The sequence below is a fragment of the Crinia signifera genome, chromosome 11 (assembly GCF_055691185.1).
Source record: "Crinia signifera chromosome 11, ASM5569118v1, whole genome shotgun sequence".
NCBI classification, from domain to species: domain Eukaryota; kingdom Metazoa; phylum Chordata; class Amphibia; order Anura; family Myobatrachidae; genus Crinia; species Crinia signifera.
This window is the reverse complement of record NC_139227.1, coordinates 89,329,863-89,401,951: the sequence shown is the minus strand read 5'-3', so window position 1 is coordinate 89,401,951 and position 72,089 is coordinate 89,329,863. Positions and strand designations below refer to the sequence as shown.

Sequence of the window (72,089 nt, the reverse complement as noted above, 5' to 3'; positions counted from 1 at the left end):
CAGAGGGGTGACTGGGCATTAGGGTGTGCTGTACAAGGTGACAGGGGTGACTGGGCATAAGGGTGTGCTGTACATGGGGGCAGAGGGGTGACTGGGCATTATTGTGTGCTATACATGGGGACAGAGGGGTGACTGGACATTAGGGTGTGCTATACATGGGGACAGAGGGGTGACTGGGCATTAGATTGTGCTGTACATGGGGACAGAGGGATGATTGGGCATTAGGGTGTGCTGTACATGGGGACAGAGGGCTGACTGGGCATTAGGGTGTGCTGTACATGGGGACAGAGGGGTGACTGGGCATTAGGGTGTGCTGTACATGGGGACAGAGGGGTGACTGGGCAGTAGGGTGTGCTGTACATGGGGACTGAGGGGTGACTGGGCATTAGGGTGTGCTGTACATGGGGACTGAGGGGTGACTGGGCATTAGGGTGTGCTATACATGGGGGCAGAGGGGTGACTGGGCAGTAGGGTGTGCCGTGCATGGGGACAGAGGGGTGACTGGGCATTAGGGTGTGCTATACATGGGGACAGAGGGGTGACTGGGCATTAGAGTGTGCTGTACATGGGGACAGAGGGATGATTGGGCATTAGGGTGTGCTGTACATGGGGACAGAGGGGTGACTGGGCATTAGGGTGTGCTGTACATGGGGACAGAGGGTTGACTGGGCAGTAGGGTGTGCTGTACATGGGGACTGAGGGGTGACTGGGCATTAGGGTGTGCTGTACATGGGGACAGAGGGGTGACTGGGCAGTAGCGTGTGCTGTACATGGGGACTGAGGGGTGACTGGGCATTAGCGTGTGCTGTTCATGGGGACAGAGGGGTGACTGGGCAGTAGGGTGTGCTGTACATGGGGACAGAGGGGTGACTGGGCATTAGGGTGTGCTGTACAAGGTGACAGAGGGGTGACTGGGCATAAGGGTGTGCTGTACATGGGGGCAGAGGGGTGACTGGGCATTAGGGTGTGCTATACCTGGGGACAGAGGGGTGATTGGACATTAGGGTGTGCTGTACATGGGGACAGAGGGGTGACTGGGCATTAGGGTGTGCTATACATGGGGACAGAGGGGTGACTGAGCATTAGGGTGTGCTGGTCAAGGTGACAGAGGGGTGACTGGGCATTAGGGAGTGCTATACATGGGGACAAAGGGGTGACTGGGCATTAGGGTGTGCTATACATGGGGACAGAGGGGTGACTGGGCATTAGGGTGTGCTATACCTGGGGACAGAGGGGTGACTGGACATTAGGGTGTGCTGTACATAGGGGCAGAGGGGTGACTGGGCATTAGGGTGTGCTATATATGGGGACAGAGGGTTGACTGGGCATTAGGGTGTGCTATACATGGGGACAGAGGGGTGACTGGGCATTAGAGTGTGCTGTACAGGGGGACAGAGGGGTGACTGGGCATTAGGGTGTGCTATACCTGGGGACAGAGTGGTGACTGGGCATTAGGGTGTGCTTTACATGAGGGCAGAGAGGTGACTGGGCATTAGGGTGTGCTGTACAAGGTGACAGAGGGATGACTGGGCATTAGGGTGTGCTATACATGGGGGCAGAGGGGTGACTGGGCATTAGGGTGTGCTGTACAAGGTGACATAGGGGTGACTGGGCATTAGTTTGTGCTGTACATGGGGGCAGAGGGGTGACTGGGCATTAGGGTGTGCTATACATGGGGACAGAGGGGTGACTGGGCATTAGGGTGTGCTGTACAAGGTGACATAGGGGTGACTGGGCATTAGTTTGTGCTGTACATGGGGGCAGAGGGGTGACTGGGCAGTAGGGTGTGCTATACATGGGGACAAAGGGTGACTGGGCATTAGGGTGTGCTGTACATGGGGACAGAGGGGTGACAGGGCATTGGGGTGTGCTGTACCTGGGGACAGAGGGGTGACTGGACATTAGGGTGTGCTGTACATGGGGACAGATGGGTGACTGGGCATTAGGGTGTGCTATACATGGGGATAGAGGGGTGACTGGGCATTAGGGTGTGCTGTACAAGGTGACAGAGGGGTGACTGGGTATTAGGGTGTGCTATACATGGGGACAAAGGGGTGACTGGGCATTAGGGTGTGCTATACATGGGGACAGAGGGGTGACTGGGCATTAGTGTGTGCTGTACATGCGGACAGAGGGGTGACTGGGCATTAGGGTGTGCTGTACAAGGTGACAGAGGGGTGACTGGGCATTAGGGTGTGCTATACATGGGGACAGAGGGGTGACTGGGCATTAGGGTGTGCTGTACATGGGGACAGAGGGGTGACTGGGCAGTAGGGTGTGCTGTACATGGGGACAGAGGGGTGACTGGGCAGTAGGGTGTGCTGTACATGGGGACAGAGGGGTGACAGGGCATTGGGGTGTGCTGTACATGGGGACAGAGGGGTGACTGGGCATTAGGGTGTGTTGTACAAGGGGACAGAGGGGTGACTGGGCATTAGGGTGTGCTGTACAAGGTGACAGAGGGGTGACTGGGCATTAGGGTGTGCTACACATGGGGACAGAGGGGTGACTGGGCATTAGGGTGTGTTGTACAAGGTGACAGAGGGGTGACTGGGCATTAGGGTGTGCTGTACATGGGGACAGAGGGGTGACTGGGCATTAGGGTGTGTCGTACAAGGGGACAGAGGGGTGACTGGGCATTAGGGTGTGCTGTACAAGGTGACAGAGGGGTGACTGGGCATTAGGGTGTGCTGTACATGCGGACAGAGGGGTGACTCGGCATTAGGGTGTGCTATACATGAGGACAGAGGGGTGACTGGGCATTAGGGTGTGCTATACATGGGGGCAGAGGGGTAATTGGGCATTAGGGTGTGCTGTACATGGGGACAGAGGGGTGACAGGGCATTAGGGTGTACTGTACATGGGAACAGAGGGGTGACTGGGCATTAGGGTGTGCTACACATGGGGGCAGAGGGGTGACTGGGCATTAGGGTGTGCTGTACATTGGGACAGAGGGGTGACTGGGCATTAGGGTGTGCTATACATGGGGACAGAGGGGTAATTGGGCATTAGGGTGTGCTTTACATGGGGGCAGAGGGGTAATTGGGCATTAGGGTGTGCTATACATGAGGACAGAGGGGTGACTGGGCATTAGGGTGTGCTATACATGGGGCCAGAGGGGTAATTGGGCATTAGGGTGTGCTGTACATGGGAACAGAGGGGTAACAGGGCATTAGGGTGTGCTGTACAAGGTGACAGAGGGGTGACTGGGCATTAGGGTGTGCGTTGTGTTGTGTGTGCCCATCACCCAGTGACCCGGCGCGTGAGACCCGGCAGCAGCAGCCTCTCTGACACAGCTGCAGGGAGCACACAATTATGGGCCAGATGATGAGGGAGAGCTGGGTGCGAGCGGCTGCGCCCCAAACGCGTCTGCCTGCAGCAGCCCCTGCTCCCCTCCTCCCGGAGCCGCCGCCATGCCCCCTGCCCCCCCTGTGCCTGCTCTGCTCGGGCCTCCTGGTTCTCCTCCCGCACCTCGCCCGCTGCTTCTCCCCGCCAGGCTGCCTGCTTAAGACGGTCACCGTGTCCACGCTGCCGGCGCTCAGGGTGCGGGAGCCGCTGTGTCCTCCGTGCATCCCGGAGCGGGGGATTCCCGGCTTCCCCTACACGTCCAAAGCGAGGCGCACAGGAGCATGCCCGCGAGGGATGACCTGCACAACACCGAGTGGCCCTACCACACACCCTGGGTGAGGGACCAGGGAGATGGGGGGCTTGCACGCTGGAGAACAATGGGAGGGGACAAGTGATGAGGGGGGAGTGGATTCAGGACGCGACCACTTCCGCGATCGCGTCCTGTGTACACACGCAGTGAGACATGCAGATATTCTAAGCAATCTTACTAGATTGCGTCTGCATGCACTGACTTACTAATCAGGCGATCCCGATGTGCGGGACCGCGCATCGGGATCGCCAGGAGCATACACACGGTGAGATTTGTGCTTAGTTTCTAAGCAATCTAGTAAGATTGCTTAGAAAATAGCACAAAATGCTCCGTGTGTACACCAGTCTCATCAGGCTTGCAGATGCAGGTTGGCTTGCGAGACCAAAGAAACTTTGCCTTGCAGCTTAAATGTATATAAAATATAACATCAGTTCTGGCCTCCGTCCTCCCCAAGTTGCCAGCCAAACCCTCGCCATTGATGTTATATTTTATATACATTTTCAGTAGATGCCTGATTCAGTTTGGATTGCACATGATAAGCTTCTCGCAGGAGCTTATCATGTGCAATCCTTAAGCAATGCAAATGCAGGAGGAGGTGCATTCCACCCCCTGCCTCCATTTGTGATCGCTGGCTTCTCTACACCGCAAGCTCCCCTGCAGTAAATATGGCAGAGGTGATTGTTGTTCTGCGATGTGATCACATGTGCAGAATGTAAACATTGCGCATAATGGGCCTTATTCAGATTTCATCGGTACTGCGCGCATTCGCACACAGTACCGATGTTGTGCGTCTGCGCATGCGCAGAGTTGTTTCTGCGCATGTGCAGGCGCATGGTGCGTGCACCCACGGCGACCTTTCGGGTCGCCGGGTGCACGCACCTATGGCAGCGAGGGGGGGGCAGAGATGGGCGGGGAGCGCCGGGCTGCCCCATTACCATATGGGAACACCCAGCGTTCCATGGGCGTTTCCATGGGCGTTTCCATGAGAACGCTGGGCGTTCTCATGGTAATGAGGAGGTGACGCGGGTGTGTGGGCCGGGTAGCTGACATCACCGGATGTCAGCTGCCCGCCCATATCCACGCCAGCGTGCACGCATATATACGCAACTGAAAAGTCACTTATATATGCGTGCACGCTAAACATCATTCGATGGTCACCGACCATCGAATGATGTGGGCGGACACCCCAGCAAAGCGAATGGATGTTTATGCAAAACATCCATTCGCTGCTGTGCGGGCGAATCCGCACTTTGCTGGGGCGGTGGAGGGGCATGCGTTCGCCGGGCGGGGTTTGGTGGACTCGCAAGGCTGCAAATTCGCAGCCTTGCGAATCAACCTGAAAAAAACCCCAATGTGGGTTGGATCGTACTTACCCAATCAGGAAGAGAGTTGATGTTCCGGTCTCTCGGTCTCCAGTACTTGATTTGCGTTGGAGAACATACCGTAGTTGTTAGTTGAGGGGCGATGTTCTGCCACCTTGTGTAATTCGGGCTGACGGAGGAGCCAGGTGTTCTTCTGGAAGCTGGACGTTGTTCTGTGGCTACTGATGGAGGTATCGGCTGCTCCTGTGTGAGATGATGTTATACCTCCTGCACCTGGGGAAGTGATGTTACCTTCACTGTGGCGGCTGCAGGGAGCAGCTGGGAGTGAATGGGTCCTGCAGGTGTTCTAACTTCTCCCAATCGATTCCCGCGAAGAATGGATGTTCTCTGATGTTGCCGTTCTCACCCAGGCGCATCTCAGGGTCAGCACACAGGAGCTGGAAAGAGGAACAGGAGTGTAACTAAGTTTCTGTACATCTGCAGTCTGATTCCTTACAGCACATATTTAGGAGACATGATTTTAGCATCAAAGAAAAGAAGCATTATACTGTATTGCCCTAATCAGAGGATGTGTGTCTATGTAGTTTAGTATTCTTTCCCCCAACCTCTAGCAGGTTACTGCTTATCATGGTACCATTGGGGGTCATTCACTGGACTTGATTTGCTTACATTTTAATAGAAACAGGGAAAATGCCGGTGCTGTATAACGTGACCAGTGGTGTATGTCAGTGGTACAGTGACTCATGCAGCAGGCATTGCTCTGGCTTGGAGTTTCCTTCACTTATTTGTGTGTGTCAGGGAGGTGGAGCCAGTAATGTAATCTGACTTATGTAACTACATATAGATTCCCCATATACAGCTACATGACCGCTCGTAGAACAACAACATGGCTGATACTAGAGAATGGGGGTTCTGTATAAATAACAGACGCTGACACATTGTTTATGGCCTCTTTGTTACCTAGTGCTGAATGCTAAGTATGGTCTCACACTCACCTCTTCAATGATGTCTCTTGTCTTCGGGCACAGATGACAGCCCGCCAAAGCCGAGATGTGGCACCCTTCGGGGGATTTTCCTGTTGACATCTGGAATAGCACCACACCGAAGGAGTACCAATCCACTCCCGCATCATATCGGTCTCCCATGATGATCTGTCATGAAAAGGTAAGAAGTTCACTACATTACACTTCATAAACAGGACAGCAGATCTGGGCACAATACGCCTGCCATCAGATGTTACACTGACAAATAATTCCATACATGTGAGATGAATGAGAAATCAGATCATGTTTCTCATATATAGGCATGCTGGGCACACAGTTCCCAGGTCAGACATGCCGGGTTCACCATTACCAGGTCAGACATGCTGGGTTCACCATTACCAGGTCAGACACGCTGGGAACATAATTACCGGGACAGACACGCTGGGAACACCATTACTGGGACAGACACGCTGGGAACATCATTACCGGGACAGACACGCTGGGAGCACCATTACCGGGACAGACACGCTGGGAGCACCATTACCGGGACAGACACGCTGGGAGCACCATTACCGGGACAGACACGCTGGCAACATAATTACCGGGACAGACACGCTGGATACACTATTACCGGGACAGATACGCTGGGTACACTATTACCGGGACAGACACGCTGGGTACACTATTACCGGGAGAGACACGCTGGGTACACTATTACCGGGAGAGACACGCTGGGTACACCATTACCGGGACAGACATGCTGGGAACACCATTACCGGGACAGACACGCTGGGAACACCATTACCGGGACAGACACGCTGGGAACACCATTACCGGGAAAGACACGCTGGGTACACTATTACCGTTACAGACACGCTGGGTACACTATTACCGGGACAGGCACACTGGGAACACCATTACTGGGACAGACACGCTGGGTACATAATGGGAATAGAAATATAATATATTTATGTACAGATTAATGCTGGGGCTTTGGTAGTAAGAATGGAAATGTGACAGACACGCTGGATACACTATTACTGGGACAGACACGCTGGGTACACCATTACCGGGACAGACACGCTGGGTACACCATTACCGGGACAGACACACTGGGTACACCATTACGGGGTCAGACACGCTGGGAACACCATTACCGGGTCAGACACGCTAGGAACACCATTACCGGGTCAGACACGCTGGGAACACCATTACCGGAATTTTGTGGGAAGAAAAAAGATAACTCTTTTTTTGGGGGCACTGCTTTTAATGTTGATAAAAAAAGATTAATTATGCGTATACTGATAAGATGGGTGGGGGGGTACTTCAAATGGCCGGACAGCAATTTTGGGTGAGGCCCTAGACTGATAGATCTGTGGGGGGACACTAGGTTGGACGTAGGAGAGAGGAAACTAGATGTATATAGTGTGTAGTATTAAGAGATTAATTTGACCATGTGGTGGATTCGCGCATACCTGGGTTTATTGGCCCAAGTTTGCCTAATGACTCCTGGTATATATATATGTCATAACACTCTGGCCATGTACTGCCACTATATGCACAATAGTAAAAATAAGAATGAGAATCAAAATTGAAAATGAAAATAAGAATGAAAATGAAAATGAATATTTGTGACGCGCGTTTCGCCTGTCTGTGGGCTTGTTCACCAGTGTGTACAGTGAGTGGCAGGTGCTGTTTAAATATCCGGCTTTTTTCGCCGGTAATTATCTGCAGCTGATGTTTGATACATAATTGCGGGTGTCTGGTTGGTGGAGCATTGTGTTCTATCATACCCATCCGCCTATGAAACAGTAGAGAGGTATCTAGCCAATCACTATGGAGGCGCGGCCGAGTCACGTGTTACGCTTGACTACGTGTATGCGGCCGTGCTTTAGGTGGACGGGAGGTTTGTCCAATCTCTGTATAGGCAAGGTCGAATCACGTGTCCCGCTATTGAACACGTGTGTAGTGCTGTGCCTCTGATGGGTGCGCTGTCAATGCTTAGGAGTCTACAGTGTATCATTGTTGCCTAGGTTACCTGTGGCTGTTACTAAGCAGGCGTCATTACGCTTCTCTGGACTACATTACCCATAGTGCTCCACTTCTATTGCTGTTCGTATTCAGCACATAGTGATAACTGATCCTGGACTACATTGTCCACAATGCTCCACTATCTTACGCCGTTTGTATTTTACATCTAGCGGTGACAGATTCTACTTATGTAGTGGATAAAAAGGTATTATCCGGAGCTCCAATGCCTCCGGGACTTGATTTATACCACATGGTCCTATATTATGATATAAGTTGTTATTTATATATGCATAGGAATTTCTTCAAGGATATTGTAACTTCATTTTATTTTGTGCCTATTTTGTTACATTTAAGATGCAGGGTTCTCTACTAAGGTTACTGTTTATACATTGTGCAAGGAGTAGATGAGTGGGAAATTACTGTGAGGGCTACATAGACCCGAGTATATTTCTGCTGTAGATCTTAATGACACCTTAATTGGTGTCCTTGTCCCCTAGATTGTCCAATATATGGATGAGGGCGGATTAATACATTTATAATATCCTTTTCATAGTATTTTTTGTTATTTTGGGTTGTGAACTATCCATGTGTGATGAATTTTTGTGCATAGTATGTAATTTGTGTCGTGTTATTGTAAACATGAAAATTACGTATACCTAATAAAAGACTATTTAAAGTGAATAATAGTGTTGGTGTTGATTCCTAGTTTATTGTGATATTTGATGCCAGATGTGATTGTGCATTATTTAGCCGTTGCTGTGCCATTGTCTTATGCATGCGATATGTCTTCGCATTGTGCTGTGAAATAACTTTCTTTGTGCTAAGTGTTGTAAGTACAATGTGGTATGAGGTGTCCACATTGGATATGTAATTAATATATTTGGTCTGTGATGACTGTAACAATATAAAACTATTCATATTTTTGTGTGTCAAAAACGTGAGCCAAAATCAACGTAAAAGATGTGTGTGGAAACGTGAAATAAGGTTAGAGTAAAAATTATATAATTACATAAGTAGAATAAAGTAAAATTGTGTGGTGATAAAATAAATACCTGTCCGTGAGTCTCATGTTGTCAATTTATTTATTTTTAATATGTTATTTAATTGATTTCATTTTTGGGTGGTCAAATTCTTATCCTATATTCCCTAATGGGGCCTGATTTATTTTGGGGATAGTGATTTTTTTAAAAATGATCTGAGATAATCGACTGTGTATTTAAATGAAAACCTGATAATTGATGTATTCATTTAGTCCGCCTGGTGATAATCCATTGAGTTTGAAAGTCCACTCACTTTCTCGTTGCATTAGTGTTTTCTGTATGTCCCCTCCTCTAATTCCTAGGTTGATTTTTTCTAGGCCGCAGACATTGGCATCCTGGAAGGAACCTTCATGTTGTCGCATGAAGTGGCGTGCCACGGACGTGAGTTTTTTAAATCTGGCCAGATCTGAGATTGCATTCCTCACGGTTCCTGCATGCTCTAATATCCTCTGTTTGAGGGGTCTTGTTGTCATGCCTACGTAGTTCATTTTGCAAGGACAGGTTATACAGTAGACTACTCCTGTAGTATTACAATTAATGTAGCTGTTGATTTTTACCTTGTTACCATATCTATCTGTAATTTCCTTGGTTTTTCGCATAAAGCGGCATGCTTTACAGTTTCCACATGGAAATGATCCAACTAACTTTTCTGAACTTTTGTTGGTTGATCTAACAAAATGACTCCGAACAAGTTCGTCTTTTAGGTTTTTCGAACGTCTCCAACTCATTGCTACTTTAGTATCCAATATTTGGGAGAGCTCTTCATCCAGTAGAAGGACAGGCCAGTGAGTTTGAATAATATGTTGAATGGCTCTCCACTCCCTACAAAAATTACCCACAAATCTTATTTGTGTCTCTTGTTGTTTCTTTTTATTGGGGAAGACCAGTGATTCTCTCTTCATCTGGGATGCTTCCCTCCTTGCCCGTTTGATCCTTCTCCCGCTGTATCCTCTCTCTTTTAACCTATCCCCCAATTCTTCACATTGTTGTTCAAACTGATGTTTGTCCGAACAATTTCTGCGTAGTCGCAAAAACTCCCCTTTGGGGAGGTTGTCCACAGTTGGTGGGAAGTGGGAGCTTGTTTGGTGGAGTATGGAGTTGGTTGCCGTTTCCTTCCTGTAAAGTTGTGTCTGTATTGTGCCATCCTCACCTCTATAGATATTCAGGTCCAGAAATGGTACCATGTGCTTGCTGATATGATGTGTAAGCTTGATGTTAATTTGATTTTGATTGAGGTGGCTGATAAATGAGAGTAGGGTCTCTTCCTCTCCTTCCCATATCAACAGGATATCGTCGATATACCTCCACCACCCAATGATGTGTTTGGTATATCGATCGTTGGTTTCACTGAAAACAGTTTCCCTCTCCCACCATCCCAGAAAAATATTTGCATACGTAGGGGCACACGCTGCCCCCATAGCGGTGCCCCTCGTTTGTAGATAGTAGCGATCTCCAAAAGTAAAGTAATTCCGGGAAAGTATAAACTCCAAAAGTTCCACAATAAAATCGCGGAAATCCGTATGCCCCTCCATCTGTTGAAAGTATTTCACCGCCTCCAAACCAGCCGAATGTTGGATGCTGGTGTACAGCGATTCCTGCTGGCATTAAAATCATACAATAACATCAGTCAGTGCAAGCCAAACCCCCTTTTCCCCCCAGAAAACACCATTACCGGGACAGACACGCTGGGAACACCATTACCGGGACAGACACGCTGGGAACACCATTACCGGGACAGACACGCTGGGAACACCATTACCGGGACAGACACGCTGGGAACACTATTTCCGGGACAGACACGCTGGGTACACTATTTCCGGGACAGACACGCTGGGTACACTATTACCGGGACAGGCACACTGGAAACACCATTACCGGGACAGACACGCTGGGAACACCATTACCGGGACAGACACGCTGGGAACCCCATTACCGGGAGAGACACACTGGGTACACTATTACCGGGACAGACACGCTGGGAACATAATTACCGGGACAGACACACTGGGTACACTATTAGCGGGACAGACACGCTGGGTACACTATTACCGGGACAGGCACACTGGGAACACCATTACCGGGACAGACACGCTGGGAACACCATTACCGGGACAGACAAGCTGGGAACACCATTACCGGGACAGACAAGCTGGGTACACTATTACCGGGACAGACACGCTGGGTACACTATTACCAGGACAGGCATGCTAGGTACACTATTACCGGGAGAGACACGCTGGGTACACTATTACCGGGACAGGCATGCTGGGTACATAATGGGAATAGAAATATAATATATTTATTTACAGATTAATGCTGGGGCTTTGGTAGTAAGAATGGAAATGTGACATTGTCTCCTCCATACCCACCTTATCACATAGCCCCTATATAAATAAATGACACCTTTACACCTGACCTCAAATTTATTATAGCCTCACCTCTGGGGCAATGTAGCCACGTGTTCCAGCGTAGCCAGAGGCTCTGGGTTTGTTCTCGATCGCCAGCCCGAAATCGGTGATTTTAATATGGCCGTCATGAAGCAGGATGTTCTCTGGTTTGATGTCTCTGTAAAAGGAACAATAAGTATTTTGTCATTAAGTACTTGTTTGCATACATCATAAGTGACTAAGGCTGCAGATACGTCCTCAGACACATATTAAGGCAAAGTCTCCTGGTGCGTCTTAGGTGCATTGTGTTGCGAATAAGAAGTATTTGCTGGCAGATGCTGGATGCTGGCAGAGTTGCTGTCCTTCCTGTATATTTGCAGTTGCATGTATATAATCTTATAATCAGATCCACATATACACTGCTAGCATTGCTCCCAATGTCTGAGATTGACTTGAGCTGTCTCCATTTGCTGGCTCTGCCCTGATGCCATGATTGGGACTGCATTATCCCAGGTGTCTGGCAGTTGGGATGTATTTCCCTGTGGCCCAGATAGAAGTGGGTGTGGTAGTGACAGGGTGGTAGGAGGGGCTTTGGAGGGATGTAATGGTCAGGCTAGAGCTGCACACAAAGGGGTGTGGCTGTGCCCCTATTACACAGCCACGCCCCTCCCCTGATGTGTCAATGCCAATGTTGGGACGTATGCCAATAGCTCAGTTGTCCCTTTTCTGCATATCTGTACTGAACCTAAAATAATCCTGATTCAAGTGATCAGCCCTGAATGCATCGCAGAGTAATGTTATGTTTATAAGGGTGTAACTACTATCATTTATTTCCCACATTAAGAACAGATACTGTGGGGAAATATAGGAATCCCAAATTATATTTTCTTCTATGTTTATTTAAATGAGGAAAGAAAGAACGTTACCGATGGATGAAGCCCATCCTGTGGAAGTACTGGAGACCGGACACGATCTCGGCAGCGAAGACTCTGTTATAGAAGAAATGTAACAACATTGTAATATCCCAAATCAGCCATTGTGTATGGGCAGGATAGAGAGATACAGTGTGGGATGGGGAACAGTGTGAGAGCTGTAGAACAGGAAAGGAAGACAAATACGGGTAGAACAGAATCATAGCAGGAAGACACAAATTGATGGATGTCCAACAAGGAATCCCATATCACACAGAGTTATACACCAGATTATGCATAGATCGTACGTTGTAGCCGTAGACTCAAGACGCCCTCTTGATTGCAGCAGGTCAAATAGGTCTCCACCGCTGGCGTAGTCCATGACGAATGCCAAGACGTCTTCATTCTGGAAGGTCAGAAGTCCATGTGCTAAGAAGGGGCTCCCAGATGTTGATTGTAGGGCTCTGGTCTCCATCCACGCCTTCAGCTCTTCTCTATCCGACAGTCCGTTGTTGTTCAAGAGTTTTATGGCGACGTCCGTCTTGGTGATGTTGTCGTGCGCCAGCAGGATTACTCCGTATGTGCCTCGGCCTAACTCCCGGCGGATGTCATATCTCTCCAGGAATTGAGATTCGTCCTCGGGGCAGTCTGTCGGTGAGATGCTGCTTGGTCCTTGTGGAGTAAAATAATAGTTTAGGAATTTATTATTCAACAGATAAAGAGATAGGGCACGATTCAAACTTACAGCACAGCAGACTATAGGCTTCTAGCTAATCGGAACCACCAGGCCTCATTGTACAGTAAGCCCAAGCTCCTGAATACACCTTTAATTAAGTATTCCTACGTGGGGCACTCTAAGATCCATTATTGGAGTCGTTTCCTGTATAAGTCCATATGTCGCATTATAACCAGCCTCACTGGTCCGGCCTCTCTGCCCTTCTCCTGTCTGGTCCGGCCTCTCTGCCCTTCCCCTGTCTGGTCCAGCCTCTCTCTCTGCCCTTCCCCTGTCTGGTCCAGCCTCTCTCTCTGCCCTTCCCCTGTCTGGTCCAGCCTCTCTGCCTGGTCCTGCCTCTCTGCCCTTCCCCTGTCTGGTCCTGCCTCTCTGCCTGGTCCTGCCAGTGGTATAACTATAGAGGGTGCAGGGGATGCAGTTGCTATGGGGCCCGGGTGCTGGGGGGGCCCCAAGAGAATCCACTGCACCCTCTATAGCTAGTAGCCCGGCATTTTACTTATCTCATGGTGGACGGGGGTAGCAGCCAAAGCCGATGTGCAGCCTCCGTAAGCTAGAGCGTTCCTGTCAGTGTGCGGCACCGGCAATGCGCGGCTGCCAGACTGTACAAGCATAATCAATGCGCGTCCGTCAGCTGCTCACCGTCGCACAGTGTCAGCACCGCTCTAGCTTCCGGCGTCTACTCTGCACATGAAGTGGCTTCGGATCCTAACTCCGGCCTCTGTCCTACTTCCTCCCTCCCCATCGCTTAAGTAAGTAATATGCCAGGCTCATAACTCGGCTTGCAGCAGTATTTAGTGATAGTTTAGCTGTTAGAGGGTGAGGGGTTTATATTGTTATATAGTGGCGGGGGCACACAGGGCCACCATGAGGCAGCAAGGATTTAAGATAATGCCCCATAATTGTTGCACCCCTGCACCAGTGAAGTAACTACAGTACCATAGGTGCAGGGGATGCAGCTGCTATGGGCCCCAGCTGCCTGTATGGCCCGCAGCTCCCCTGCACACAGGGCCACCATGAGGGAAGTATACCATGCTCGGGATCAAAGGGGCCCACAGAAAGCAAATGATCTATCTGTGAAATGCTTCTGGCAGGATAATTTCTGAGCTGCGGTCCCCGCTTCCTTCCACCCTGCATCTCCATCCCCTGCCTACCATCCTGCGTCTATCTATCTCTCCCTCCCCCCGCCCCCTTCAGCCTTATCTATCTATTTATCAACTCCCTACCACCCTACATCTCCCTCCCTACTGCTTTGGGTTTCTTTTAGTCCCTCCGTACCACCCCTGCACCTCTCCCGCCCCATCAGCAGGTAAGAACTTACTCTGCACCACAGTGGGGTACTGATGGGTTAAATGGGGGGGCTGTTCAAAATATTGCTATGGGGCCCACAATCTACTAGTTACGTCCCTGCTCTCTGACTTTCCCCTGCCTGGTCCGGCCTCTCTGCCCTTCCCCTGTCTGGTCCAGCCTCTCTGCCCTTCTCCTGTTTGGTCCGGCCTCTGTGCCCTTCCCCTGTCTCCTCCAGCCTCTCTGCCCTTCCCCTGTCTGGTCCAGCCTCTCTGCCCTTCCCCTGTTTGGTCCGGCCTCTCTGCCCTTCCCCTGTCTCGTCCAGCCTACCTGCCCTTCCCCTGTCTGGTCCAGCCTCTCTGCCCTTCCCCTGTCTGGTCCAGCCTCTCTGCCCTTCCCCTGTCTGGTCCAGCCTCTCTGCCCTTCCCCTGTCTGGTCCAGCCTCTCTGCCCTTCCCCTGTCTGGTCCGGCCTCTCTGCCCTTCCCCTGTCTGGTTCAGTCTCTCTGCTCTATCCCTGCATGGTTTGGACTCTCTGGCTCTGTCTGATCCAGGCTCTCTGTCCTTCCCTTGTTCCCTTGCAGTGCCTTAGCCCTTCCCTCTGAATGTGTAGGCTTTCTGTCCTTCTACACCTACCACCAATGTTTTCTATGTGCCCTCAGACTTCAGACACAGTATTGCCCTGCACCTTGATTACTTTTGAGTTTAATCATTTTGTTGCGTAACTGAATAGTGCCTATTTGATATTGTAGGAATGGAGCATGTGCATTTATGTGTTGTAAGGAACTGGTAGTGATGCATTCTGCAGGTAAATTATTGCTAGTGATCAAAAGGATTGCCTGGGGTTCTAGTGACCAAGCCAATTCCTCTGAGCTAATCCTGTAGTTACTGGCCATACCGTTCTGGCACTAATCACATCGCCTGTAGTACATTTGTAATGGCATTGAGCTACAATAGATGCCAACCATTACATTCGCCTGATGGGCCCTTCATGTTCAAGTCTGACACGGGATATAATGCGTTTTGTTGTCCTATAAACAGCCTGAAAGGGTTTGCATCTGTATTCCTATATGTGATATTCATGTTAACATACATTACTTTAGGTTAAATATCTAATATTGTACCAAGTCCATAATTAAATGAAGGGAAAAAACCGCCATGACACCATGTGGGGGATTTACTAAGCTGTGTATTCTACTTTACATGTGATGTTGCTATGGGCAACCAATCAGATCCTGTCTTTTAGAGGATGCTAAATAAATAAGAAGTAGATTCTGATTGGTTGCCCATAGCAACATCACATGTGGAGCAGCATACACACCTTAGTAAATTTCCCCCCATGAGTCATTACACCGGGTGACACCAGCCCTAGTGATAACTCTGGTGGAACATTCTCCAGTTGGCACCATGGCTGTCTTCCCCAGGGGGGTTGGGCTGTCACGTATAAATGCAGGCACCGCCATCCTGGGTATTACCACCTTTAGTGCCAGTAAACCTAGAGCTATTCTGTAAACCCCCTGATGTTTGGGTGTGGGGTTAATAAAGTAATAATCATGGTAATGTTAGGATTAGGCTAGGTAAAGGTAGAAGAACATTCATACTGTGTTTTCATTGTGTAAATGACACTGCGAATGCCGGCATATGCCTGTCACCAAACTGAGCTATACTGTAGGTTACAGCACCTTTTTAGTTGTGCACCTTTCTCCATAAATATTACAGTAGTTTTACTAATCCATTTTTTTAGACTGTCTTTATCTGAATAACTGTAGTAACCAATGAAATGAATATAAATTACATATAAAACATTATTAATATTTTTTTTACATAAACAATATTCAACTTTGCCAATGTGAAAATGAACTACAGTGCAAGGACATCCAACTACATTTTGGGGGGTTTTTTGATTGAATCGGTGCCCCGCACATTCGCACTGGTGACCGCATGAGCAGCCGCTGTGTGGTAGCTGCACATGCGGCGGGCCGGGGGATTCGCCCATAGGAACGCCCAGTGTTTGATTGGCATTCCCATGAAACCACTGGGCATTCCCAAGGAAATTCCCTGACGTGGGGGCAGGCAGCTGGCGTCAGCGGATATCAGCTGCCTGCCCACTTGGTGCTCGCAGATCAGCGACACCAGAGAAGTGTCTCAGATCTGCGAGCGCTGGAGAAATAATTTGATGGTCACCGACCTTCGATTGATTCTCCCCCACACCCAATGCTGCGAATGGATGATTACGCAAATCATCCATTCACAGCATAGTGGGGGATCATGGGTGCCAAGTGTGTGTGTGTGGGGGGGGGGGGGCAGCGCTGCGTGTGGAACAGAATAAGGTACTTTGTGTGACTATGATACTGCTATGGTCCTACATCTGCCCCAAACTAATGGATGTTTTGCCTGATGTAAACAACATTTCCGCTTACCTGGTCTTGGCTGATCTTCATCCAGGTCTTTAGCCTGGCTTGCTGCTCTCTTTCTCTCTTCCAGGGATTCCTCCTCTCTGGATTTTCTTGATTAAGTCTTCTTCATTTGGACAACCGTCTCTGTCTTCTGGTCTTTCTCCTGCATCTTGCTGCTGGACTCCTCAGGTGCTTCCTTTTCAGGCTTTCTTGATGTCTCCTTCCTGCACCTCTTCTTTCCGGCCATCTCCTCTGTGTTCTGGTCTGTCTTCTGTATCTTGCCGCTGGGTTCCTCCTCAGGTGCTTCCTTTTCAGGTCTTCTTGAGGTCTCCTTCCTTCTCCTCTTCTTCCCGACCATCTCCTCCATCTTCTGATCCGGCTCCTGCGTCTTCCGACGGGTACACCTGATCCACTACTTTTCCTGATCTGGCTCCTGCGTCTTCCGACGGGTACACCTAATCCAATCAGTCGACTTACCTCTCCTGATCCGGCTCCTGCATCTTCCGACGGGTACACCTGATCCAATTGGTTGATTTACCTTTCCTGATCTGGCTCCTGCGTCTCCCGATGGGTACACCTGATCCAATAAGTCGACTTACCTCTCCTGATCTGGCTCCTGCGTCTTCCGACGGGTACACCTGATCCAATAAGTCGACTTACCTCTCCTGATCTGGCTCCTGCGTCTTCCGACGGGTACACCTGATCCAATTGGTCGATTTACCTTTCCTGATCTGGCTCCTGCGTCTTCCGACGGGTACACCTGATCCAATTGGTCAATTTACCTTTCCTGATCTGGCTCCTGCGTCTTCCGACGGGTACACCTGATCCAATTGGTCAATTTACCTTTCCTGATCTGGCTCCTGCGTCTTCCGACGGGTACACCTGATCCAATTGGTCAATTTACCTTTCCTGATCTGGCTCCTGCGTCTTCCGACGGGTACACCTGATCCAATAAGTCGATTTTCCTCTCTTGGTCTGGCTCCTGCGTCTTCCGACGGGTACACCTGATCCAATAAGTCGATTTACCTCTCCTGATCTGGCTCCTGCGTCTTCCGACGGGTACACCTGATCCAATAAGTTTACTTACCTCTCCTGATTCGGCTCCTGCGTCTTACGACGGGTTCACCTGATCCAGTAATTGGCTTTCTGTCTCCTGAAATCGCTTTTTCTCCCCTTCTCAATCCTCTGCTTGGGCTCCTGCTTCCTCCTCTGATGCTGTCTGCTGCAGAGATGCCAGTTGGAAAATAACTGCCACTCTCAGCTATGAAAGTGTATAGCTTGGGTCATGTGACCAGCTTGCTGCTCTCCCATATACACTCTATAGTATCCATGCTAATGGGTCTAATTTTATTTTTAGGATTTCTAAGTTGCTATAACTTACCCTGTTAATGTTATTTGTGCCTAATTTCAGTTAGATCCTATATACACGTTCCTAATTTATAATCTAACTGCAGGAAAGGAACATTAAATGTACATAAATGTATGGCTGTAACTATTTCACCAACATAATACAATAGAATACAGCCCTCCGGGGTAGTGACAATCAGGTGCCTATGTTTTTCACTTTTAAATACATCTACTAAAATATCTGTTTTATAGGGATGGCCATCGTTGCCATTGCCATCAATGGCAATTCTGCAACTGGCCATCGATAGTGCTAAACTATGCAATGGATGTCCATCGATATTTTTACATATCGATGGTCATCCATTGTGTTTGATTGATTGGCCTGTGGGCCAATCAAAACACGGGGGACGGGGCTTTGCTGGTGTCGGGGGGCAGAGCTATGCCTGGAGCTGAAAAAAAAAGCAAACATCGTTTTGCTGTTCCATCGATGGAGGGAAACCATCTGGTTCTCCCCCATTGATGGCTAACGTATTTGACATTGGCCATGAACCATCGATGATTTCGAATCATCGATTGTCGATGGCCATCACTACTGTTTTACTTTTGTCTGTATTGACAGGGGGTGCCATGAATCGCGGTAGGGTGGGGGCGCGTGAATCACGGGAGGGGGGTCGCGGGAGTCCGCGAGGAGGTGGGGTCGCGAGAGTCCGCGAATCGTCGGAGGGGGGGTACGGGGGTGTCGCAAATCGAGGAAGGGGGGGTCGCGGGGGTGTGTGTGTGTGTGTGTCGCTAACCTACACCATGGTGGATGGTGGGCGTGTACTGTAGCCCTGGCTGGGCGGGGGGAGGTGATGTCAAGGGGGTGGTGGTGTGTATAACACTGGTCTTTTCCCTAGGGGGGCGGGTTTGTGTATAATGCTGGGTGGAAACTTTGTGTGTATGACACTGGTCTTTTCCCTAGGGGGGGCGGGTTTGTGTATAACGCTTTGCGGGAACGTCATACACACAGGGGATGAGTGACAGATCTGGCTAAATATATAAGATATAGTCTGGGGAGGGTTTAAACTCAAAAGTGGACGTGCTACATTCTTACAGGTGATGATGCATTTTCAGTCTAGATCTGGGGTAGCCAACTCCAGTCCTCGAGAGCTACCAACAGTTAATGTTTTCCAGATCTCCTCACAGAATTACAAGTGAAGTAATTAGCTCCACCTGTGGATCTTTTATAATGTGTTAGTGAGTAATGAGTGCACCTGTGTACCTGCCGGGTGACCTGGAAAACATGAACTGTTGGTAGCTCAGATTAATGGCCACTATAGCTCCTAGGCATCTTTAACATAGGGCCTTATTCTGGTTGACTCGGTTGGATGCGTATTCGGACGGGCGGCCGATGTTTTGCGTATGCGCGTGCGCAGAGTCTCTTCTGCGCATGTCTGTAGGCAGAGACCGTCCGAATTCAGCTAGAATTCGGCTCGATGCGGCCGTCCGAGCAGGAGGTGGAGAGGGGCGTGAAAACCTGTTTAGGCTCATTACCATATGCGCACTCTCTGCATTTCATTGGCGTTCACATGAAAACACTGGGCGTGCGGAAATATGGTTGTGACGTGCTTGCGGGGTGCGTACAGCTGACATTGCCGGATGCCAGCTGCCCGCCCATATCCTTGCTTGTATTCGGACACATGTATGGGTGGTCTAGAGCACTCGTGCCTGTGTGAGCGCTCGGGCCATCTTTCGATGGTCGCCGACCATCGGAGGATGGGGGTGGATCCCACAGGCCAGCGAGTGTATGTTCACATGAAACATCCATTCGTTGGCCAATCACTCGGCGCCTGAGCATATTCGGTGAGCGAATGGGCTGTACGCTAGGCGGGGTTTGAAATGTTCGCCGCCCGTCCGAATACGCACCCGACCAAGTCAACCAGAATAAGACCCACAGTACTGACAACCTTTAAGCATCCGCCTTTAAACCAGTGGATCTGGTGGATCTAAAGATGATTATGTTGGAGGCTGCTGTCCTGATGGCAGTTCCCTCAGCTAGGAGAGTCTCAGCGCTGGGATACCTGTCTTATAGGTCTTATGCCGGGTAGATAGGGCTGTGGTTAGGATGAACCCTGTCTCTGGCCAACAGTCTCCAAGCTCTGTATAAACAGCACATTGTGATTCATGCCATAGACCAGGGGTAGCCAACTCCAGTCCTAGAGAGCTACCAATAGTGCACATTTTCGCCGTCTCCTCACAGAATCACAAGTGAAGTAATTAGCACCACCTGTGGATCTTTTAAAAAAAATGAGTGCACCTGTGCAGCAGCTAGGTTGTCTGGAAAATGTGAACTGTTAGTAGCTCTTGAGGACTGGAGTTTGCTACCCCTGCCATAGACCATTGTAAGTCTCTATCCTGTGCTGAGCACCCTAGGGCTAGCTAGACAGCATATAGCAAGGGTCCTAAAGCCGCCAGATTCCTGCTATGGTACCATCAACCCTGGCTGCTACAGACATTTGCAATAGCATGATCAGAGGCTATAAGCTGCTAATAAAATGTAGTATTATATGTATGTACTCCTGGTAGTAAATGTAATGGGAGTTGATGGAAACTTTTTCTCTCCCCCAGGTCTCTGGAGCGTGTACCCAGCCGATCCCATCATCGTACCACTTATGGTCTCTCCAGTTGTTTCCTTCCCAGGATTTCACCTTTCACCTGCAGGTGTCACCTCCGGTAAGCCGTTCCGATCTACTCACCAGTGTCCTTAGTGCATTTACAACCAATACGCAGCCATCAGCTTGGGTTACACTGTGCCAGTCTTCCCAGAATCCAGACACTGATTATACTACATTGCCAGTATTAGTGTAAGGTCATTAGGCAATAGATGCGCCTTCTAGCACCTGACATCCCCCTCTATTGTCTGATACTTGTGCAGTGTTCATGCCTCATACGCAGGAGTCTTCTCTAACTGTCCCTCTTTCTGTTTCTCAGGGAGCAGCAGGATGCTATGACGCTTCTCTGGATCCTTCACAAGTTACAGACTATTATTTCAGTTTTTACCGACTCTGCGACTGACACGCTCGTTGAACAGCTGGAAAAAAAACACATTTCTCTTTTTTTTTTTCATTGGGCACAGAAAACGTGTCCCTCCCCCTCCATGCCCCCCAGACTGCGGGCAGCCGCGGGGTGACCCAAACCCCTCACTGGATGTGCAACACTGGACCAAACCAAGCAGCACTGGAATCAGCTGGGCACAACTGGAAATCAGTAAACCATCACACTGGAGACACAGGGAACAATCCCCACGCAAGAAAAATGTGATTTCCCTAGTCCAATAATGGGGAATGTAAAGGCTGAGGATGGGTGCAGCTTCTCCCCCCATGCTAATGATTTTCTGTATGTTAAATGTTATGTATGATTCTGTTACAAACCTTCCCTCTATCTGTGACCCTCCCAATCCTTGATTGAAGTTACCAGGAAGACCCCATCTCCGATTGTTGTTAACCATCTCCGCAAGCTGTGTAGCTCAGCAGTCTGAACTGTTAGCTGCTGCCGCTAAGCCAGAGGCTGCACAAGCCGTTTTACGCTACTGAGATATCTTTGTGTTCTGTTGTATTTTATGTGAATCTTTTTTTTTTGGTTCTTGTTTGTTTTGTATTTAATTCTCTAACCACAAAAGTGCACTTAATCCTAACATGGCGTGAGGACCAAAATTGTGCCTTGAAAAGAAGGGGGGCAGTCATTAGTGCAAGATGGTGAATCAGATCTCCGTAAACTGGGCACGCGGCGCGCCAGCGCTGCGCAAAAAGATGGAGTGGTGACTTTATTATTACGGACCCAGATACCAGACCCCCGATCGGTCTTTCTGACGTCATTTCTGCTCTTAATATTAAAATCCTGTAAATATGGTTTTCTTACAGTTAATAAGACACTAATCGCATTGTAGCATTTTAACCCTTCCATGACTGGAGGTCCAGGCCTATAGTATTGGAAGGGTTAAACTGCCATTTTAGCTGGACCTATGAGCTCAAAGCATTTTTAATATTTGTTTTTATTAAATTTCCCAATTTGTATTTATATTCCCTTGCTACTCTCCTTGCACTGTTATCCCCTTCCTCTTACCCTGTTCTTTGGGTCTGAAGTAAAAAAAAAAAAAAAAAAATCTTGTCTGCATATAAATACCCAAAATATAAATAATTATTTGTACTCTGACTGGTGTTTTGTGACTGCAGAAACATTGAATTTGGAGGTCCTGTGGGCGCACACCACATAACACTAGAGATAAAGGGGTTATTCTGGTTGGTTCGCAAGGCTGCAAATTCACAGCCATGAGAGTCCACCAAACCCGGTCTTGCGAATGGTGGCCCGGCCACCACCCATTCACAAGGGCTATTCCCTCGCAGGGCCTGCGAATGGCTGTTACACAGTAACATCCATACGCAGCCTACTGTAATCCACTCACATCTTTCGATGGTTGGCGACCATCGAATGATGGCGAAGGTGCACGCATGTAAAAGTGACTCTTAAGTCACTTACATATGCGCGGATGCTCGGGAGTTAGCGGGCGGTCAGCTGACCCCCACAAGGGAGAACAGCCGCTGCCCGTCTGTCAGGGTTTTAGCAGTCGGGATTCCGACGTTGATGTAATTACTGTCGGAATCCTGACTGCCGGTCAGTCATCCGGCACCTATAAAGACAACCTGGTGCCACTGGGGAACAGAATATAGATCGGAAACCACAAAAAGATGCTGTGACCCCTTGCTGCGCCAAGCCCTCACCCTGCCAGAATAAGCCTTGTAGGCTTGGGTTTGCTCTGCTTACCTGATCCAGTTGCTGATGTTGTTGCTGTTGATTGTAGGTTACAATTATTCTTATTGCGTAGATTTTTGATAGACTTACACAATGTTGAGTTTATGATATGTAAGACTTTGCTAGGCACCGGAACGCCCCAGGCGGGAGGGGTGCCCCGGCGCTCAACTGCTGGGAGGGGGGGGGGGGGAGGGGGTGTGCAACATGTCCGCCAGGCCGCTGGGGGGGGGATGTGTCTGCTTGGAGGTGGGGGGGCTGGGATGGTGTCCGCGATGTGGGGGGGGGGAGGCAGGGGGGTTGCGAGCGGTGTGTCTGCACAGCCGTGGGGGGGGGGGGTGTCCGTGATGTGGCTACCCGGCCGCCGGGGGGGGGAAGGGAAGGGGTGCGCAATGTGTCCGCTGGGGGGGGGGGGGTGTGAGGGAGGAAGTGTTCACTCACCGAACACCTGCTCCTGCTCCTTCCTCCGGCTCTCTCTCCTGCTCCTCTGCTGCTGCTGCTGATGCGGTTGTAGAGCTTTCCAGCTCACTACCGCCCTCCAGTGGCTGGCGCCCTAGGCAAATGCCTAGACCTGCCTAGTGGTGGCGCCGGCCCTGCTTTGAGTATAAATAACCCTGTTCCAATATAAACAGGAGATTGTTATCTGATATAATACAATATTCATTTTAATAATATGTATGGACAAACTCCCTTTCATTGAAATCACATTGGTCAGGTGGAGAATGTGAAGGAAAGCTGTGAGACTGGAGACCAAGGAACATTTTATTCACCTAACAGATACAGTTATAGACATGCCCAAGGCAGGAAAGGCTACAAGATAATAGCCAATAATAAAGCCAAGTGCTCTGATGTCCCACTGTAGGATCAGTGGTGAAATGGAAGCTATGTCCTGCTGTCCAGGTGCTGCCTAGACCAAGCCGCCCATCACCCGTCAGCGGTAGAGCCAGGAGACTAGTGAGAGACCCACAGGGTAGCCGACTATTGTTATAGGAGGACCTACAGAGCTCAGTGCCTCAGGTGGGAGTGAGGATGCACCAGTCAGCAATATGAAAAGCTCTGCACACAACTGGCCTGTATGGGAGGGTGGCTAGAAAGAAGCCATTATTAGAGAGACTGCATCAAGCACATCTGGATTTGCCAGAAAGCATCAAAGTGATTTAGATACAATGAGCCAGATGTATCAATCTTTTGAAAAAACAGAGAGTGATAAACAGCCAGCCAATCAGCTCCTACCTGCCATGTAACAGGCTGGGTTTGAAAAATGACAGGTTGGAGGTGATTGGCTGGCTCTTTACCACTCCCCACTTTGTCACTTTTTGAAGCTTGATACATCTGGCCCAATGTGAGATAATGTTTTGTGGTCACATGAGACAACAATTAAGCTTTGTTTCCTCATCTATAAATGCTCTGGGTGGCACACAGCAAATAAATTACAGATTCCTCAGCAAGCACCATACTAACTGTTACTTATGGGGTGGGGACATTCTGTATTGTCATGGGGATGCGTTTCTTCAGTGAGGACTGGTACATTGGCTTCCTCGTACACTTTTACACTGTGTGTTCTAGGAGCAGGAGAGATGTGACAGGGGAACCATTTGCAGCCATGAGGCTGTATGTTCTGTAACCCGATCACACCTGTGCAGTGAAGAACAATTGGCACGAGCAGCAGTGATATAACTGGCTGCAGCCCTGGACTCACCAAGGTAGTTCAGCAGTATCCTGCAATGTCCTGGCCGGTCAGGATGGCTACCTAAATGACGATCGCAACCGGCTGCTGACAAGAGTGCAGGGATTGGCTGGAGTAGGTGCTGTGGTGCAAGTAAGGGGGTACGGAGTGGTACGGCGTACCTTTAAGAAATATGTTGCTGATACACCGTATCACCCCGCATTCCCTGCTGCGCTTCTCCCACCCCTCTGGCGGGTGCTACCGGTGAGAGGTGAAGGAAAGAGCAGAGCAGCACCACAGGTTCCCCCACCCCTCCAACACCTCTGCTGCTGCCACTGAGAGACTAGAAGAGTGGAGCACAGGGTCACAGGCTTTCCTCACCCCTCCAGCGGCTCTCATCCATTTCAAATATAGTGCAGCTCCTGAGCCAATCAGAGCTTGTGTACAAGCAGTCATGTTGATTGTCTGCCTGTTCACGGATTCTGATTGGCTCATGTATCGGCACCATATTTGAAATGGTTGAGAGCAGTAGGAGAGGTGAGGGAAGCCTGCGGCATTGCGCAGCCTGGGGTCGGGGGCCCAGGAGAGGCATGAGCCGACGGTTGACGGGAGCCCCCTGAGCAACAAGCATGTAATCCCCCCGCCTTGGGCAACAAGGATGTAAACCCTTTTTCATCCCCTGGGCAATGAATGTGTAATCACCCCATGACAACAAGCATGGAACCCCCCATGGCAGTAAGCATGTAATCCTCTCATGGCAACAAGCATGAAACCCCCTGTTCCAACAAGCACAAAACTCCTGGCATCGAGCACACAGCTCCTGGCAACTAGCATGTAGGTAAGTGGCACTTATGTGACGTAATATTTAATAGGCATTACGGTGTGTGACATAATGACATGTAATGGGCATAATGGCATGTGGTTTAATAAGTACTGGGCATTACTGTGTTGCGCATAATAGGAAGTGGAATTTACGGTGTGGGATATTATGTGTAATAGGCATTACCTTGTGGGGCATAATGTGTAATGGGCATTATGGCATATGTCATAATGTGGCTATGTCCTATTGTCCTGTAACCACTCGTTTAGTTTCATATGACCACGCTCCCTCATGACACATGGTCAGGCCCACTTTTGGCGCACTCGCTTAGAGTACCGATAAGAAATCATTTATACTTGCGCCACTGGGTAGGTGCCAGAGGGCAGAGGAAGTTCAGAGATTTGCCAGTCTCTGTGGAGAAGTTTGCCCTGATTCAGAGGAGCTGTCCTGGTGCTGAAGGAGGATCAGACGTACAGGTCTGTAACTAGACTCCTCATACACCTGTGGAAGTCTAGTTGCACACACGCCATTTTAGGATAGTATGGCCGCCATTTTGGTTCGCAGAGTTGCGCAAATAAAGTTTCCATACCCGAGTATGTGTGACAAAGTGGACCAGAAGAGTAGCCATACTATCACACATAAATTCATAATAACATACTTACACTAAATAAAATATAGTTAAAGGTTTAGAACGCCACACATAGCTTAGTTAGCCCTGCATACATCTGTCTGTATCATGTTTAGTACCGTTCCGTTCCGTTTCTTATGCGTAGTATTCCGGTCATTGCGAATATTTCGCAATAGACACGGCCCGATAGTTATGGACATAATCCATATTCCAGAGACAGTTTCTGTTGAAAGTATGTAACAAAGGAATCTGGATGAAACTGGTTCTTATCACTGCTGACGCCGAAACCATCAAACAAAGGACTCTTAAAGTTCACTCCCCTGCACCTAGTCAAACCAGTTGTATCATCTTACCCCCAATCACAGTGGACCTGACATACGATCTCTGACCAATGGAAATGGCCTTTGACCTCCCCCTTCTGACCCTATAAGATAGGCAACCCAGAGCAGTCACAGTCACTTCGGCACATCTACCTTTCCCTGACTTTCCACCGGACTATAGTTCATCCCTGAACGATAGTGAGCTCTGACCGGACTGCGCTTCGCATATTTGATGAGACGGTAACGGTTGCATTAACGGTATTTATTCTTATTATATTGTTGGCTGATTGTGTCTTGTATCTGTTTCCTTCCCCCTAGCAGAGCCTGATTATAGTATTTTATTGTTAGTCTATTGTATTACCTGTTAAACCTGTATTTTCTATTCCTGTAACCCCCTTTTGTCCATTAGGGACTTAAATACAACCTTTTTGCGGAGTTCTTATCTCCTTACTTCTATACTGTGGTTTGTGTCTGTTATTCGCATTTAGCGATAAAGGTATATTACGGACACTGTCCTTAAAGGTATATTCGCAGATTAGAGACAAAGTACTGCGAAGGGATCTCTTATTAAGGTATCGGTTCTTGGTGTATAATATACAATAAAGGTACGCTACGCTGCGCTACGTTTTGTTCGCACGTAGTTAGGTATAAAGGGTACTCAGGTTGCGGACTTATTACGTAACCTGCGCTTTTCACTTATTGTCTCTCTGGTCATATTTAATCGCCATTAACAATTGGGGGCATCGTCCGTCCGCTCCACATTCCAGAACTCAGTACCAGGCGTGCGACCCGACCTATACCAGCAAAAGGGTGGAAGTATTATCCATTGCTGGATAGGCCGGGTCCGCGGCGGTGCGGGGTTTGGGAAGTGCTAGCGTTGAACCCGGAGTACAATAAGTGAAAACCACGTGTTTAAAGCATATATTAAGTATTTAGTAAACTGTACTTCTGCCTGCCACAAGTAGTTTAACAGGGTATAGTGTCTTGAGTTGCGTGTTCATTACAGTATATGTACCACGTGCGATAAGGTTCGCACACGTGGAGTCTGTGTTTATTATAGTACATAGAGGATCCCCTCTGTGCAAAACTATAACTTTTATTGTTAGTTAGTGCAAAACCAGGGACTCCGCCACGTGGCGACAAGTCCTGGGCCTTTTGCAGTAACGTAAAGCGTCTATTGTGTATTACGCAAGGTGCGCGCGCACGTGCCCACATCGGGAAAGTTTCGCATCTTTGTACGTGATTTACGGATTAAGTGCGGGATTTATTTCGCATCTTGATACGTAACTTTCGGACGGAGTTAAGGGATTTATTCCACATTTAGGCGCAATTACTGCGTATAGCGAAACCCGAGCGCAACCTTGCAAATACACTATAGAACACGTGGGTGGCCGATTCATCGGCGGCCTGTGAACAGCGCACGTACACACGTGGCTGTTCATTGGTACTGCACATGCAGCACACATAGGAACTCAAAGGTGAACAGTATTAAACCACTAGCCTTATTTAAACAGTATAGTAATATACTGCGAATGGGGCGGTGATTAATAAAAGAAAATAAGTTTTTCTTTTTGTTCATTTTTTTTAAGCAAGCAACTCAAGCATTATTTTAATAGATTCCTATAGCGTATTATAAGGGATTTATACCTGCATAAGTATCTAGTGAAAAGCTACCGGCCTGGGAAGATTTTCTGTACAGAAATATTTCAAAAATAAGCATAAGACCAAGGTGTAACTAGCGCCCAGTGTGAAAAATAACTGAGGCGAACGGGTGTGTGACGGCACGACTCAAGCGCAGTGTAGTCCAGTGTAGGACAGTCCAGTTAGGACAGGGTGTACGTGCCGACGTACACATAGGAACTGCCCCTTCAGTGGAACTAAATTCCGCTAGGAGGGTACAAGAAGATACATCGGAACCCAGTTGTTTCCGATTAGCTACTTTAGAAATCCAGTTTCTGGGGGCACAGGAAAACAAGTTTGTTGGGCCCTGGAGAAATTAGGCCGCGCCTTGCAAGTTGACTAGAAGTTCGCTGCTAGTTGAAAGACTTGGTGATTGAGTACATTACCTCGCATTGTGGGCTTCACGCTTGATTGCGGAATAGTGCCACTGTGTGGAGAAGTGAGTGGTTGGGGAGCTCTCAACTTAAATAACCCACCGGTATCTATTAAGCTGTGAACGTTTATTCCTGTAATTATGGGTAATAACGGGTCACGCTGTGATAACGTGCATGTTAGGGAGGAAGCAAGCCGGCCAAAAGGATCGGCGGCTTTTATTATGTGCAGGAAGCACGGTGAACTCGCAGTTGTTTACCAAAATAAATGGAGAAAAATGACACAAGGCAGCAAGTTAGAATTTCCCAGTGTTGGTAGCTTCGATCCAGAAATCTTATCGGCAGTAAAAGATGAAATCTGCCTACTCTCCAGTCGTAAGGAGAGAGTGAAGCATATAGATATTCTTAAATTGTGGCAGAAGGAAGGACAGGAACAATGGGGAATCAGAGGTCTGGCAATACCAGACGCAATCAGCCACAATAAAAATGCAACCGCTGCCACAATAGAATCAGCTCCCCCACCCCCATATGTGCCGAAGGGGTTAATGACTCATAAGAAAGACATGAGTAATAATGTTTCCATTGCTAACTTGTACGCTGTTTTTACCCCCTATAAGCAAGATACAGATCCACAAGGGAGATTCCTGACATCAGCCATCCCTTGCGAAGCTAGCAGAAAGGAGAGAGAGGCTGAGACAGCCCAAGCTGCTGCTGCCATTCTGGTCGAGGAGATGGCTGATGCCAGGAACACGATTGGAGACACAGGTAAGTACACACAACACAACACAGAGATAGTTGCTCCTGGGATGTTGTCCAATGGTGCAGGGGGGATACAGATCCACCCTCTGCACACAGTGGAACCTCCTTGTGGACGGGGAGACGGGGATGAGGTAATGCCTGTAAAGGATAGTGACATGCACAATACATGGACACGATTGGAACGTCATTCAATCATCAAAAATTTCCCTGATCCCAGCAAAGATCTGGCAAAGTGTCAGAAATTTGTAAGGGAGCGAGGAAATTCAGATGAGCCCACCAATAAGGATTGGCGATACATGTTGAGAGCTTGCCTCCCTTCACACATAGATGTCCAGAAGTTCATTCGAGACAGTGGTGTGGAGGGCGATAAGATTTTAACTGAACAGGGCAACCAGGAAAATATACGCCTAATAAATATACAATTGGGTGTATATTTCCCAGCGACAGTTGAAAATACCCTAGGGTTCACCATCACACAGAAAGATGGTGAGTCCACCATCGGATATTTCAACCGTGCTTTACAGGCGTTGCCAAAACACTCTGATATCCCCAGCCCCAGGGACAACATACATCTTAAGGGAGGGATTGTCTCTGTGCTGATACAAGGTCTTAGGGAAAATCTGACAACCAACACAGAAACCATTCACCCCAACTGCAGACAGATGTCAATACACACTTTAAAGAAAACTGCTGTTGATCTGGACAAACGATTTATGACAGAAAGACAAAACCAAATGGTATGTTTCAAATGTGGAAACAAAGGACACATAGCCAGACATTGCAGGGTAAGTAACCAGAGGAAACATAACACATATGTAAGTAACTGGGAGACACAATGGGAGAAGACAGGTAGGTCTCAACACATAGCCATAGCCCCACCTAGTAGCCAACGCCGCCCTAAGCATGACACATACATGCAAACAGGGAGTAGGACACACATACACCCCACATCCAGGTAACATAAGACAATATCTGAGGGAGGAGCCTCAGATATGGGTAAGTGGAATAGTTTAAATATAAAGTTTTTTTTGCATCAAACCCGTTAACAACATTCCCTCCTGGTCTAGGTTGTGCCAAGCAATTAGTAGCAGCAATTGGGGTAACAGGAAAAATACAGCATTACCCACTGACGAAACCAGCAGATGTTACAAGCGGGCCTCTGCATACCAAACAATCTTTTCTGTTGGCTGCAGCGGCCCCGACTAACCTCCTGGGTAGAGATTTACTATGTAAATGGGATGTGTCATCTACTGCACCCCTGATGGGGTATTTCTGGACACTCCTAGAAATCTTACACAAGAAGTGCAAGATATGCTGGACAATCCTCAGAGGCTAATGTTGTATTCCACTGTTATAGAGTCAAATCCATCTAAGGTAGCTAAAAACTACAGCACAAATACCGAGTTCCCTTTGAACTAAAGATGGGAAAGACACAGGATCAATGGCAACCATAGCTTCAATAGAAACCCTGTTAAAAACAGAAAGTATAGCGCCCCAAAGTACAGCTTCACCATTTGAAATCTGAGGTTGAGCTGGAAAAATACCCAGTGAAATAACAAGGTTCCCAAAAGAGAACTTTTAACTAAATACCCCTAGTCACAGCCCATAGTCACAACCACACTGGGAAACAGAAAGAAAGGGAGGGCTTACAAATCAGAACAGGAGTTGAACAGGGTAAGAACAAAATAGTTGAGAGCCAATTCCCCCATAGTGCTAAATCCTGGTGTCATAAAAAAAAAAGGTAAAAGAAAAATTTCCAGTTGAAAATAAATGTACACATTACTGTCATAAATATTTTCTAGTTTTTGAGTTTTTCTTTCTCTCTTTTTCCAATTTTTTTTCCTTCCCCTACTCTTCTGTTCCAGAAACCCACAAATCATAGAAAAATAGTTCGAAGAATCTGTCGCACTCCCAGCAGAGAAATACAATTGTGAATATGCGGTACCCCGTAAAGCGAGTAGTCACAATATAGATATTTTTCAGTAAATCTTGAACAAAGTCCCAGTAACTTTAAGCATTGCTCCTAATGTTACCCAGGGCAACCACGGCCACCATCTTGTGAAAAGCAGTCCAAGTAATGCACAAAGCATTCCCCTTCTACAAAGAATGAAAAGGGTTGTAAAACGCATTTACATATAAATAGGTACAATCGCAAAACCCATGTCTTCACAGACAAATGTGGATAGTAAAGAAAAAGAAACAGGCCTGATTACAGCTTTTTGCCATGGGTAAAACTGACACAAGAGATCATGTGACTTAGAATATTAGACCTGCTGAGGGGGCGACAGATATAGTGACGTAAGAAACCTGGTGATGCCAGCCTGACCAATGTCGTACTGCAGTGTACAATTAAACCCTATTATTTGAGCACTTCATACTTGTCTACACAGTGTAGTTGCCATAGCACTACTGGTAAACAAAACTGAGAATGTGGTGTTGGGGTGTGTTTTAACTGTTTATGCTCCTCATATAGGGGGTTATTCTAATCCACTCTTTCTGACAAAATCCTTCTTAGACGGACAAAACCATGTTCACTGCAGGGGGGGCAGATGTAACATGTGCAGAGAGAATTAGATTTGGGTGAGTTATTTTGTTTCTGTGCAGGGTAAATACTGACTTCATTTTTACACTGCAATATAGACCTCACTTTGAAGTAAAACCCCACCCAAATCTAATTATCTCTGCACAAGTAACATCTGCCCCACCTGCAGTGCACATGGTTTTGCCCATCTAAGAAGGATTTTGTCAGAAAGAGTGGATTAGAATAAGGCCCATAGTCTGGACATTCCTAAAATTCTGCCTAAACATGTGAAAAAATATTCATCAGCCAAGTCCACTAAATGGGAACTTGCATTGATGTTACCAGTAAAACGGGTAATACTGTAATCCCAGCAACACTCCTACCGGGTGTGCCCTCCAAGGCACAAAGGGTGGAGTGGTGCTGAGGTTGCTGGAATGGTGGAGTTTAGGGGGAGCCGAGACGAATATGATTGCATGACATGTTTGAATCAGACCTTCGCAGCATGCCCCCAAAGGGTGGTAACAACCCATTGGAAGAGGAAAATCATTTTTCTTTCCACAACACAGAGAGGGGAAAATTGTACACTGGCTATACCGTAATAGATGGAAAAGGCATAGTAGAGGCTGAACCCATTGTACGTCTCACTCAGCAACAGCAGTCTCATTAGTAGTACTGCGGGCTGAGAGAAAAAAACAGCCAATATTCATGCCGACTCCAAGTACGTTTGTTGGGGTAATACAGAAGATCTTAGGCCCTATGGCGCCTCAGATCTTTTGTTTCAGTAACTGGCACTCCAGTGGCGCAAGCGTTGTAAGTTTAAAAGATTTCTGACAGTCACACAACTGCCGGACAGAGTGGCTGTTATCAAGTGTAAAGCCCACATCTTCGATGAGGATTCAGTGTCACTTGATAATGAACATGCTGGCAAGGCAGCTGGGTGAGCCATGCGCTCTGCGGATAATGTTTGTGTTCCCCCTGTAAATGTCAGTATATTCACATAGAAATACAAGATTTGTGTCCCCTGCAGGAGAAGCAGTCTGGAAGCCGAAGGGATGTGGACAGGAATAGAAAGATGGACAAGGAAAACCAGTGACTCTGAGAACATGCCAAACTGTCAGGACAGAGATAGCCCATGGCCTGACTTGTCTTGACAGGGAAGGTATGTGGAAAAATTTGTCCGAAATTACTAGTGTGCCCACAGACAGGTAAGACGACAGGATCATGCCTTACTTGTCTGGGGGAAAGAAACTGCAACGGCTGTTCCCACAGAGCCATCTCCACATCCCTCCTCCAGCAGGATCCTCTGCAGGTAATACAAAATTGGCTTTGTAGTTATTTATTTATTTTATTTTATATATATATATATATATATATATATATATATATGTTGACGTTTGTGTGTATAGATATGGCAGCCCAGAAGCACTCTTGAGTATGCAAGTATATATATATATGAAAGGTTTAAGTCATGTGTGAACCTTTAGGGACTGATGGTACACCCCATAATCTCTTTTTGTAGTAGTAGAATCACTCTCAGAATTCCACCTCATTTGTCCCCATCGAAACATTGCTTGGCGGCCAGCCACAGGTTATGGTAATCCCACAAGGAGATCCTAGACCACAAATGCAAGTGATGTATCCACACCTGGAAAACTGCAGCAAAAGGACTTTGTTGACACCTGTTGTGAACTGTCATAACCATGAACCAGGAGATGTTGTTGTTGTTTCCCCTGCTTTGCCATATACAGGTTGCTTGATAGACCTTTGGAAAGGACCACCCCAGATCTTGTTGACCAGCACTACCTCAATAACAAAGTCGCAGAGAGAGAGATTCGGGTACGTTCGTCCTACTGCCAAAGGAACAGAAAACCAAAAGGTCCTTACACTCGAGGGCGAAAGAAAGAAATCGCTAAGAGGCACCATTTCGGGAGGACTGGAGAGCAGCTAAGGTCAAGCAACCTGTACAAGCTACAAAAGGGACTGTGACACACCCCACTGGTAACAGGTTGGAAGGATCACTAACAAAATTTTTCCTTTCTCAGTTTTCTCTATTGTTGTGGGTCCTATTCTTGTCTCCCCCCCCACTATCCGTTACCGCCGCCGCACTGCTGCCAGGCATTGGACGGACGATACAGAGTTCTGAGAGTGTGTTACCCGTCCCAGTTTAGGTCAAGGTAGAATCTATAAACTTGACACATTACCCAGGACCGGATGTTTGATAGTGATAATACCATCATACTTAAAAGCATACCAAAAAGAGAGACAACAAAGAGTTCAAGGGTCTGTTGTCACAAACAATACCTACCAAAGGATGCCATATCTGAAAAAAAAAAAAAAACAATTGTATATAGTGTAACCACCCCTGTTTTTATTTTTATCCCAAAAATTGTACATTATCCTTCGTGACCCTGAGTAGATTGTTCGATAAATGCGGCCCATCGTTTATCCGTGATCCTGGATCGGCCAAGAGCAGATGGTTTACTCCCCTTATATGTTTATTTCATGGATCCCAATTTCTTTGTTAGGATTATGAATTTCTGTATTGCTGTGTAAAATGTTTTGTATTGTAACAGTTTTATATTTACTGTTAAAGGGTGGACTGTGGAAGTCTAGTTGCACACACGCCATTTTAGGATAGTATGGCCGCCATTTTGGTTCGCAGAGTTGCGCAAATAAAGTTTCCATACCCGAGTATGTGTGACAAAGTGGACCAGAAGAGTAGCCATACTATCACACATAAATTCATAATAACATACTTACACTAAATAAAATATAGTTAAAGGTTTAGAACGCCACACATAGCTTAGTTAGCCCTGCATACATCTGTCTGTATCATGTTTAGTACCGTTCCGTTCCGTTTCTTATGCATAGTATTCCGGTCATTGCGAATATTTCGCAATAGACACGGCCCGATAGTTATGGACATAATCCATATTCCAGAGACAGTTTCTGTTGAAAGTATGTAACAAAGGAATCTGGATGAAACTGGTTCTTATCACTGCTGACGCCGAAACCATCAAACAAAGGACTCTTAAAGTTCACTCCCCTGCACCTAGTCAAACCAGTTGTATCATCTTACCCCCAATCACAGTGGACCTGACATACGATCTCTGACCAATGGAAATGGCCTTTGACCTCCCCCTTCTGACCCTATAAGATAGGCAACCCAGAGCAGTCACAGTCACTTCGGCACATCTACCTTTCCCTGACTTTCCACCGGACTATAGTTCATCCCTGAACGATAGTGAGCTCTGACCGGACTGCGCTTCGCATATTTGATGAGACGGTAACGGTTGCATTAACGGTATTTATTCTTATTATATTGTTGGCTGATTGTGTCTTGTATCTGTTTCCTTCCCCCTAGCAGAGCCTGATTATAGTATTTTATTGTTAGTCTATTGTATTACCTGTTAAACCTGTATTTTCTATTCCTGTAACCCCCTTGTGTCCATTAGGGACTTAAATACAACCTTTTTGCGGAGTTCTTATCTCCTTACTTCTATACTGTGGTTTGTGTCTGTTATTCGCATTTAGCGATAAAGGTATATTACGGACACTGTCCTTAAAGGTATATTCGCAGATTAGAGACAAAGTACTGCGAAGGGATCTCTTATTAAGGTATCGGTTCTTGGTGTATAATATACAATAAAGGTACGCTACGCTGCGCTACGTTTTGTTTGCACGTAGTTAGGTATAAAGGGTACTCAGGTTGCGGACTTATTACGTAACCTGCGCTTTTCACTTATTGTCTCTCTGGTCATATTTAATCGCCATTAACACACCTCAGAGATTACTAGACTGACGGATGACAGGAAGTTTATTGTCATTAAGTCCTAAAACAGCGCAGTTGGAGGCTGATTCAGGATCGCGCGTATCGATCTGAGGGGGTGATTCAGGAGTGATCGTCCCCAGTGTACTGATGGTGCTGCTCTGCGCATGCTTATGGCCAATTATACGCATATGCAGGGCCGCTGTGCGAACGCTTTCGACACCTGTCAAACGTGAGGTGCTTGCACGGGTAGGGGAGGGTACAGGAAAAGGCCGGAGCGTTTTATAAGCGTCCCCATGAAAACGCTGGCCATTCCCTTGGAACGCAGGTGGGTCGATGGCCGGCGGCTGACGCCACATGATGTCAGCGCCCACCCCCTCTTTGGCGGACTCCGATGGAAAAGAAACTCAGTTTATTTCTTAAGAGGAGAGAAATCATTTGATGGCCGCATGTGAGGGGAAATGTTCGCGTACATCCCCTCGCATGTTACCGACAGGATTCGGTGGCAGGGGGCGCGTGTTATGCCGCTCACTAAGTAGCAACTGACCACTGCTGAGCGAGCGGTACTGAATCAGGCCTCAAATTCGGAACCAGCCCTGATGGTTAGGGTTTGCGCATTTCCAGTCCCTGACACCGAACGACTTTGGTGGGCTGGATTGGGGGGGGGGTGTATGTATCCCCGGTCCCCCCTCTCTGAAAGGGCCCCCGTTCATTCAAGCCAGCTGACATTTTTTTTTTATAGAGAGCGGAACTGTGGGGAATACATGTAGACAGTTTTTGATGTAATGTTGTAGAGCTGCAGATAGGTGGCGCTGCAGCGCACAGTTCCTCGGCTTTCAGGCAGCTCCTCTCTCTCTCTACCTCACAGGGCTGTGAGGTGGAGCTGCTGCTGGCCTGGTGAGGCTGACTCCCCAGGTATGTGTGCTTTGTTGTTGGTGCCAGCAGAAGGGGAATAGGCAGTGTGGTGAGGAGTGTAAGAACATAATTAATACATCACTGTATGCTGGCCCAGCGAGCACAGTGATGTCATGGTAGCACTGCCGCAGTGGGGGTGTGGGGAATAATCTATGATTGCTTCTTGTGAGGCTTATTTACTTAATGTTTATTGCTTATGTGTTTTTATAAACATAGGGGGAAATTTACCAATATGAAAAACCTAGTTTTTCGTATTGGTTGTTTCCCTACGACTGCATACGACTGTTTAAGTCGTATGCAAAGTCGTGTTCCGGAGGGGGATTTACAAAGCAGTCAGATACGACTGCTTTGTAACCCTCCGATGGTGTAATGATTCGTATTAGCGGCCGTATATACGGCCGCTAATACGAATTATTTCTAGCAGTCTGCACGGATCAAGTCAGATCCGTGCAGGCTGCAAGGTGTAAAAAAAAATTGAAAAATAAATAAATAAAAAAAAAAACGGCGTGGGGTCCCCCCCACAGCCGAAACCAGCACCAGGCTGAAGGAGCCGGGGCCGGTAATTAAAAATCAGGGAACCCGACAAATAGGGGTTCCCCGATTTTTAACAACCAGCCCCAGGCTCCAGGTCCGGGGCTGGTTCCCAAAATACGGGGGACAAAATGAGTAGGGGTCCCCCGTATTTTAAGAACCAGCCCCAGGCACAACCAGCCGGCAGGGTAATGTCACAGCCGGGGGACACTTATAATATAAGGTCCCGCGGCCAAAACATTCTCCCTACCGACCAGTCAGCCTGGCCAGGGGCCCTGGGGGAGTGGGGACCCCCCCAATAAAGGGGTCCCCCCCCTCCAGGACTTACCTGACCAGGCTGAAGCCTGGTGCTGTCCCCGGTGACCCTGGAGCGGTGGTCACCGGGCTGATGGTATTGTGTAAAAAATAGATAAACCATTGTTTTTTACTGTGGCACTACAAGTGCCAGCAAGCCTCCCCAGCAAGCTGGGACTTGGAGAACCACAAGTCCCAGCCTGCTGGGCATTAAAGGGCCCGCTGGCACTTGTAGTTCTACAGTTAAAAAAATAGTGCACAAAACACACTGACACACTTTTAAAATAAAACTTTATTACACACAAAGCCCACACATACTGATACTTACCTATCTTCTTCCCATAGGTCGCCCTGATGTCCTGTGTCGTCTTCGGGATCCATGTCGACGTCCTTCTTCATGTCGACGTCGCTGTCGGCGATGGTGTCCCCGTCCGGATCCGAAGAAATCCATTTGGGAAGCTGTGGAAGGAAACCATACTCACCTGTCCCAGCGCGACGTAGTCCAGGTAAGGGTCTTTGCAAAAAAACAAACCGACAGCCCCGAAACCAAACCGGACACGACGGAGACACATGGTGTGTTTACATCGTGCGGCTCCGCCTCCCGAATGCCGCTATTGGCCGCCTTGCGGCCTAGCGGCCAATCAGGAGCCGCTAGGCCGCAAGGCGGCCAATAGCGGCATTCGGGAGGCGGAGCCGCACGATGTAAATAAACACACGTGCGTCTCCGTCAGAGTCCGGTTTGGTTTCGGGGTTTTCGGTTTATTTTTTTGCAAAGACCCTTACCTGGACTACGTCGCGCTGGGACAGGTGAGTATGGTTTCCTTCCACAGCTTCCCAAATGGATTTCTTCGGATCCGGACGGGGACACCATCGCCGACAGCGACGTCGACATGAAGAAGGACGTCGACATGGATCCCGAAGACGACACAGGACATCAGGGCGACCTATGGGAAGAAGATAGGTAAGTATCAGTATGTGTGGGCTTTGTGTGTAATAAAGTTTTATTTTAAAAGTGTGTCAGTGTGTTTTGTGCACTATTTTTTTAACTGTAGAACTACAAGTGCCAGCGGGCCCTTTAATGCCCAGCAGGCTGGGACTTGTGGTTCTCCAAGTCCCAGCTTGCTGGCACTTGTAGTGCCACAGTAAAAAACAATGGTTTATCTATTTTTTACACAATACCATCAGCCCGGTGACCACCGCTCCAGGGTCACCGGGGACAGCACCAGGCTTCAGCCTGGTCAGGTAAGTCCTGGAGGGGGGGGACCCCTTTATTGGGGGGGTCCCCACTCCCCCAGGGCCCCTGGCCAGGCTGACTGGTCGGTAGGGAGAATGTTTTGGCCGCGGGACCTTATATTATAAGTGTCCCCCGGCTGTGACATTACCCTGCCGGCTGGTTGTGCCTGGGGCTGGTTCTTAAAATACGGGGGACCCCTACTCATTTTGTCCCCCGTATTTTGGGAACCAGCCCCGGACCTGGAGCCTGGGGCTGGTTGTTAAAAATCGGGGAACCCCTATTTGTCGGGCTCCCTGATTTTTAATTACCGGCCCCGGCTCCTTCAGCCTGGTGCTGGTTTCGGCTGTGGGGGGGACCCCACGCCGTTTTTTTTTTTTATTTATTTATTTTTTCTATTTTTTTACACTGCAGCCTGCACGGATCTGACTGATCCGTGCAGGCTAAAACGCAAATAGAACAGGAAAATGGTGTTCTATTTTCCTGTCGTATTTGCGTGGGTGTTTCACACCACTAAGCAGCCGTATTGTCAGTACGGCTGCTTAGTAAATCAGAAACCACCATTCTTTTGAATGGTGATTTCTGTCGTATCCTATCGATGGTGTAGACATTCGTATTTGTAACTACAAATACGAATGTTCCATCTTTAGGACTACGAATTGTTGTATTTTTGGGATTGTAAATCCCGAAAATACAAATTCGTAAAAAAAAGGTGTATTTCTCCCTACGAATACACCTTTTTTCTACGAATCCATTTTGGTAAATGTCCCCCATAGTGTGTGTTTATGCTACGTGTGTATGTATGGTATATGTGTGCGTATGCCCTGTTTGTATATATGGTATGTGTGCATGTATGCCCTGTGTCTATGTATGGTATGTGTCTGTGTATGCCATGTGTGTGTGTGTGTGTGTGTGTATGTATGGTATGTGTGTATTTATGTCCTGTCTGTATTATGTATGGGATATATTATGTGTATGCCCTGTGTATATGTATGCGTGTATGCACTGTGTATATGTATGTTATGTGCATGTATGCCCTCTGTGTTTGTATGTATGATATGTGTGCGTGTATTCCCTGCATGGGTGTATGTATAGTATGTGTGTATCTATGCCATCTATGTATGTATGGTATGTGTGCGTGTAGGCCCTCTGTGTGTGTGTGTATGTATAGATGTGTGCGTGTATGTATGCCCTGTGTGTATGTATGGCCTGTGTCTAAGTATGGTATGTGTATGTCCTGTGTATACCGTATATACTCGATTATAAGTCCAACCGAATATAAGCCGAGGCATCTAATTTTACAACAAAAAACTGGGGAAACGTATTGACTCAAGTGGGACCCTCACTCGAGTATAAGCCGAGTGGGTCTTTTTCAGCGTAAAAAATGTTCTGAAAAAGTAGGCTTATACTCGAGTACTGTATATATATGGTATGTATGGTATATGTGTGTGTGTGTGTGTGTGTGTGTATGTCTGGTATGTGTGCGTGTATGTGTGCATGTATGTTCTGTGTGTATGTATGGTATATGTGCATATATACCCTGTGTCTATGTATGGTATGTGTCTGTGTTTGCCCCATGTATATATGTATGTATACTCGTATATTATTTATGAAATACATGCAGATGACTGGTGGTGTAGATGCTGGCAGTCAGAATACAGATGCCATCATCCTATCCCTCCTTGCTAGTGCCTAACCTTCGTGCCCCACAGCCTAACCCTAACCCCCCTTCTTTCTAATAGCCGAACCCTCCTGACCACAGCCTAACCCTAACTCCGCCACTATTGCCAAAAACCTAATTTTCTTCCAGCCTAATGCTGGTAACTAGAACTTGCAGGGCCCCATAGCTAAATCTTGAAAGGGCCTCCCACCACCACCACCTTTGTCACTACAGTGCTTCTATGGGGGGTGGGTGCTAAAAAGAGAAGGTGGAGAGAGGGGAGACAGAGAGCAGCAGGAGTGAGATAGAGAGGGGGTGAGGTGATGAGCGGGCGAGAGCTGGTGAGGTGACTAGGGATGATGAGGGGGAGGAGAGGATGCAGGTCAGGTGTGAGGTGATGGGGCGAGAGGTGGTCAGGTGACTAGGGATGATGAGGGGGAGGAGAGAATGCAGGTTAGGGGTGAGGTGACGGGGGCGATAGGTGGTGAGGGGAGAGATTGTGAGGGGGGTGTGGCAGGGATAGAGTTGGTGAGGTGATGTGATGAGGTGAGGTTCCAGGGGGTGATGGGGGAAGAGGAGAGGACTCATGTCTTGATTTCACTAGCAATGGAGGGTCTTACATTTACAGCGATGACAGCCACAGGCCTCCTCCTCCTCCCATGGCTGTAGTGACAGTTTTCCTCCTGGGCTTCTGCATCCGCGGACCTCCACCTGCTCCCACAGCTGCAGTAACTTCTCTCCTCTGGTGCTCCTGCAGCCGCTGGGTCTTCTCCTTCTCCTGCTGCCACAGGGGAGGAGAGGAGGATGCTGCTAGAGCAGGGTTGTAGGTGGGTAGGCTGACATGGGGGGGAGGAGTATGCTGCTAGAGCAGGGTTGTAGGTGGGCAGGCTGACATGGGGGAGAGGAGGATGCTGCTAGAGCAGGGGTGGGCAGGCTGACATGGGGGGAGAGGAGGATGCTGCTAGAGCAGGGGTGTAGGTGGGCAGGCTGACATGGGGGGAGAGGAGGATGCTGCTAGAGCAGGGGTGTAGGTGGGCAGGCTGACATGGGGGGAGAGGAGGATGCTGCTAGAGCAGGGGTGTAGGTGGGCAGGCTGACATGGGGGGGAGAGGAGGATGCTGCTAGAGCAGGGGTGTAGGTGGGCAGGCTGACATGGGGGGAGAGGAGGATGCTGCTAGAGCAGGGGTGTAGGTGGGCAGGCTGAAATGGGGGAAGAGGAGGATGCTGCTAGAGCAGGGGTGTAGGTGGCAGGCTGACATGGGGGAGAGGAGGATGCTGCTAGAGCAGGGGTGTAGGTGGGCAGGCTGACATGGGGGGAGAGGAGGATGCTGCTAGAGCAGATGTGTAGTTGGGCAGGCTGACTGGGGGGGAGAGGAGGATGCTGCTAGAGCAGGGGTGTAGTTGGGCAGGCTGAGATGGGGGGAGAAGAGGATGCTGCTAGAGCAGGGGTGTAGGTGGGCAGGCTGACATGGGGGGAGATGAGGATGCTGCTAGAGCAGGGGTGTAGGTGGGCAGGCTGACATAGGGGAGAGGAGGATGCTGCTAGAGCAGGGGTGTAGGTGGGCAGGCTGACATGGGGGCAGAGGAGGATGCTGCTAGAGCAGGGGTGTAGGTGGGCAGGCTGGCATGGGGGGAGAGGAGGATGCTGCTAGAGCAGGGGTGTAGGTGGGCAGGCTGACATGGGGGAGAGGAGGATGCTGCTAGAGCAGGGGTGTAGGTGGGCAGGCTGACATGGGGGAGTGGAGGATGCTGCTAGAGCAGGGGTGTAGGTGGGCAGGCTGACATGGGGGGAGAGAAGGATGCTGCTAGAGCAGGGGCGTAGGTGGGCAGGCTGACATGGGGGGAGAGGAGGATGCTGCTAGAGCAGGGGTTTAGGTGGGCAGGCTGACATGGGGGGAGAGGAGGATTCTGCTACAATAGTAGAGTGGGTGAAGAGTCTGGAATGGAATAGAAGGACTTCGAATGGGTACTAGGGGCCGTGCACATGTGCAGTTTATCAAGAATCGTCTGATATCTGCTATCCCTGTATTCAATGTCGCAGGGGCGCGCTGCACCTAACGGCAAATCTTAACCCCTGCGGCGTCCTGCAGGGAGCCGGGGGACGGCGGCAGGCAGGGAGATGGAAGTCTCCCTGCCTGCCCCAGAACGTATGTGGAGGGGAGGAGGGCTCCCGGGACCCAGGCAGCACAAGCTGCCCCCCGGGAGAGCCAGCAGGGGACCGGGTATTCACTGCTCCTGATCGTGCATATGTAATGATCGGGAGCAGTGAATATATGAATATCTAATGAGCGGCTCTCGGCTCCCGGCCCCCTGCTGGCTGTTATGTGTAAAAAAAATAAAAATTAATTAAATATATATTCATGTGCTATAAGCACATGAATAAAAAATAACATGCCCATTCACAGAATAAAATTCCTGATTTTTTTTACACCAAATGTAAAAAAACAACAACTTTATTTTAAAAGTTTACATTCCACTTCACCATGAAAAGATGGCGATTTGCTACATGGCGACACATGGCGAAAATCACTTAGAAAGATGGCGAAAAGTGCACGTTGAATAGGGTGATTCACTTTCTTACACAAAAAATCACCTTCCAATGCAAAAATAGCACAAATTCGCCATAAAACATGGCGAATTGGCCTCATTGAATACTGCCCTTAGAGAGCTCAATGTGAAATGTAATATACATTACACGGTTCCCAGCCGTCAGCTCATCACACTGACTATTCTTCACCTGTTACATTGGCCAGCGGCTATAATCAGTTTCCAGCTTATTTACAATGTGATCGTTCCACTACGTTGAATTACATATATTGTTTTTTACAGTATCTGCTCCACGCTTTACTATTATTTGCATGTCATGTATTACATAGATTTAACAGCATTTAATGTATGATAATTGCAAAAAGACATTTCAGGGCTCAGTCAGAGAAATGGTATCAGTGATTCCCCCCTTTTCATAGACTCCAATCCATGCTGGTCCGCACTCCCGGAATGCACAAGGGACTCCGGAATTTAGAGGCGATGTTCTGACTTCCAGAAGTGCATCCCGTTACATCTGCTGGAATTCCCGCACCCCCTACACCTGGTATCCCGGAGGGCACCATTTAATAGCAGGTGAGTATGTGATCATTTCCTCTCTTGTAATTTACATATAGGGGATTATTCTGGTTGATTCGCAAGGGTGCAAATTTGCCGCGTTCTGATTACACCAAAGCCCGCCTTGTGAATGGTTGGCTGGCGCAGTAACATCCACACAGTAACATCCATTCACAGGCCAGGGGGGAACAGCCACATCTTTTGATGGTCGCCGACCATTGAAGGATGTGGTGCGTGCACGCAAATAAAAGTGACTTTCAAGGCACTTACATATGTGGGCACACTGGGAAGGAAATGGGCGGGCAGCTGGCATCCGGTGATATCAGCAGCTGCCCACCCCCCGCATCATGGCCTCATTAGCATGAGAACGCCCTGAGTTCTTATAGGAACGTCCATGAAACACTACCATATGCTAATGGGGCCACCCCCGCCCGCTGTCCTGGTTGCGTATGCACAGTGCCACCACCGTTCCCTGCGTGGCAACCAGAATAAGGGCCATAATGAGTTTTACAATCACATTTGCTGGAGTATAAGTAGAGATTTGTCCATAGGAGTTTTGTAGACACTACCATTTACATACTGAACAAATGACATCTGCATAGAAAATGGGGTCTACAGATCATATATAAGGTGTGCCCAAATGAAAAGGGAGACTACGGTTGTATGTAAACAATATTTTAATCAAAGAATATTTAATTACAGTTCATGTGTAACATTACAACTACACATAATTGACATTGATGCAATGATCCAGCGCGTAACAAGGTAGTGGATGGATTCAGTGTAGAAACTCCTTGGTTGCTGATGAATCCAGGTTTCCGGGGTCTCCTGCACCTCCTTGTCACAGGTGAACCGTTCACCTTTACGTGTTTGTTTTTTAAGTGGCCGAAGATATTGGAGTCACATGGGGAGATAACTTCACCATGCACCGTAAATGTATATTTATAGAAAATATAACATCAGTTCTGGCCTCCATCCGCCCCAAGTTGCCAGCCAATCACTCGCCTTTGATGTTATATTTTATATAAATTTAGCTTGGGTCACATATGATAAGCTGCTCACAGCAGCTTATCATGTGGAATCCATAAGCAATGCAAATGCAGGAGGAGGTGCATACCACCCACTGCCGGCATTTGTGATCATATCAAACTGCGATGCAATGGCAGTTTAGAGGGACATTGTGACCATCGGTTGCAGTGTCCCTCTACGGCTACAGCTTAAGTAAAGGAGCCCACACACGCACCATTGCCGGCGGTGCGATGCTGTACGATGGGGTGCACGCTCCCGTGGCACCTCATCGTACAGTACAAAAAGTATGTGCTGCACATACTTTTTGTACTAGCTTTTTCTAGCATCGCATCGCATGCACATCGTATGCACAAGGCATACGATGCAATGCTATGTGTGCTAGTTAAGCCCACAACGCACGCCGGGATCGGTGCGTGCGTGGGCTCCATTAGTCTCCACTTACTCAGTCTTGCAGTCGCAGGCCGGCTTGCAAGGCGAAGGAACTTCACCTTGCAGCGTAAATGTATATTTATATAAAACATAACATCAGTTCTGGCCTCCATCCGCCCCAAGTTGCCAGCCAATCACTCGCCTTTGATGTTATATTTTATATAAATTCAGCTTGGGTCACATATGATAAGCTGCTCACAGCAGCTTATCATGTGGGATCCTCAAGCAATGCAAATGCAGGAGGAGGTGCTTACCACCCCTTGCCGGCATTTGTGATCATATCAAACTGCGATGCAATGGCAGTTTAGAGGGTCTTTGCGACCATCAGTCAGGGTGTTCCTATACGACTACAGCTTAAGTAAGTCTCATCTTACTCAGACTTGTAGTCGCAGGCCGGCTTGCGAGGCAAAGAAATCTTCACCTTGCAGGTGTATAAAATATAACATCAGTTCTGGCCTCCATCCGCCCCAAGTTGCCAGCCAATCCCTCATCTTTGATGTTATATTTTATATAAATTTAGCTGAGCTTCCGGTAGAGGCCGGAGAAAGGGCACCCTGGACGGAGGACGGATGGCGGCACGGTGACCACTCCCCCACCCCAGCCGCGGTGGGCACACTGCAAAGGCAGGAGATGCAGCACTGTAAGACGCGGCACTGGAGCAGGCCGCAGAGAGCGACACACAGCTCAGCCACCGGGGACGGTACCAGAGGCTCAGGACCCAGCCGCAGGCACGGTCCCTGGCATGATGACCCCCAGAGGTGATGATGGCACCCAGAGGCGGCAACAGGCCAGGACAGGGTAAAGATCAGGCCCACAGGCCCAAGCCGCTGTCCCCCAGCATCAGGAGATGCAGGAGCCATCAATCCTGTGGCGGCGGCCCCCGACCCCCGAGGGAGGAGGTATGATTAAACTATAGGGGGCAGAGGCGTGGAACTCAGCCCAGGGAGGGCCCAACTCCAGCTTCAGGCCTTAATGTATCTCCCCAGGCCTCAGTGACTCGCGCCCCCCCACCACCAACCACCACCACCACCACCGCTGGTTCTCCTATAGGAATTTGGCGCCACAAATGGCTGCCTGGGATCTGTGCACTCAGCCATACAGTATGTAACCTCATGTATGACCTCATGTCCCCTGTGTGATAACTGTAATGTCTCTGCTGTAACTGTGCTGTCTTTGCCCTTAATGTTACCTACCTGGCTGCGGCAACGACCAGTGGCGCCGCTGAAGGCTGCCTAGGTGCTGTGCAGCTCGGCAGGTATGTGTTCCCTGTGTGATACTGTACTGTCCCTGCTTATTAGTGTTCACTGTAACATTTAGAGCAGGCAGGGCGCCGGCAGGCGGACCGGGCCCACTGATGTCACAGCTGGGGGCGGTCCCGGGTCGCAACGTCATCAAAGGGGGAGGGCCCAGCCACCGCCGTCATCAAAGGGGGCGGGCCTGGTCCCTCCGAAGTCGCTGTGCTGCAGGGTAAGCGCCGGGCATTGCCGTCTACGGTGGCGCTGGGCTTCCCCGTGAGGCTGTTTTAGTGGGGCGCTGCTAGAGGGGCAGAACGCATTTTGCCCTTTAAAAATTCGGGCAGGGCGCAGCGCCCCGCTAAAACAGCCTAGCGGGAACACTACTTATATTGTTACCTACCTGGCTGCTGCAGAGACCAGTGGCGCCGCTGATGGCTGTGCTGCTCAGCGGGCATGTGGTCCCTGCATGTAATATCTCAATGTAATGTATGTAGTGCCTCCCCCCCCTTATCCATGCTTGATGCTGCACTGTAAATCCACAAAAAATTCCTAGTGTGCTCAAGCACACATGGCCAATAAAGTTGATTCTACTCTATTCTATTCTTGGGTCGCAAATGATAAGCAGCTTATCATGTGGAATCCTCAAGCAATGCAAATGCAGGAGGAGGTGCATACCACCAGGGCTGCCAAGAGAAATCCTGGGCCCCGGTACATCAACTTCCAGGGGCCCCCATGGGGGTGACACGGCATGTTAAGGGCGTGTTTAGCACATGAGAAGAACCCACTCCCAGGAGCATGGCAGCATAAATATACACACAAAAAGACATTCACTTACCCATATAAATACCTCCACTGTAGACCCATCTCTCCATCCCCGCCGGGCGTCCGGCTTCTGGTAGGAAGTCAGGGCACACTCACGTGCGTTCCACTTATCCTGCTCCAGGATAAGTGGGAAGTAAGGTGCCGAGCACTTTTGGGAGGATGGATCCGGGTGCCCAGCGGTGACTACAGTGGGGGTATTTATATGGGAAAGTGAATGTCTTTTTGTGTGTATATTTATGCTTTGGAGAAGACCGTTCAGAGTTAAGGAGCCCATAGACGCTCCGTTCTTCTGCCGTCCGTTTAGAACTATGCGATGCGCACTCCCGCGCATCACATAGTACAGTACAAAAGTACAGTACAAAAAGTATGAACCTTTTTTCTACCGAGGGCCATTTGGAAAATTTGAAAACCCTTCGGGGGCCATATAAAAATGATCAATTATCGGCATATACGCGTGGGCATTATACACAGGGCAGCGGCATATACATGTGGGCATTATACACAGGGCAGCGGCATATACATGTGGGCATTATACACAGGGCAGCGGCATATACATGTGGGCATTATACACACTGGCAGCGGCATATACATGTGGGCATTATACACAGGGCAGCGGCATATACATGTGGGCATTATACACAGGGCAGCGGCATATACATGTGGGCATTATACACAGGGCAGCGGCATATACATGTGTGCATTATACACACTGGCAGCGGCATATACATGTGGGCATTATACACAGGGCAGCGGCATATACATGTAGGCATTATACACAGGGCAGCGGCATATACATGTGGGCATTATACACAGGGCAGCGGCATATACATGTGGGCATTATACACACTGGCAGCGGCATATACATGTGGGCATTATACACAGGGCAGCGGCAAATACATGTGGGCATTATACACACTGGCAGCGACATATACATGTGGGCATTATACACAGGGTAGCGACATATACATGTGGGCATTATACACAGGGTAGCGGCATATACATGTGGGCATTATACACAGGGCAGCGGCATATACATGTGGGCATTATACACACTGGCAGCGGCATATACATGTGGGAATTATACACACTGGCAGCGGCATATACATGTGGGCATTATACACATGGGCAGCGGCATATACATGTGGGCATTATACACAGGGCAGCGGCATATACATGTGGGCATTATACACAGGGCAGTGGCATATACATGTGGGCATTATACACAGGGCAGCGGCATATACATGTGGGCATTATACACAGGGCAGCGGCATATACATGTGGGCATTATACACAGGGCAGCGGCATATACATGTGGGCATTATACACAGGGCAGCGGCATATACATGTGGGCATTATACACACGGGCAGCGACATATACACACGGGCAGCGACATATACATGTGGGCAGACACACCATAAAAAGTGACAGTGTGGAGGAAGGGGGGGGGGGGGGTGTCACCCCCAAACAGGTTAATGTGATTATGTCTGATTATGATAATCAGACATAATCACATTAACCTGTTTGGGGGTGAATCCAGGGGTAAATGACAACCCCTGGATCTGTCAGTCACTGGGGAAGGGAGGGTGAGAGAAGCAGCATTTACCTTTACAAGTTTACACTGATTTAGCTGCGGCAGCACAGCGTGATGGCTGCTGCTGCTGCGGCTGCTGTACTCTGACCTCCGATGCTCCCGCCCATGCAGTGCAATGCATGGCGGGCACATCCCAAACCTCGCGAGTCCCCCTCCCTACCGCCCGCATCACGCCCGCAAATCACTGCCGGCGACACACCTCCACAGCCACTGTGATTGGCCAGTGCGTCTTATGCACATCTCCCCGGCTATATTACCGATTAATCAGCCGCCCGCCCGCCTATATTACTGATGTAACAGCCGCCCGCCTATATTACATACCAGCCGCCGGGGATGGCTGCTGCCGCCGGAGAGATGTGCAGAAGACGCGCCCGCCAATCACAGTGGCTGTGGAGGTGATGCGCCAGCAGTGATTGGCGGGCGCGTCTTATGTACATCTCCCTGGCGGCAGCAGCAGCAGCCATCCTCGGCGGCTGGTATGTAATATAGGCGGGCGGCTGATACTTCAGTAATATAGGCGGGCGGGCGGCTGATTAATCGGTAATATAGCCGGGTGGGTGGCTGTTTAAAAAGTAATATAGGTGGGCGGGCCGGACATACTGGGTGCGGGGGCCGTATCCGGCCCGCGGGCCGGTGGTTCCCCACCCCTGATCTATAGAGATAGATAGATAGATAGATAGATAGATAGATAGATAGATAGATCTATAGAGATACATAGATAGATAGATCTATAGATAGATAGATCTATAGAGATAGATAGAAATATAGATATAGATAGATAGATCTATAGAGATAGATAGATAGATAGATAGATATGGAAAATAATTAAGTATTAAGAGGCAGGGCAGAAAAAAATGTACTTACAGGGCATGACCCGGAGGCAGCCAGTTTCAGGAGCTCCTCTGGCTCCAGCCTGCACTTCATCTTCCCCTGTCACATGCCGCGCGTCCTTGCACGTAACCTGACCTTCTGACCTTCCCCTCTCGCGTCTCAAGAGCTGTGCTCTAGTCTGCAGCAGACACAGTTTCTCTGCAGACGCTCCGTAGCTGGATGCCGGCCTCTGTCACTGTCTGCAGACTGCAGATCTGCACACAGTGAGAGTGACACAGGCTGCCGCTGCTGACCCACACCCCCGCTAAACCGCTGCCTTTAAAAAAAAAAATTTGTTTTTTTTAAAGTGTGTCTTTGTGTCCTCTGGCCCGGGCCCCCCTGATAGGCCCGGGCCCAGGTAAAATGTACCCTCCCCCCCTCCCTCTCGGCGGCCCTGCATACCACCCCTTGCCGGTGTCATGAACCTGACTTGTTTCACATTTATTTCTGATGTTCCATGCCTGTCTGTTTCCTAGCTGCTGCTGTTGCAGCTGTTCTGCAGTCTCAGTGATTAGAACTCCTGTGAAGCTCCCTGAGTTCAGCACCAGTCACATGATCCCAGGTAACTCAAGGCATACTTCCTGGTTCTGTCTGCTGCTGCAAGCTGCAGACAATCAAGCAATCACCTGGAGGAATATAAGCCAGCTTCCCAGAGTCCTCCTTGCCTTGAACAAATGTTCTTTCTGCTTCCTGTGTGGTTACCCCAGAGACAGAGAATTCCAAGGCTCCTGGCTATCCAGTCTCCAGCGATACCTTCTCCTAGTGTCCTGCTGCTACTTACCTGGTTCCGTTCATCTCCAGAGACTCCTGCTAATTCCATCACTGCGGTTGAGTTAGCAAGTTATCCCCTGCAGAGGATACCGCTGACACTGGCTAGCAAATCACCACTAGCTTCCAGGCTAGACCCCTTGGCTCCCAGGCCAAACTACCTTCAAAACCTTTCAGTGACTTTTACCATCACAGTCCTGATCTGTCCACAGGCACTGTCTACCTCACAGTCGATACTCAGCTTCTTCCGTCTATCCTTGACTAACAACATCCGTGTCATCCCTGACGTCCATCAGTTGCTGCATCGAAGTATTGTCACATTATCGTCTATTGTCGACATTGTGTCCACTGTTTTCCAAAGTGCCTCCAGGGACTCTGTGCTTCTGTCTTCTCCTGGTGACTAACAACAACCGTGTCATCTCCGACGTCCACCAGTTGCCATATTCAAGTGTTGTCACACATCCACCTGTTGTCAACATCCTGTGTCAACTGTTTCCTGAAGTGCCTCCAGAGACTCTGTCATTTTCTCCTGGTTATCAACATCACATACCAACGACTCCCAGGTCGTCATCTCCGGCTCCCAGGCCGTTCTGCAGCTCCCAGGCTGCCAACAGTCATCAGCAGCTCCCAGGCTGCCAACAGTCATCAACAGCTCCCAGGCCGTCTCTCAGGACATTCTCCCATATCTCCTGTGTCCTCACTCCCCAGTGTATGCCATATATAAAGTCTCTTGATTATCTGCTCTCAGTGTTCTCCTGTGTCAGAGAAGTTCCCAAGACTCCAAGATCTCCAGGCTCCCCTGTGTCTCACTCTAGCGTCGCCTGCACCTACGATACTTACCTGGTTCGAACCATCTCCAGAAGACTCCTGCCATTCTACCTCTGCAGTTGAGTAACCGGTGCTCCACTGATTATCATCATTGGCTTCCAAGCCCTCAGTGACATTTACCACCTTGTCCTGAACTACCGACAGGCTCTGTCGACTCCAGGGTTGACACTCCTCTGCTGTATATCATAGTGACCTACCAACCACGTCCTATTGCTCCAGCATTACCTGAGCCTCCAACCAGCTGTCGACACCATTGGTCGACATCCCCTGCAATCCCCAGATTGTATCTTATCCGCTCTGCTCTCAAAGCTCCTTTCCAAGCCTCAAGTATTCTCGCCCTAGTCTGTGTCCAGAGGATCAGGGCAGGGGGCCGCGACCTGCCTGTCAGACGCAGCTAAGTCCAAAGCTCCTTGCGGGGCTCCCTGGTGAATACCGCTGGCAGGTTAGACTCCGCGCCCCTGTTCCTGGTCTCAGCCAACACTCTGGTTCACTGTGCCCTGATCCCCCTGTGTATGTCCTATATCGAGCCTTCTGCATTTGGCTCTCCAGCGCCCTCCACTGGTCCACCACGGTCACAGCCGGGAACACAAAAACCGCCTGCGCTGACAGCCGGCATTTGTGATCATATCAAACTGCGATGCAATGGCAGTTTAGAGGGACATTGTGACCATCGGTTGCAGTGTCCCTCTACGGCTACAGCCTAAGTAAGTCTCCACTTACTCAATCTTGCAGTCGCAGGCCGGCTTGCAATGCGAAGGAACTTCACCTTGCAGCGTAAATGTATATTTATATAAAATATAACATCAGTTCTGGCCTCCATCCGCCCCAAGTTGCCAGCCAATCCCTCGCCTTTGATGTTATATTTTATATAAATTCAGATTGGGTCACATATGATATGCTGCGCGAGCCACCTATTCTATTCTCCCTCTATGGGGGTCGTGGACCCCCACAAGGGAAAATAGCGGGTGGCCGTCGGGCACCCGGCTGTCGGCGTTTTGACAGTCGGGATCCCGACGTCGGGTAAATGACTGTCGGGATCCCGACTGTCGGGAACGCGTCTGGCACCCCCAGTGGGTACCGAGCTGATTCAAGTGTAAAAATTAGAATAAACCATTGGGTTTTGCTGTGGAACTATGAGTCCCAGCAAGCCTGGAACGCATACTGGGACTTAGAGAACCACAAGTCCCAGCATGCGGCCCATTAAAGAGCTTGCTGGACTCATAGTTCAAAAGCAGAACCAATAAATTAAATAAAAACACAAACACACATGAAAAATAAAACTTTATTACATTCAGAGCCCTTTCATCTGAATACTTACCTATCTTGACACGTAGGTAGGTCTCCTCCATCCATCTGTTGGTCCCATAGAAATCCTGTTAGGTTACCTGGGGAAGGAAAGCATACTCACCAGGGTTCACCGGTGTAGATGGCTCTGGCAAGGTTTGGAATAACTTTGTTCCATCTGTATAGACAGAAATGTCCTGCCTGTAGTATAATGTGGAAGCACCCAGCACAGGGGCGTAACTAGATCTCTCTGGGCCCCGTAGCAAATTTTGAGAAGGACCCCCCCCCCCCCCCTTTGTACAGGGTGACCCATGGACAGGCAGTGTGGGGATAAAAGGTGTAAAAAACAAACAAAAAATCATTCACCCTGGGTAGGAGGGTACACAATGTGATATATGTGATATGCAGGAGGAGGGGATGTTTGGAAAGTACAGGGTGTCAAAATGCATACACAGAGGCAGGAGGTAAGACACACAGGGGTAGTGGCCGACAGGAGGGTCAAACACAGAGGAAGGTGGTACAGTACTACAGGGGGTCACAGTGGGGGTAGGGGCAAGAAGGTGTCACACAGGCATAGTGGGTTCAGGGGGTCTCACACAGAGGAAGGATGTGGAGAGTGGGGAAGGTGACACATACAGGGGATGTGTGGTACAGGAGGGTTTAAGACCAGGGATGAGGTTGGAAGAGGGTCAAGGTGTCATACAAGAGAATAGGGGGAAATACACCAGGGGTGATGGGGAGTGAAAAGGGTCACACACAGAGGAAGGGTGTAGGTGGCTCATAAGGTTTCATACACACACACGCACACTGGGTACAGAAAAGAAGGTACAGTGCTCCAAGGGCAATTACCAAGCAGGGGGTGAGCTCCAGGCACAGGGTCAAGTGGAGACTGGCGGCAGGGGAATTCATGCTGGACATAGCAGCAGTCTCATCCCTGTGCGGATGCTGGAGGCAGGCCCAGCACTGTGTTCCCATAATGATGCAGCTACTGGAGAGGAGGTGGGTGCCGGGACTGCTAGGCGGGGGTCAGGGTCGCGCAATATCTCCGTCGTCTGGGGGGTAGGCAGTGCGGCGGTGGGACGCACATCTCTGGCATCTAGGAAGAGGGTGGGGGACCCGGGAGGTCGCAGGGCACATCACCGGCTATTGGTGGGGGGCGGAGCGGCGCAGGACACACCCACATTTCTGGCGCCTGAAATGGGGGCGGGGCAGGACCCAAAATGATCTCCGGCGTCTGAGGGGGGGGGGGGGGGGCGGAGGGTGATGCTGCAGTAGGTGCCACTGCCTTTTTTTTTTTTATAGGGTGCAGGGGGAGCAGCAGGCCCTACCGACAGCTCGGGACCCGTAACTGATCCAGCAGATAGCAGGTTCCCCGTGTACTGCAGGATGTCTCATTCAGTGTATGCACACCTTATGCAGCATGTGCTCTAGCAGCGGGGGTGTGCTATACATGAGGACAGAGGGGTGACTGGGCATTAGGGGGTGCTATACATGGGGACAGAGGGGTGACTGGGCATTAGGGTGTGCTATACATTGGGACAGAGGGGTGACTGGGCATTGGGGTGTGCTATACATGAGGACAGAGGGGTGACTGGACATTAGGGGGTGCTATACATGGGGACAGAGGGGTGACTGGGCATTAGGGTGTGCTATACATTGGGACAGAGGGGTGACTGGGCATTAGGGTGTGCTATACATGGGGACAGAGGGGTGACTGGGCATTAGGGTGTGCTATACATGGGGACAGAGGGGTGACTGGGCATTAGGGTGTGCCATACATGGGGACAGAGGGGTGACTGGGCATTAGGGTGTGCTATACATGGGGACAGAGGGGTGAATGGGCATTAGGGTGTGCTCTACATGGGGACAGAGGGGTGACTGGGCATTAGGGTGTGCTATTCATGGGGACAGAGGGGTGACTGGGCATTAGGGTGTGCTATACATGGGGACAGGGGTGACTGGGCATTAGGGTGTGCTATACATGGGGACAGAGGGGTGACTGGGCATTAGGGTGTGCTATACATGGGGACAGAGTGGTGACTGGGCATTAGATTAGACCTGGTATATCTGTTCACATAGAAGGCAGTTCTCTGCCGGGGCAGTTCTTTAATTGAGAAATATCCGAAGTGAGAAATTTCAAAGTGGGAATTACTTATAAGGAACAGTTATAAAACAGTTGAAAAACATTGAACAACTTCAAAAAAGGTAAATACAATACTTATTACACACTATTAATACACATTATCCACTCTTCTTAACCTGATCACAAACATATTCAGATCATGCTCACTACATTGCTACTTCTCATTTCATTACATGGAATACTCACCAAACTTCAACCATCCTATAATCTCCCTGACACTCACCACTCTGTACACATTGCCTCTTCTATTATTCACTCCCCTCTTCTAAGCACTCATGAGCTCTTTACTTACTTCTCTACTTGTACTTTCACATCCACTTCCCACCACCAATACAAAAAACCACAATCATCCACCTATATCTATCTCTCCTTTTTAATCTTATTAGCTGGTGACATATCACCAAACCCAGGCCCCAATAACCTGTCCCATTCAGATTTAATTGCTTCTAAGACTAGAAATTCATCAAACCTCATAAATATCACATGCCTCCCACCACACCCCAAACAACTTAAATGTGCCCTATTGAATGCACGCTCTGTTTGCAATAAATTAACATCCATCCATGACCTCTTTATCTCTCACAAATTCAACCTGCTGGCTATTACAGAAACCTGGCTCACACAATTAGACACGGCATCACCTGCAGCACTGTCACATGGAGGTTTCCATTTCACTCACACCTCCAGGCCTGGTAACTGTAAAGGAGGTGGAGTTGGTATATTACTGTCACAAGCCTTCACATACTCCGTTCTACCACCAGTTCCTTCACTCACATTTACATCATTTGAAGTTCACTCTATTAGGGTTTTTTCCCCTTTCTCTCTGCGTGTGGCTGCTATCTATCGCCCACCTGGGCTTCCCAAATCTCAATTTCTGGAAAATTTCTCTGCCTGGCTTCCCCATTTCTTATCCTCTGACATCTCCACTATCATCCTGGGTGACTTCAGTATTGCTATTGACAGTCCACAATCTGTGCATGCTTCCAAACTCCTCTCTCTAACCTCCTCTCTCGGCCTCTCCCAGTGGTCCGACGCCGCTACTCATGAGGAAGGTCACTGCCTGGACCTTGTTTTCACCAGGCTATGCTCAGTCTCTGATTTTACTAACACTCCCTTCCCTCTCTCTGATCACAATCTCATAACCCTCTCGCTCTCCTCCATTACCCCAAGCTCACTGACACAGAAATCATGCATGCCTACTCTAACCCGCAGAAATACTAAAGCTATAAATTTTCCACAACTTACCACCTCCCTGCAACAACAGCTCTCACTAATTTCTACACTTACCTCTCCTGACTCTGCTGTTTCCCACCTCTACCAGACTCTTGAAACAGCCCTTGATGAAGTGGCTCCAGCTACCCACTATACCCCACGTAGGCTTAGATGCCAACCATGGCACTCCAAAGCAACAAGACAACTACGAAATCAGTCACGTAAATTAGAACGCCAATGGCGTAAATCTCGTAATATGACTGATTTCCTCACATATAAGACTAGCTACTACTCCTACAGCAATGCTTTGGACACTGCCAAACAAACATACTACCAATCTCTCATCTCTTCTCATGCCACCAACCCTAAGCGACTTTTTAACACCTTCAAGTCTCTTCTGTACCCTCCCCCTCCTCCCCCACCGGCTACCATCAGTGCACAAGAACTTGCCTCCTACTTTAAGGACAAGATTGATAACATCCGAGATGAAATGGTATGCTCTTCTACTACCTCTAACCCGCTCTCTTCCCTACCTGAACCCTCTGGCACTTTCTCTTCATTTGAGCCCACAAATGAAAAGGAAGTATCTGCACTCTTCTTATCCTCCTACTCTACTACCTCTCCTCTTGATCCTATACCTGCACAAGTTATAAAAAATCTATCTCCTGTGCTTATTCCAACCTTAACTAACATCTGCAATCTCTCTCTTGCTACTGGTACTTTTCCATCTCTGCTCAAACATGCAGTGATTACTCCTATTCTAAAAAAAACAGAATTCTGACCCTAACTCTCTCTCTAACTATCGTCCTATCTCTCAGCTCCCATGCCTCTCTAAGCTACTGGAGAGACTTGTCTACTCTCGCATCACAAACTTTCTTAACTCTCACACCCTATTAGACCCGCTTCAGTCAGGCTTCCGCTCTCAACACTCCACTGAGACAGCACTGACTAAAGTGGTGAATGATCTGGTAACTGCTAAGGCTAAAGGCCATTACTCACTACTTATTCTTCTAGATCTATCTGCTGCATTTGACACTGTGGATCACACTCTTCTTGTAGAAATACTACACTCCCTAGGTCTTAATGATACAGCCCTTTCCTGGTTCACATCTTACCTATCTGATCGCTCTTTCAGCGTTCGCTTCTCTGACTCTACTTCCTCTTCACTACCTCTGTCAGTCGGAGTTCCGCAAGGCTCAGTCTTAGGTCCTCTGCTGTTCTCCATCTATACTTCCTCTCTTGGCAAACTAATAAGCTCTTTCGGATTTCAGTATCACTTATATGCGGATGATACTCAAATCTATCTATCAACCCCAGACTTGTCACCAGTGGTTTTGGGCCGAGTTTCAGAATGTCTCTCTGCCATCTCATCTTGGATGTCTTCCCGCCAACTCAAACTCAATATTTCAAAAACAGAATTACTTATATTCTCGCCAACTAAGAACAGTTACCATCCTGATATCTCCATCACTGTTGACAACTCGACCATCTACCCTACCCCACAAGCTCGTTGCTTAGGGGTCATCCTCGACTCTGACCTGTCCTTTCTTCCCCACATTCAATCTGTCTCCAAATCATGTTACATGCATCTAAAGAACATATCCAAAATACGACCGTATCTCACACAAGACACTACTAAATCTCTTATACATGCACTCATTATATCCCGCATTGATTATTGCAATAGTCTCCTGACTGGTCTTCCCAAGAACAGACTCTCACCACTACAATCCATTTTAAATGCTGCTGCTAGGCTGATCTTCCTTGCAAGACGCTCATCATCTGCTGATCCGCTCTGCCAGTCCCTCCATTGGTTACCTGTATCTTACCGTATTCAATACAAAACACTTCTACTAACTTATAAAGCTATTAACCATACTGCACCAGCATATATCTCTCTACTTATCACAAAATATCTCCCATCTCGACCACTCCGCTCTGCACAAGATCTGCGTCTCTCTTCTGCACGGATCACCAGCTCCCATTCACTATTACAGGACTTTCATCGGGCTGCTCCCATCCTATGGAATGCCCTTCCACGCACAATAAGACTCTCCAATAGCCTCCAAACATTCAAGCGTTCCCTGAAAACTCACCTCTTCAGGCAAGCCTATAATGTTTAAGTTCTACATGCATAACCCTCTGAGGCACTTATGTATTATATAGCTACCCTTCTGGACTTGTAACTTGGTGGGACTGCTATGGTATTACTGGTGCCTGTCCTTGTGTTTCCCCCTATATCCCTATAGATTGTAAGCTTGCAGCAGGGCCCTCCTACCTCCAAGTCTGTATGTTGTTACCCAGTTTGTTTTATCACTGTCTACTATTGTAAAGCGCAACGGAATCTGCTGCGCTATATAAGAACCTGTAAATAAATAAATAAATAAATTAGAGTGTGCTGTACATGGGGACAGAGGGGTGACTGGGCATTAGGGTGTGCTGTACAAGGTGGCAGAGGGGTGACTGGGCATTAGGGTGTGCTGTACATGGGGGCAGAGGGGTGACTAGGCATTAGGGTGTGCTGTACATGGGGGCAGAGGGGTGATTGGGCATTAGGGTGTGCTATACATGGGGACAGAGGGAAGACTGGGCATTAGAGTGTGCTATACATGGGGATAGAGGGGTGACTGGGCATTAGGGTGTGCTGTACAAGGTGACAGAGGGGTGACTGGGCATTAAGGTGTGCTATACATGGGGACAAAGGGGTGACTGGGCATTAGGGTGTGCTATACATGGGGACAGAGGGGTAACTGGGCATTAGGTTGTGCTGTAAATGGGGGCAGAGGGGTGACTGGGCATTAGGGTGTGCTATACATGGGGACAGAGGGGTGACTGTGCATTAGGGTGTGCTGTACAAGGTGACAGAGGGGTGACTGAGCATTAGGGTGTGCTATACATGGGGACAAAGGTGTGACTGGGCATTAGGGTGTGCTATACATGGGGACAGAGGGGTGACTGGGCATTAGGGTGTGCTGTACAAGGTGACAGAGGGATGACTGGGCATTAGGGTGTGCTGTACATGGGGGCAGAGGGGTGACTGGGCATTAGGGTGTGCTATACATGGGGACAGAGGGGCGACTGGGCATTAGAGTGTGCTATACATGGGGACAGAGGGGTGACTGGGCATTACAGTGTGCTGTACATGGGGACTGAGGGGTGACTGGGCATTAGAGTGTGCTGTACATGGGGACAGAGGGGTGACTGGGCATTAGAGTGTGCTATACATGGGGACAAAGGGGTGACTGGGCATTAGGGTGTGCTATACATGGGGACAGAGGGATGATTGTGCATTAGGGTGTGCTGTACATGGGGACAGAGGGGTGACAGGGCAGTAGGGTGTGCTGTACATGGGGACTGAGGGGTGACTGGGCATTAGGTTGTGCTGTGCATGGGGGCAGAGGGGTGACTGGGCATTGGGGTGTGCTATACATGGGGATAGAGGGGTGACTGGGCATTAGGGTGTGCTGTACAAGGTGACAGAGGGGTGACTGGGCATTAGGGTGTGCTGTACAAGGTGACAGAGGGGTGACTGGGCATTAGGGTGTGCTATACATGGGGACAAAGGGGTGACTGGGCATTAGGGTGTGCTATACATGGGGACAGAGGGGTGACTGGGCATTAGGGTGTGCTATACATGGGGGCAGAGGGGTAATTGGGCATTAGGGTGTGCTGTACATGGGGACAGAGGGGTGATAGGGCATTAGGGTGTGCTATACATGGGGACAGAGGGGTGACAGGGCATTAGGGTGTGCGTTGTGTGTGCCCATCACCCAGTGACCCGGCGCATGAGACCCGGCAGCAGCAGCCTCTCTGACACAGATGCAGGGAGCACACAATTATGGGCCAGATGATGAGGGAGGCTGCCGGATGGGGTCCCGACAGTCGGGATCCCGACAGTCATTAACCCGACGTCGGGATCCCGACTGTTAAAGTAGCTCGCCACCGTGCCCACAGCGTGGCGAGCACAGCGTGGCGAGCCCAGCGAGCCCGCAAGGGGCTTTGTTGCACTGGCCACGCTGTCTGAGACCAGGCAGTCGGGATCCCGACGTCGGGATAATGACTGTCGGTGAATCATACCACACCCATGTGGGAGAGCCGGGTGTGTGCGGCTGCGCCCCAAACGCGTCTGCCTGCAGCAGCCCCTGCTCCCCTCCTCCCGGAGCCGCCGCCATGCCCCCTGCCCCCCTGTGCCTGCTCTGCTCGGGCCTCCTGGTTCTCCTCCCGCACCTCGCCCGCTGCTTCTCCCCGCCAGGCTGCCAGCTGAAGACGGTCACCGTGTCCACGCTGCCGGCGCTCAGGGTGCGGGAGCCGCTGTGTCCTCCGTGCATCCCGGAGCGGGGGATTCCCGGCTTCCCCTACACGTCCAAAGCGAGGCGCACAGGAGCATGCCCGCGAGGGACGACCTGCACAACACAGAGTGGCCCTACCACACACCCTGGGTGAGGGACCAGGGAGATGGGGGGCTTGCACGCTGGAGAACAATGGGAGGGGACAAGTGATGAGGGGGGAGTGGATTCAGGACGCGATCGCGGAAGTGGTCGCGTCCTCTGTATACACGCAGTGAGACATGCAGATATTCTAAGCAATCTTACTAGATTGCGTCTGCATGCACTGACTTACTAATCAGGCAATCCCGATGTGCGGAACCGCGCATCGGGATCGCCCGGAGCATACACACGGTGAGATTTGTGCTTAGTTCCTAAGCAATCTAGTAAGATTGCTTAGTAAATAGCACAAAATGCTCCGTGTGTACACCAGTCTCATCAGGCTTGCAGATGCAGGTTGGCTTGCGAGACCAAAGAAACTTTGCCTTGCAGCTTAAATGTATATAAAATATAACTTCAGTTCTGGCCTCCGTCCTCCCCAAGTTGCCAGCCAAACCCTCGCCATTGATATTATTTTTTTGTATACATTTTCAGTAGATGCCTGATTCAGTTTGGATTGCACATGATAAGCTTCTTGCAGGTGTGCTATACATGGGGACAGAGGGGTGACTGGGCATTAGGGTGTGCCATACATGGGGACAGAGGGGTGATTGGGCATTAGGGTGTGCTATACATGGGGACAGAGGGGTGACTGGGCATTAGGGTGTGCTGTACAAGGTGACAGAGGGGTGACTGGGCATTAGGGTGTGCTATACATGGGGACAGAGGGGTGACTGGGCATTAGGGTGTGCTATACATGGGGACAGAGGGGTGACTGGGCATTAGGGTGTGCTGTACAAGGTGACAGAGGGGTGACTGGGCATTAGGGTGTGCTATACCTGAGGACAGAGGGGTGACTGGGCATTAGGGTGTGCTGTACATGGGGACAGAGGGGTGACTGGGCATTAGGGTGTCCTCTACATGGGGACAGAGGGGTGACTGGGCATTAGGGTGTCCTCTACATGGGGACAGAGGGGTGACTGGGCATTAGGGTGTGCTATACATGGGGACAGAGGGGTGACTGGGCATTAGGGTGTGCTGTACAAGGTGAAATAGGGGTGACTGGGCATTAGGGTGTGCTATACCTGAGGACAGAGGGGTGACTGGGCATTAGGGTGTGCTGTACATGGGGACAGAGGGGTGACTGGGCATTAGGGTGTGCTATACATGGGGACAGAGGGGTGACTGGGCATTAGGGTGTGCTATACATGGGGACAGAAGGGGGACTGGGCATTAGAGTGTGCTGTACATGGGGACAGAGGGATTACTGGGCATTAGAGTGTGCTGTACATGGGGACAGAGGGGTGACTGGGCATTAGGGTGTGCTATACATGGGGACAGAGGGGTGACTGGGCAGTAGGGTGTGCTGTGCATGGGGACTGAGGGGTGACTGGGCATTAGGGTGTGCTGTACATGGGGACAGAGGGGTGACTGGGCATTAGGGTGTGCTGTACAAGGTGACAGAGGGGTGACTGGGCATTAGGGTGTGCTATACCTGAGGACAGAGGGGTGACTGGGCATTAGGGTGTGCTGTACATGGGGACAGAGGGGTGACTGGGCATTAGGGTGTCCTCTACATGGGGACAGAGGGGTGACTGGGCATTAGGGTGTCCTCTACATGGGGACAGAGGGGTGACTGGGCATTAGGGTGTGCTATACATGGGGACAGAGGGGTGACTGGGCAATAGGGTGTGCTGTACAAGGTGACATAGGGGTGACTGGGCATTAGGGTGTGCTATACCTGAGGACAGAGGGGTGACTGGGCATTAGGGTGTGCTGTACATGGGGACAGAGGGGTGACTGGGCATTAGGGTGTGCTATACATGGGGACAGAGGGGTGACTGGGCATTAGGGTGTGCTATACATGGGGACAGAAGGGGGACTGGGCATTAGAGTGTGCTGTACATGGGGACAGAGGGATTACTGGGCATTAGAGTGTGCTGTACATGGGGACAGAGGGGTGACTGGGCATTAGGGTGTGCTGTACATGGGGACAGAGGGGTGACTGGGCAGTAGGGTGTGCTGTACATGGGGACAGAGGGGTGACTGGGCATTAGGGTGTGCTATACATGGGGACAGAGGGGTGACTGGGCATTAGGGTGTGCTATACATGGGGACAGAAGGGGGACTGGGCATTAGAGTGTGCTGTACATGGGGACAGAGGGATTACTGGGCATTAGAGTGTGCTGTACATGGGGACTGAGGGGTGACTGGGCATTAAGGTGTGCTATACATGGGGGCAGAGGGGTGACTGGGCAGTAGGGTGTGCTGTACATGGGGACAGAGGGGTGACTGGGCATTAGGGTGTGCTGTACATGGGGACAGAGGGGTGACTGGGCATTAGGGTGTGCTGTACAAGGTGACAGAGGGGTGACTGGGCATTAGGGTGCGCTGTACATGGGGACAGAGGGGTGACTGGGCATTAGGGTGTGCTGTACATGGGGACAGAGGGGTGACTGGGCATTAGGGTGTGCTGTACAAGGTGACATAGGGGTGACTGGGCATTAGGTTGTGCTGTACATGGGGGCAGAGGGGTGACTGGGCATTAGGGTGTGCTATACATGGGGATAGAGGGGTGACTGGGCATTAGGGTGTGCTGTACAAGGTGACAGAGGGGTGACTGGGCATTAGGGTGTGCTATACATGGGGACAAAGGGGTGACTGGGCATTAGGGTGTGCTATACATGGGGACAGAGGGGTGACTGGGCATTAGGGTGTGCTGTACATGGGGACAGAGGGGTGACTGGGCAGTAGGGTGTGCTGTACATGGGGACAGAGGGGTGACAGGGCATTAGGGTGTGCTGTACAAGGTGACAGAGGGGTGACTGGGCATTAGGGTGTGCTGTACATGGGGACAGAGGGGTGACTGAGCATTAGGGTGTGCTGTACAAGGTGACAGAGGGGTGACTGGGCATTAGGGTGTGCTGTACATGGTGACAGAGGGGTGACTGGGCATTAGAGTGTGCTGTACATGGGGACAGGGGTGACTGGGCATTAGGGTATGCTATACATGGGGACAAAGGGGTGACTGGGCATTAGGGTGTGCTATACATGGGGGCAGAGGGGTAGTTGGGCATTAGGGTGTGCTGTACATGGGGACAGAGGGGTGACAGGGCATTAGGGTGTGCTGTACATGGGGACAGAGGGGTGACTGGGCATTAGGGTGTGCTATACATGGGGGCAGAGGGGTAATTGGGCATTAGGGTGTGCTGTACATGGGGACAAAGGGGTGACTGGGCATTAGGGTGTGCTATACCTGGGGACAGAGGGGTGACTGGACATTAGGGTGTGCTGTACATGGGGACAGAGGGGTGACTGGGCATTAGGGTGTGCTATACATGGGGACAGAGGGGTGACTGAGCATTAGGGTGTGCTGTACAAGGTGACAGAGGGGTGACTGGGCATTAGGGTGTGCTATACATGGGGACAAAGGGGTGACTGGGCATTAGGGTGTGCTATACATGGGGACAGAGGGGTGACTGGGCATTAGGGTGTGCTATACCTGGGGACAGAGGGGTGACTAGACATTAGGGTGTGCTGTACATAGGGGCAGAGGGGTGACTGGGCATTAGGGTGTGCTATATATGGAGACAGAGGGGTGACTGGGCATTAGGGTGTGCTATACATGGGGACAGAGGGGTGACTGGGCATTAGATTGTGCTGTACATGGGAACAGAGGGATGATTGGACATTAGGGTGTGCTGTACATGGGGACAGAGGGGTGACTGGGCATTAGGGTGTGCTGTACATGAGGGCAGAGAGGTGACTGGGCATTAGGGTGTGCTGTACAAGGTGACAGAGGGGTTACTGGGCATTAGGGTGTGCTATACATGGGGACAGAGGGGTGACTGGGCATTAGGGTGTGCTGTACAAAGTGACATAGGGGTGACTGGTCATTAGTTTGTGCTGTACATGGGGGCAGAGGGGTGACTGGGCATTAGGGTGTGCTATACATGGGGACAGAGGGGTGACTGGGCATTAGGGTGTGCTGTACAAGGTGACAGAGGGGTGACTGGGCATTAGGGTGTGCGTTGTGTTGTGTGTGCCCATCACCCAGTGACCCGGCGCGTGAGACCCGGCAGCAGCAGCCTCTCTGACACAGCTGCAGGGAGCACACAATTATGGGCCAGATGAAGAGGGAGAGCCGGGTGTGAGCGGCTGCGCCCCAAACCTGTCTGCCTGCAGCAGCCCCTGCTCCCCTCCTCCCGCAGCCGCCGCCATGCCCCCTGCTCCCCTGTGCCTGCTCTGCTCGGGCCTCCTGGTTCTCATCCTGCACCTCGCCCGCTGCTTCTCCCCGCCAGGCTGCCAGCTGAAGACGGTCACCGTGTCCACGCTGCCGGCGCTCAGGGTGCGGGAGCCGCTGTGTCCTCCGTGCATCCCGGAGCGGGGGATTCCCGGCTTCCCCTACACAACCAAAGCGAGGCGCACAGGAGCATGCCCGCGAGGGACGACCTGCACAACACTGAGTGGCCCTACCACACACCCTGGGTGAGGGACCAGGGAGATGGGCTTGCACGCTGGGGAACAATGGGAGGGGACAAGTGATGAGGGGGGAGTGGATTCAGGACGCGATCGCGGAAGTGGTCGCGTCCTCTGTATACACGCAGTGAGACATGCAGATATTCTAAGCAATCTTACTAGATTGCGTCTGCATGCACTGACTTACTAATCAGGCGATCCCGATGTGCGGAACCGCGCATCGGGATCGCCCGGAGCATACACACGGTGAGATTTGTGCTTAGTTTCTAAGCAATCTAGTAAGATTGCTTAGTAAATAGCACAAAATGCTCCGTGTGTGCACCAGTCTCATCAGGCTTGCAGATGTAGGTTGGCTTGCGAGACCAAAGAAACTTTGCCTTGCAGTTAAATGTATATAAAATATAACATCAGTTCTGGCCTCCGTCCTCCCCAAGTTGCCAGCCAAACCCTCGCCATTGATGTTATATTTTATATACATTTTCAGTAGATGCCTGATTCAGTTTGGATTGCACATGATAAGCTTCTCGCAGGAGCTTATCATGTGCAATCCTTAAGCAATGCAAATGCAGGAGGAGGTGCATTCCACCCCCTGCCTCCATTTGTGATCGCTGGCTTCTCTACACCGCAAGCTCCCCTGCAGTAAATATGGCAGAGGTGTTTGTTGTTCTGCGATGTGATCGCATGTGCAGAATGTAAACATTGCGCATAATATGCCTTATTCAGATTTCATCGGTACTGCGCGCATTCGCACGTGCGTCTGCGCAGATGTGTTTCTGCGCATGTGCAGGCGCATGATGCGTGCACCCACGGCGACCTTTCGGGTCGCCGGGTGCACGCACCCATGGCAGCGAGGGGGGAGCAGAGATGGGTGGGGAGCGCCGGGCTGCCCCATTACCATATGGGAACGCCCAGCGTTCCATTTGCGTTTCCATGGGCGTTTCCATGAGAACGCTGGGCGTTCTCATGGTAATGAGGAGGTGACGCGGGTGTGTGGGCCGGGTAGCTGACATCACCGGATGTCAGCTGCCCGCCCATATCCACGCCAGCGTGCACGCATATATACGCAACTGAAAAGTCACTTATATATGCGTGCACGCTAAACATCATTCGATGGTCACCGACCATCGAATGATGTGGGCGGACACCCCAGCAAAGCGAATGGATGTTTATGCAAAACATCCATTCGCTGCTGTGCGGGCGAATCCGCACTTTGCTGGGTGGCGGAGGGGCATGCGTTCGCCGGGCGGGGTTTGGTGGACTCGCAAGGCTGCAAATTCGCAGCCTTGCGAATCAACCTGAATAACCCCCAATGTGGGTTGGATCGTACTTACCCAATCAGGAAGAGAGTTGATGTTCCGGTCTCTCGGTCTCCATTACTTGATGGGCGTTGGAGAACATACCGTAGTTGTTAGTTGAGGGGCGATGTTCTGCCACCTTGTGTAATTCGGGCTGACGGAGGAGCCAGGTTTTCTTCTGGAAGCTGGACGTTGTTCTGTGGCTACTGATGGAGGTATCGGCTGCTCCTGTGTGAGATGATGTTATACCTCCTGCACCTGGGGAAGTGATGTTACCTTCACTGTGGCGGCTGCAGGGAGAAGCTGGGAGTGAATGGGTCCTGCAGGTGTTCTAACTTCTCCCAATCGATTCCCGTGAAGAATGGATGTTCTCTGATGTTGCCGTTCTCACCCAGACGCATCTCAGGGTCAGCACACAGGAGCTGGAAAGAGGAACAGGAGTGTAACTAAGTTTCTGTACATCTGCAGTCTGATTCCTTACAGCACATATTTAGGAGACATGATTTTAGCATCAAAGAAAAGAAGCATTATACTGTATTGCCCTAATCAGAGGATGTGTGCCTATGTAGTTTAGTATTGTTTGCCCCAACCTCTAGCAGGTTACTGCGTATCATGGTACCATTGGGGTTCATTCACTGGACTTGATTTGCTTACATTTTAATAGAAACAGGGGAAATGCCGGTGCTGTATAACATGTGACCAGTAGTGTATGTCAGTGGTACAGTGACTCCTGCAGCAGGCATTGCTCTGACTTGGAGTTTCCTTCACTTATTTGTGTGTGTCAGGGAGGTGGAGTAATGTAATCTGACGTATGTAACTACATATAGCTTCCCCATGTACAGCTACATGACCGCTCGTAGAACAACTACATGGCTGATACTAGAGAATGGGGGTTCTGTATAAATAACAGACGCTGACACATTGTTTATGGCCTCTTTGTTACCTAGTGCTGAATGCTAAGTATGGTCTCACACTCACCTCTTCAATGATGTCTCTTGTCTTCGGGCACAGATGACAGCCCGCCAAAGCCGAGATGTGGCACCCTTCGGGGGATTTTCCTGTTGACATCTGGAATAGCACCACACCGAAGGAGAACCAATCCACTCCCGCATCATATCGGTCTCCCATGATGATCTGTCATTAAAAGGTAAGAAGTTCACTACATTACACTTCATAAACAGGAGAGCAGATCTGGGCACAATACGCCTGCCATCAGATGTTACACTCACAAATAATTCCATACATGTGAGATGAATGAGAAATCAGATCATGTTTATCATTTATAGGCATGCCGGGCACACAGTTCCCAGGACCGACATGCCGGGCACACAGTTCCCAGGTCACACATGCCGGGCACACAGTTCCCAGGTCAGACATGCCGGGTTCACCATTACCAGGTCAGACATGCTGGGCACACAGTTCCCAGGTCAGACATGCCGGGTTTACCATTACCAGGTCAGACATGCTGGGCACACAGTTCCCAGGTCAGACACGCTGGGAACATCATTACCGGGACAGACACGCTGGGAACATAATTACCGGGACAGACGAGCTGGGCACACCATTACCGGGAGAGACACGCTGGGTACACTATTACCGGGAAAGACACGCTTGGTACACTATTACCGGGACAGACACGCTGGGAACACTATTACCGGGACAGACGCGCTGGGAGCACCATTACCGGGACAGACATGCTGGGAACACCATTACCGGGACAGACACGCTGGGAACACAATTACCGGGACAGACACGCTGGGAACACCATTACCAAGTCAGACGCGCTGGGAGCACCATTACCGGGACAGACACGCTGGGAGCACCATTACCGGGACAGACACGCTGGGAGCACCATTACCGGGACAGACACGCTGGGAACATAATTACCGGGACAGACATGCTGGGAACACCATTACCGGGTCAGACACGCTGGGAACACCATTACCGGGACAGACACGCTGGGTACACCATTACCGGGACAGACACGCTGGGAACACCATTACCGGGTCAGACACGCTGGGAACACCATTACCGGGACAGACACGCTGGGAACACCATTACCGGGACAGACACGCTGGGAACACCATTACTGGGACAGACACGCTGGGAACACCATTACCGGGACAGACACGCTGGGAACACCATTACCGGGACAGACACGCTGGGAACACCATTACCAGGACAGACACGCTGGGAGCACCATTACCGGGACAGACACGCTGGGAACACCATTACCGGGACAGACACGCTGGGAACACCATTACCGGGACAGACACGCTGGGAACACCATTACCGGGACAGACACGCTGGGAACACCATTACCGGGACAGACACGCTGGGAAGACCATTACCGGGACAGACACGCTGGGAACACCATTACCGTGACAGACAGGCTGGGAACACCATTACCGGGACAGACACGCTGGGAACACCATTACCAAGTCAGACACGCTGGGAACACCATTACCAGGACAGACACGCTGGGAGCACCATTACCGGGACAGACACGCTGGGAACACCATTACCGGGACAGACACGCTGGGAACACCATTACCGGGACAGACACGCTGGGAACACCATTACCGGGACAGACACGCTGGGAACACCATTACCGGGACAGACACGCTGGGAACACCATTACCGGGAGAGACACGCTGGGTACACTATTACCGGGACAGACACGCTGGGAACATAATTACCGAGACAGACACGCTGGGTACACTATTACCGGTATAGGCACACTGGGAACACCATTACCGGGACAGACACGCTGGGTACATAATGGGAATAGAAATATAATATATTTATGTACAGATTAATGCTGGGGCTTTGGTAGTAAGAATGGAAATGTGACAGACACGCTGGATACACTATTACCGGGACAGACACGCTGGGTACACTATTACCGGGACAGACACGCTGGGTACACCATTACGGGGTCAGACACGCTAGGAACACCATTACCGGGTCAGACACGCTGGGAACACTATTACCGGGACAGACACGCTGGGAACACCATTACCGGGACAGACACGCTGGGAACACCATTACCGGGACAGACACGCTGGGAACACCATTACCGGGACAGACACGCTGGGAACACCATTACCGGGAGAGACACGCTGGGTACACTATTACCGGGACAGACACGCTGGGAACATAATTACCGGGACAGACACGCTGGGTACACTATTTCCGGGACAGAAACGCTGGGTACACTATTACCGGGACAGGCACGCTGGGAACACCATTACCGGGACAGACACGCTGGGAACACCATTACCGGGACAGACACGCTGGGAACACCATTACCGGGACAGACACGCTGGGTACACTATTACCGGGACAGACATGCTGGTAACATAATTACCGGGACAGACACGCTGGGTACACTATTACTGGGACAGACACGCTGGGTACACTATTACCGAGACAGACACGCTGGGAACATAATTACCGGGACAGACACGCTGGGAACATAATTCCCGAGACAGACACGCTGGGAACATCATTACCGGGACAGACACGCTGGGTACACCATTACCGGGACAGATGCGCTGGGAGCACCATTACCGGGACAGACATGCTGGGAACACCATTACCGGGACAGACACGCTGGGAACACAATTACCGGGACAGACACGCTGGGAACACCATTACCAAGTCAGACGCGCTGGGAGCACCATTACCGGGACAGACACGCTGGGAGCACCATTACCGGGACAGACACGCTGGGAGCACCATTACCGGGACAGACACGCTGGGAACATAATTACCGGGACAGACACGCTGGGAACACCATTACCGGGTCAGACACGCTGGGAACACCATTACCGGGACAGACACGCTGGGTACACCATTACCGGGACAGACACGCTGGGAACACCATTACCGGGACAGATACGCTGGGAACACCATTACCGGGAAAGACACGCTGGGAACACCATTACCGGGACAGACACGCTGGGAACACCATTACCGGGACAGACACGCTGGGAACACCATTACCAGGTCAGACACGCTGGGAACACCATTACCAGGACAGACACGCTGGGAGCACCATTACCGGGACAGACACGCTGGGAACACCATTACCGGGACAGACACGCTGGGAACACCATTACCGGGACAGACACGCTGGGAACACCATTACCGGGACAGACACGCTGGGAACACCATTACCGGGACAGACACGCTGGGAACACCATTACCGGGAGAGACACGCTGGGTACACTATTACCGGGACAGACACGCTGGGAACATAATTACCGGGACAGACACGCTGGGTACACTATTTCCGGGACAGAAACGCTGGGTACACTATTACCGGGACAGGCACGCTGGGAACACCATTACCGGGACAGACACGCTGGGAACACCATTACCGGGACAGACACGCTGGGAACACCATTACCGTGACAGACACGCTGGGTACACTATTACCGGGACAGACATGCTGGGAACATAATTACCGGGACAGACACGCTGGGTACACTATTACTGGGACAGACACGCTGGGTACACTATTACCGAGACAGACACGCTGGGAACATAATTACCGGGACAGACACGCTGGGAACATAATTCCCGAGACAGACACGCTGGGAACATCATTACCGGGACAGACACGCTGGGAACATAATTACCGGGACATACACGCTGGGTACACTATTACCGGGACAGACACGCTGGGAACACCATTACCAGGACATACACGCTGGGGACACCATTACCGGGACAGACACGCTGGGTACACCATTACCGGGAGAGACACGCTGGGTACACTATTACCGGGACAGGCATGCTGGGTGCATAATGGGAATAGAATTATTATATATTTATGTACAGATTAATGCTGGGGCTTTGGTAGTAAGAATGGAAATGTGACATTGTCTCCTCCATATCCACCTTATCACATAGCCCCCATATAAATAAATGACACCTTTACACCTGACCTCAAATTTATTATAGCCTCACCTCTGGGGCCATGTAGCCACGTGTTCCAGCGTAGCCAGAGGCTCTGGGTTTGTTCTCGATCGCCAGCCCGAAGTCGGTGATTTTAATATGGCCGTCATGAAGCAGGATGTTCTCTGGTTTGATGTCTCTGTAAAAGGAACAATAAGTATTTTGTCATTAAGTACTTGTTTGCATACATCATAAGTGACTAAGGCTGCAGATACGTCCTCAGACACATATTAAGGCAAAGTCTCCTGGTGCGTCTTAGGTGCATTGTGTTGCGAATAAGAAGTATTTGCTGGCAGATGCTGGATGCTGGCAGAGTTGCTGTCCTTCCTGTATGTTTGCACTTGCATGCATATAATCTTATAATCAGATCCACATATACACCGCTAGCATTGCTCCCAATGTCTGAGATTAACTTGAGCTGTCTCCATTTGCTGGCTCTGCCCTGATGCCATGATTGGGACGGCATTATCCCAGGTGTCTGGTAGTTGGGATGTATTTCCCTGTGGCCCAGATAGAAGTGGGTGTGGTAGTGACAGGGTGGTAGGAGGGGCTTTGGAGGGATGTAATGGTCAGGCTAGAGCTGCACACTATGGGGTGTGGCTGTGCCCCTATTACACAGCCACGCCCCTCCCCTGATGTGTCAATGCCAATGTTGGGACGTATGCCAATAGCTCAGTTGTCCCTTTTCTGCATATCTGTACTGAACCTAAAATAATCCTGATTCAAGTGATCAGCCCTGAATGCATCGCAGAGTAATGTTATGTTTATAAGGGTGTAACTACTATCATTTATTTCCCACATTAAGAACAGATACTGTGGGGAAAGAAAGTTACCGATGGATGAAGCCCATCCTGTGGAAGTACTGGAGACCGGACACGATCTCGGCAGCGAAGACTCTGTTATAGAAGAAATGTAACAACATTGTAATATCCCAAATCAGCCATTGTGTATGGGCAGGATAGAGAGATACAGTGCGGGATGGGGAACAGTGTAAGAGCTGTAGAACAGGAAAGGAAGACAAATACGGGTAGAATAGAATCCTAGCAGGAAGAGACAAATTGATGGACGTCCAACAAGGAATCCTATATCACACAGAGTTATACATCAGATTATGCATAGATCGTACGTTGTAGCCGTAGACTCAAGACGCCCTCTTGATTGCAGCAGGTCAAATAGGTCTCCACCGCTGGCGTAGTCCATGACGAATGCTAAGATGTCTTCATTCTGGAAGGTCAGAAGTCCATGTGCTAAGAAGGGGCTCCCAGATGTTGATTGTAGGGCTCTGGTCTCCATCCACACCTTCAGTTCTTCTCTATCCGACAGTCCGTTGTTGTTCAAGAGTTTTATGGCGACGTCCGTCTTGGTGATGTTGTCGTGCGCCAGCAGGACCACTCCGTATGTGCCTCGGCCTAACTCCCGGCGGATGTCATATCTCTCCAGGAATTGAGATTCGTCCTCTGGGCAGTCTGTCGGTGAGATGCTGCTTGGTCCTTGTGGAGTAAAATAATAGATTAGGAATTTATTATTCAACAGATAAGGACATAGAGCACGATTCAAACTTACCGCGTAGCA

At 49.8% G+C, this 72,089-nt stretch overlaps 1 protein-coding gene and 1 long non-coding RNA gene across 2 annotated transcripts in view; both read left to right on the top strand.

Moving 5' to 3' along the window:
* Window positions 1-22,281, top strand: part of LOC146045819 (myelin regulatory factor-like) — a 49,707-nt gene extending 27,426 nt beyond the window's left edge. Inside the window, exons 3-5 of the mRNA XM_083164900.1 lie at window positions 6,009-6,144; window positions 20,698-20,802; window positions 21,061-22,281. Of these exons, the coding sequence (XP_083021026.1) occupies window positions 6,031-6,144; window positions 20,698-20,802; window positions 21,061-21,144 (303 nt within the window). The 5' untranslated portion in view covers window positions 6,009-6,030 and the 3' untranslated portion in view covers window positions 21,145-22,281. The remainder of the gene's footprint in view (window positions 1-6,008; window positions 6,145-20,697; window positions 20,803-21,060) is intronic.
* A 13,991-nt stretch (window positions 22,282-36,272) lies between these two features.
* Window positions 36,273-66,695, top strand: LOC146045321 (uncharacterized). Its single transcript, XR_014465411.1, has 3 exons — window positions 36,273-36,324; window positions 43,007-43,160; window positions 66,564-66,695. It is a non-coding gene; the product is annotated as an uncharacterized LOC146045321 (long non-coding RNA).
* Window positions 66,696-72,089: the final 5,394 nt, after the last annotated feature.